Below are 71,939 nucleotides of genomic sequence, written 5' to 3' on the forward strand. Positions count from 1 at the left end.
TTAAACCTGGAACCGCCCTAAACCCAAGGAGCGGGATACTCCCTAAAACCTGATCCACCCTAAACCCGGATCCGCCCTGGTCCTTGAGCAAGGTCACCTTACTCAAGCATACATGCAAGGTCACCTTACTCAAGCATACACTGCAAATGTCCAAGGCAAGTCCATTTCCACGAGTCCTTCCTCTAAGCAACATGGGGTACACTGGCAAGGAAATTGTCATACCTACTTGGCTAATGGCTCTCAGCAGTTGACTACCATTTTGGGAGTTCATTTAGTATAGTAGATCTACATCTATCTCCGTTTTACAGAGGATCCCTTCCTGACCATACCTGGCTTTAAATTTTAAAATCCTAGAATTATGTTCCAGGATTTCAGTGTTCCTAAAATTCTCCAACCCATTCAGAGACAGCCTGTCTGAAGCTTCTAGGTTATTCTGTTCTGCCACACCAAATTTAGGGTTTGGGGTCTTCCATGTATGCTGCAGAAGATGCTAGAAACTAGACTTGCTCTGGGTTAGTTCAGTCCCAGCCTCGGTGGAAGTGAACTGTGAATCTGGGTGGAACTATATTGTGAATCTGCTTTGGGTGTCAGAACCAGGGACAGCTCCCCCTGTTGCCTTTGCTGCCCCTCCCCTGACTTAGGCTAGGGAGAGAATGGGTATATTTGGTCAGAGTCTTCTGTAGCCTCTGTTCTCACTGCTTCTTGCTTCCATCTTTATGCTAGAATATTGCTAATACTGACAGTTCCTGTCATGTGCTGTTTCTCACCTTATATCCGATGCTAATGCTGCTTTGTATACCTCTTTCTTCCATCCTTCCTTTGCTGGCTGATTCCTGGTTATCCTCACAGGACTCTAGGAAACCTATGCTGATTGCCCAAACTAGATTAGACATCCCTCCTCGGTTCTCATCACCTATGTGCTTATGTCTTTACACTCAAAGCTTCATTGAAATTATCTGTGCACAATGGTCAATAATCACATGTATTAAACCCTTGAAATGTGACTAGTCTGAATTGAGATGTATTGTAAAACACACCAAACTTCAATGATTAACAATATTACTAATTTTTATACTATTGACATTGAAGTGATAATATTTTGAGGTTAAATAAAAATTTAAAATTAATTTCACCTGTTTCTTTTTTACTTTGTCTTTCTTTTTGGCACCAGGGATTGAACCTAGGGGTGTTTTACCACTGAGATATATTCCTAGACCTTTTTATTTTTTATTTCAAGGCAGGATCTCACTAAAGTTGGTGAGATGGACCTTGTACTTGCAATCCTCCTGCCCTAACCTCCTGAGTCACTGGGATTACAGATGTGTGCCACCATGCCAGCTATAATTTTTAACTTTTCATAATATGGCGAATAGAAATTCTAAAGTTACATATGTAGCTCACATGATACTTTTGTTGAATAACACTAATCTATGTAATTGTCTTTTCTTAGGGGTAGAACTAGCTCAAAGCCTTTGAGGAAAGGACCAGTTCCTTTCCTTAAAATTAAGGATCCTTGTATCTTTGTTTTTCTGAGGTGCAGTACGTGGTAATGAATGAAAATACCTGATGCTCATTGTCAGAATTTGGTGGAGTAGCAAGAGTCCAATAGACATTACATTATTTCACTTTTCCATCAAGGAACTTGGCCTCTCTGTTACTCAGGTTTTTTGTAAGTCTTTTTATTGGTTCTTGGAGATTTTCTCATACAGACCACAAACATGTAATGAAGTTATTTTAAATCAGATTTTGTGTGTGTGTGTGTGTGTGTGTGTGTGTGTGTGTGGCTGGTGATCAAACCCAGGGCTTTGTGCATGTGTTGCAAGTACTCTACCACTGAGCCACATCCCCAACCCTAAGTTAGATAGTTTATCATTATCATTTTTAATTAGTTATACTCATACCAGCATGTGAATTGAGATGTGTTAATGATGCTATAGATTTTTGCTTATTTTCTCAAATCTTTCCACTTACTTTGTTAATTCTATTATATTGGTTTCTTTGTTATTTTTAATATTAAAAGAGGAAAGTATAGATGGGGATACAAATATTTTTAAGGACATTCTTATTATTTGGCTCCAGAAAATTCTGGGTGTATATAGAGAGGGCTCTGATCTTCACAGAAGAAACAGAGTGTTTTTGGTAATGTGGATTAGCTGTAGTCTGAGATGCAGCAATTATCTTCTCTTCTTCTTTTACCTCCTCCTTCTCTTCCTCTTTCTTTCTTTTTTCTACTTTTTGGTAGTAGGGATTGAACTCAGTTGTGCTTTACCATTGAGCTACATCCCTAGCCTTTTTTAAATTTTGAGACATTGAGCTACATCCCTAGCCTTTTTTAAATTTTAAATTCTTGCTTAATCTCCCAGACTGGCTTTGAAACTGTGATCCTCCTGCCTCAGCTTTCCAAGTAGCTGGGATTACAGGCATGTGCCATCACAGCTGGCCTGAGCCAATTAGTTTCTGGAAACATACATCAAGAGTTACTGAAAGAGGGGCTGGGGTTATGGCTTAGTAGTAGAGCACTTGCCTATCATGTGTGAGGCACTGGGTTTGATTCTTTTTCTTTTTTTAATTTATTTTTTAGTTTTTGGTGGACACAACATCTTTGTTTGTATGTGGTGCTGAGGATCGAACCTGGGCCGCAAGCATGTGAGGCGAGCGTGCTACCGCTTGAGCCACATCCCCAGCCCCAGGCTTGACTCTTATAGTCATTTTCTTTTTTTTTTTTTTTTTTAGAGAGGAGAGAGAGAGAGAGAGAGAGAGAGAGAGAGAGAGAGAGAGAGAGAGAGAGAGAGAATATTTTTTTTAATATTTATTTTTTAGTTCTCGGCGGACACAACATCTTTGTTGGTATGTGGTGCTGAGGATCGAACCCGGGCCGCACGCACACCAGGCGAGCGCGCTACCGCTTGAGCCACATCCCCAGCCCTATAGTCATTTTCAAGATGGGTCAGAATAGTGTCTAGTTTCTTTCCTCAAATTTAAGTAATGAGGCTAAGTATTTAGAACGGGGGATTCAAACTCTTATGGAATGCTGAGCTTCCAGTTCTCTTATACAAGGGCAAAGTTCTTGCTATTCTGTGAGTTTTTTGATGCCCTCTATTTGATTCAGGTTAACCCAAATTTACAGATCATTCCAAGCGCAGCTTGTTCCAGACACTAAAAAGGAACAGAAATACATCTGATATGGTCCCCATCTTTAAGGAACTTAGAAATTGAAGCAAATAATGATTATGACAGCAGTTAATACTTTGTTTTCATTCTTTCAAGCACTGTTCTACAGTCTTTTATGTATTAACTCTTGATCTTTGAGAAAGTACAGTGAGGTAAATACTATTATCACCACCATTTTACAGAAGAGGAAACAGATATAGAGAGGTTAAATAATCTGCCCAGTGTTACAGGTAGTAAATGGCAGGGTCAGGTTGAAACCAAGACAATCTTGCTTTAGAATCTTTGTTCTTAAACATTACTTTACACTGTGGATCAGTAGTTCTAAAGTATAGTCCTTAGATCACCAATATTAACCTCATTTGGGAAACTGTTAGAAATGCACATTCTTGAGCCTAATGCAAACTATGGAGGCAGTTCTCAGCAATGAGTGTTTTAACATGCCCTCTGGGTGACTCTGAATGTTGCTATTTGAGAACCTCTGCTGAAGAGAAGTTAGGCATGCTAAATAAGTGTCAGAAATTAATCTCCACATGGGTAAGGACTGGGTGTGATCCATCTCTTAAGCTCCCATATCCAGTATCTGGTGTGAAGAAAGCATCCAACAATATTTATTTATTTATACTGGGAATTGAACCCAGGGCTTTGTACTTGCTCAAAAAGCAGTCTGCCACTGAGCTACATCCCTAGTCCTTTTTAAATTTTTATTTTGAAACAGGGTTTTGCTAAATTTCTCAGACTGTTCTCAAACCTGTGATCCTTCTGCCTCAACCTCCTAAGTAGCTGAGTTATAGGCATGCATCAGTGTGCCCACGAAAAATACATATGAATGAATACATACAAATGTGTATATGAGAACGTGATGTTTAAGTTGAATCTCTTACTGTCACTATCCTATCAGTGCAACCAAATGGTTGGGGTGGTGGTGGTGGTGGTGGATGCTCCCAGACACTGTGAGATTAGCAAGGAAGTAGGTGTGATATTTCTAGCAAGATGTGATAAGGGTCTGCACCAGCACAAGGAACCATCAGAATGACAGGGGAATCACGTGAAAGTAGTTCATGAGGTTAAAGATGTCAAGATATCGTGAACAGCTTAATAGGGGAAAGGAGCAAGACAGAGAGAAATTGTCTTTTCTGGTGCGAAGATTCCATTCATTGAGACAGGAAGCACAGGACAAGTACATGTTTGTGGGGAAAGGTTTTAAAGGGTTTGGACTCCTTAAATCTGATTTTAGTAGAATATCCAGGTGGAGCTGTCCAGCAGACACTTGGAAGTATGAATCTGAGACGTGGCTGGAAATAGATTTGTAAGGATAGTTGGCCATAAGAATGAATGAGACGGTCAAGGGGAGAACGAAGAATGGAATAACAAGACACCTAGGTTTGGAACCACAGTGAACACATGCTTAATTGGAGCAAAGCAAGAGGGGCCTTTGAAGAAAACTGAAAAGGACTTCAGGAAATGCTGAAGCCAGTAGAAGTCTTTTTTTTTAAAAAAAAGGGGGCATAGTGTTACAGGTTTCGGATAAATAACTGAAAATTATTCTTTGGATTTTGACACACACAAAAAATCATTTAAGTGACATTGTGAGAGCAAAAGCAAACTGACAGGGAATGAGCTGTAGATGAGAAAGTGGAGGCAGGTGCTTCCCGGGTTCGCCAGATAGAGCTCTGTAGCCGCGCCTCGGTTGAGACTGTGACATCTTCCAGGGTAGGCAGGGTCTTTCACATATCTGTGGTCTAAGCGCCCTGCACACGGCCTGGAAGAGAGGGCGGCGTCAGTGAGTTCAGTGACTAGGGACGGAGAAAGACTTCGCGGAGGCAGACTCTTTGCAGCCAAGGCTTGAAGGATGAGGGTGATTGGGAGGAGAGGTGGGAGGCAGGGCCCCTGGGTGATGGGGTGCTGGAGTGTGAGAGGGTCTGGGAATGAGATTGGGTTCCAGTAGTATGCGCGCGGCTCTGCGCGAAGGGTGGGGGGCTGTGTGCAGGTTCGGAGGGACTTGCGTGGGGAAAAGACAGGGCCTGAGACTGCTGTAGGGGGTGTCGCCACGCTCCGCCCCACTTACGCTGCTGCGCGGTTCCCGGGCGCCTCTACCCAAGCACTCCCGCCGGGCTGCACGGCGACGGGTGACCGCCAGGGGCCGCTGCCTCCGGTCCCGGTGCCCCCGCCCCTCTCCGTTGGCCTTTGTTGCCGTCGGAGCGCCCCGCTTGACTCGTTCCCGTCCGCCCCCTGGGCCTGGCGGTCGCGCCTGCGCACTGGCAGCTGGCCGGGCGCTCGCAGGGGGAGCTGCTGCAGGCTCCGCGGCGGCGGCGGCAACGGAGGCTGCGGGGGCGGCGGCGCGAGCGGCCGGGCTTGGGGGGGGAGCCGAGCCCGGCCCGGGAGCCCGAGCAGCGAGAGCGCGGGATACGTAGGCCCCTCACGTTGGAGTCCACAGTCTCCAGGCCGCCTGACCTCCGCACGGGTATATGGGATGGAAGCGGGACCCTCGGGAGCAGGTAAGGGCCCCCGGGAGGGGGGAACGGTGCGTGCCCCAAAGACCTGGGGGTTCCTGCGTGAAGAGCATGGTTCCTGACTGAGGGGAGGGCTCCTGAGTGAAAAGAGGGTCTCTCATGGGATGGAGGGCCCAGTTTGAAGGGGGCTATGTGCAGTTCCGGGGGAGAACCATGTGAAGAGCCTTGAGATGGGGCTGTTTGTCCAAGGAGGCTGTATGCAGTCCTGGGCGTGGGAAGTAATCTGGGAGAAGGGCCTGAACGTATGGAAGGACTCCTGGAGAACCCGGGAGGCCTTTGGAGAGGCCCGGCAGGTGGCAGGGGGCGGGCTCCAGGTGTCCTGGAGAGGAGGGGGGCGACACAGATGGGCCTGGAGCTCCCGCATGCCGGGGGCGGGGGCTCTGCCTGGTTGGGCTGGGCTAAGCTAATGTCTCTTGGGAGAAGGCGCCAGAGCTGAGCTGTGAGCTCCGCCTCAGCCCGGCCTGACGCGGGGGCGAGGGTCAGGGGGCGGTGGGTGGGGGGGATCCAGCCCTGGGATTTCCCCCCCAGGAGGCTGGGGAGACTGAGAGGTGGCGCCGGAGCATGCGCGGAGGTGGCAGCTGGAAGGGGCTGCCCGACGTGGTGGGGGCGTGGCTGCCTGAATACCCCAACCCCTCCCCCGCCCTGTTTGGCTTAGAAAACCCAGCTCGCTGATGGGGTGCATTCTCCCAGGTTGTACAAGCAGAGTGCAAGTGGAAATTGTCCTCTCCTCTATCATGGGGGTTCTTATATTTGGCTCTGAAGCCCCTCCGGTCACAATTTGCCAAGACTTGTTTGAAGGAAACTGCCAAAATGCCTTTTTCTGCCACATAAGGAAAGACTGGGACTGAAGCCATGTTTTGGGGGCAGGATCTCTCTGAAGATAGGCTTCAGAAAAGGTGTTTGTTACTGAGGGACCAGGTCTACCTGGTTTGCAGGTTTCTGGTCCAATTCTACAGAGATGGGAGTTTTTAAACCAAGGATAATGACCTTTTCCATTGAATTGTTTCCTGAAGTTAGTTAATCACTTATTATGCCATAACATTTTCATGGCTCCTGTCTTTGGATAGATATCTTTCCTTTTTCATCTCTACTCCCCAGAAGTTGTCAGAGGCATGTCATTAGAACCAAGGTTGCCAAGCTAGTGTGATACAAATGAATCGTTGGGAAGGGGAGAGCTTATAGCATTGCCCTGGTGATTCCCAGGTAATAGCTTTATTTTTCTCTTTCCAGCTAAGAACAGAGGAGAAACTGAGTCAAGGTTTTTTCCCCCCAGAAGAGAAATCCTTTGGGGTGGGCTGTGGATTGCTTGAATCTCTCATGTCCTAGGTCTCTTTTACCTTGTGATTCAAGAAGCGATCTGAATCCAGGAATCCTTTAGGACATCTCTCACCACTACCTTTCCTTTTGATTTGAGAATGGATGTAGGATTTCTGTTTGGAAAAATCTTTTTGAGAATGGATGTAGAATTTCTGTTGGAAAAATCTTTTTCAGACTAGACCTAACAATGCCCTCCCCCCTCCCTTTCTTGAACTCTCTTAAGTCATTCATTGAGTGATCTATAAGTACTTCATGACTAGTTTCCTCCAAACAAAAAGCCCTGTAGGTCCTAAGGTGGATTCAGAGAGCAGCTAACCTCAGTGCAAACTGCTTCCTCCCTCTCTCCATCCCCCAAACCCTCTCAGTTTACTAGGCTGGAGAGTATTTCTAACAACCTGTGGACTAGAATAAGGTGAATAGGTCCCTGAGGTCCAGATGGATTGCTGAGAGCTGGCACCTGTTCCAGACTGCTAATGATTTTGTCCTGATGAATTTCTAATAGACTTTAGAGTGATGAACATTTTAACTTTTTTTATCTGTTAAAGGAAAAAACCTGGGGGAGGGGCTGGAACCTGGTGTCTGGAGTCAGCCTTGGGAAATTCAGTCTGAAAGCTGTTGATGGGGGAACCCCATAACTGCCTCCCTTTTAGGCCTAGACTTATTCTCTTGAAAGAACAGCATTTGGAGTGGTGTCTCCAGAAAGTCTGAGGACAAAAATACCCAAAACTAAGGCATTGTTACTTATATCTAGGTGTGCCTTCTATGCACGGGTGTGTCCCAAGCATAAGCTCTAGACTGGGAACTCCCTGAGGGTAGAGGTAGTATCAGATTTACTTTTAGAATCAGCAGTTGCTTAGTGTATAGTCCCTGACACAGAATACATGTTTATTAATCGAATTGAATCATGTTCAAGTGTGAACATATGGTTAAGCTCATATGTGCATATTTAATTACTTGTGTATACTCATGTGGGTATTTAATTTGTGGGGAAATCCTTTCTGGAGAGATTTGCCTCTTAGTCTTTACTTATCTACCACCTAGCTTTGAGTTCATGTCTTTTAAATAGGCAATCTGGATCCTTGGGAGGTATGTAGGCCTCTGAACTGCAAGGAAGGAATCCTGAGCCAGAGCTTTCAGCTCTGTTACTTTTCCTTCTCTGGGCTGGTTAAGGATAAGGGGAGGGGGAGTGTCCTTGCAGGACCCCTCCCTTCTTGCTTTTGTCTGGGGTGTGTGTGTGTGTGGGGGGTGGACCCCGCCCCTTTCTCTCTTGGCCCAGCTTTGTCCTCTGTGCTGGGGCCCTCATCTGCATCACAAAGTGGCCGTCTGTCCCTGTCTGAGTCTGAAGGGAAGTGTCTCCCTTTCTTAGACTAAAAGCTGGGGGCAGGGTTGGGTAGAGGGGGACTTTGTACAGTTGTGAGGCTTTCAGGGGGATAGAATGGGAGAGAGGTTTTTGTTTCTTTCTACCTTACCTAGTTTGGGTTTGAAGTGGATGTGTGGGCTCCCCTATTTTTCCCAAACCTTCCTTTGAGAGAAGGGTGCTCTAAAGGCAAAGTTTGGTGTGTTGTCTGTCCTGTTTCTAGGAAAGAGAAGACTTTGAGGCGAGTGTCTGCCCCATTCACTGTCATTTCTACCCAGCACCTAGCTCTAGGGCAATGTCTTCCTCCCAAAGCCCCTAACATTAGGCCTGGGAGTCTAAGGATGTAAATAGAATCTAAGAACTTGGGGAAGGGGAAAGATGTCTCTTATAATTTTCACCCACAAGGGTGCTCATTTGTCCTGTTCAGCGTTTATGATTGTTTTTGAGCATTTGCAGGTATTTATGTATTTGTGTGCTTGTGTGATTTTGTGATGTGTCTATGCATATGTTTATTCATTCATTTCACATCTGAATACTGAACATCTCTGTGTGTACATGTGCACACACCAGCACTAGAGATTCGGCTGTGACCAAGGCAGCTACAGACCCTGCCTTTGGAGAACTCTGTTCAGACCCTGCCTTTGGAGAACTCTGTTGAGAGTGGTGAGGGATATGTGTATAAAGGTGAACTGTCAAGGTCTAGGTTGTGTTTGGATGTGCGTGACAGGATTATGTGTCTTTGTAGGCCTGTGTAAAATTTCTGTCCAGCTCTTTCCGGGGTAGGTGGCCAGGTGTGTATAGTTCCCTATGTAGCTGAGTTCTGAAGGCCTTTTCCCTCCAGGCTGGGCCTCCAATTCCCTGTCTGCAGAGTGGGGTGGGCTTGACAGGTGGTTAGAGGGAGTCCAACAGCTTAGCTCTGGGAAGTATACCCCTCCCACAAATGATTCTGACCTTTTCCTGACCTCCTAGCTGAAGATACACCCCATCCCCCCAGTCTGTCTGACTGTGAAAGCAGAGCTCTGATAATGGGAAGTTCTGGGCCTGTTTATCCCTCTCTCCTCCCACCTGGGCTGGTCTTCTACTGGCAAGAACAATAGTAACTGGGGACAAAGGCTTATCTTAGGCAGTTTCCCTTTTTTCTCCCTTTCCCCCTATGCTAGAAAATAAGACCGAGGGTAGCAATCAGGCTGGCCCTGAGCTAGCCCTTTCCCAAGGGCCCCCTCTGTCTTGAAATTGATCCCTTCTGCTGACTGGACCCTCTGTTTGGAAGGATTTGTGGGGCACGGGGAATCTTATGTTCTCTTTCCCAAGAGCCAGTGTCTCCTCCATGGCATTGTAATTGCTGTCTTTCCTTCCCAGCACCTTAGTTTTTTTTTTTTTTTTTTTTTAAGTTTTTTAGCTGAAGCTGGACACATACCTTTATTTTACTTATTTTATGTGGTGCTGAGGATCGAACCCAGTTCCCTGCATGTACTAGGCGAGTAGTCTGTCGCTGAGCCACAACCCCAACCCCTTAGTTCTTTTTTATTTAGTTTTTTTCTTCATTGTTTCCTAAACTGTAACCTTGTTTCCTCCTTCCCTAGCTGCCAACTCTAACCTATCCTGCTCTATCCCCCAACTCCATCTATCCCTCCTTTCCTTGGCAAATTCAAGCCTTTTTCTGTTGCATCCTCCAGTTCTGGCATTTTCTTCAGCCCTTATTTTATCTTCTCTCCTCTGCTTAATCATCAACCAAAATCCATTTAGCCTTTTCTCTTTTTTTCCCAACTCTGGCCATTTTGTTGCCTTACTTTTGTCTCAAACACTGTCCTTTTCCCCTCAATCTGGCCTTCTTTGGGTCTTTCTCCTGCCTACATTGCAGAAGAACATCAAGATAATGTAGCCAAGCCTAATGACACACACTTGTAATCTTAGCTTCTTGGGAGGCTGAGGCAGGAGGATCACAAGTTTGAGGCCAGTCTGGGAAACTTAGCTAGAGCCTGAGTGGGGGGAAAAAGTGTCATCTGTGTTCAGGATGGTGTGATGAGTGCATCCAGGTGGCAGAGAATAGGACATTCTTGGTCTGCTAGATATCTGGTAGAGATGAGTGTCTTAATCTAGTAGAAGGAAGGAAGGGTTTTGTTACTGAGAGCCAGAGTTAGCCCCTTCACTTAACATGCATTGGGAACTTAGTAAGCATTGTCTTGATGTATTTAAGGTATTTATTTCTCTATCTGAAAGAGGTTTAAAAACTAAAAAATGAAAAGGGTGGGGGAACAAAAAAAAAAGACAGCCTAGGAATGATTGAACTTCCTAACCTAGCTTCCACTAGGTTAGGAAGCAGGAAAGAGGCTATATTCTTCTGTTCCTGTTCGGGAGGCCTTGTGTCTTCTCTGATCAGAATCATTAGGAAATTGCCAAACTCAGTCCTCACTGGCCTTTTTTTCTTATAGCTGCGGGCGCCTACCTGCCCCCCCTGCAGCAGGTATTCCAGGCACCTCGACGGCCTGGCATTGGCACTGTGGGGAAACCAATCAAGCTCTTGGCCAATTACTTTGAGGTGGACATTCCTAAGATCGACGTCTACCACTACGAGGTGGACATCAAGCCAGATAAGTGTCCTCGCAGAGTTAATCGGTAAGCGATGTACATCTTTGCCACCAAGTCCATGAGTCTTTGCTTTCTTGAGTCTCAGAACCTTGAAAGAGGGACCAAAAAGGTAAAAGAAAAATTTAATTGAGGATGGCACCACCAAATCCAAGAAGACATTTTGAGGGAGGGATGCCAGGTAAGGTAAATGCTGAAAAATACTGTTGGATTTGTTTATCAGGAGATAATTGGTAACATTCACCAATGCAGTTTCAGTGAAGTAGTTGGGCTAGTTAACCCAGTAGCTACAGTGAGTAAAGGAATAAGTGGAAGGTAATATGGTAGGAATAATTAGAACAAATGGCTTTTTCCAGATAGTTTGGCAGTGAAATGAGGCTATTGGCTAGAGGAAACCATAGGGGCCAAGTGATTGCCTAGCACATTTCATTATTTTTTGAAATGAATGAATGAGGAGCTTTTAAGAATGAGGCATGGGGTAGTTTATAGATTGAGGTGAAGGAGTTGGTAAAGAACGAGAGGTTAAAAGGTAAAACTCAGGAGGAATGTGGGTGGGATATCCTTGCTGAGGTAGGAGGATATTGCAGGATATATATTTGGGGAATTAGCTTTAGATAGAAAAAGTAAAATTTTTTTCTAAAATTAATTTATTACTATTTGAAAATGATGTGAACAATATAAAAAAAATTCAAGAACTACAAAACAAGTAATAATAAAAAAAATGTCTCCTTATTACCCTGGTTCCTGGAGGCCTTGATTTTTACCTTTCTTGAGTATGTTTCCAGATATTTTTTATGCATATGCAAGCATATATGCATACATAATATTTTTTAAAAATGCAGAAAATACAGTGTCTTAAATACCTTGTTCTTCATCTTTTATTTTTCCACTAAACCATCTATTTTAGAAAATAGTATGAATTAATACATGCAAATCTACCTCATTCTTTGCATTGTTCTATAGGTATTTCCTTGAACAACTGTATTTAACTTATTTAATCTATTGAGGAACTTTTAGGTTGTCTAAACTTCTGCTACATAAGTGAAACTGTTGAATATTATTATATATAGATACATATTTGCACTTAAATGTGAGTGTATCTGTAGAATAGTTTCCTAGGAATGGCTGGCATAACACATTTTAAATTATTAAGATAGCATCAGCTTTTAAAGATAAGTTGTAAGTTGTATGAAAGTGCCTGTTTCCCACACCCGCACCAGTCTTGTATATCCGCTTGTTTTTGTTTTTGGCATTCTGATAAGTAGATAATTACATCTTGGTCTAATTTAAAATTGTATCTCATTAATGAATGAGGTTGAACAGGTTTTCATATGTTTAAATGGAAGAAGCATTTCAAATGTGAGAGGAAGAGAGGGAAAAAGATGCTTGCATGTAGAAATATATTTGTGTGTATGTCTGGGAACTCAAGAGTAGCCTTGTCTGCTCTTTTCAGAGATACTAGAGCTGCTTTCTGATGGGAGGCAGGAGTGGGTTCTGGAGTGAGATGATAGTGGAGAAGGGTTGACACAGTCTATGAGGGATGGAAGTAATCAGGGAGGATGAAGAAGATTCCTGTGCAGCCCTGAGCCTAATTGGGATTGAAACCATGTTTTTATAGTTATTCCTAAGGTACCTTTCTGAGTGTGTTTTATACAATAGTAAGCAAGCTTTGATTTAGAAAGTAGAGAGATCAGGTGGTTGGATGGGCTGGGATTTTGAAAGAATGATAGACACTATGAGATTTAAGTAGTAGAGGTCAAGAAGGGAAATCAAGGAAGAGATGATAGTGGAGAGAAAACAGCATAATGGAACTAAGTGCATCAGAGAGAGAGAGAGGTGAAGTTCTACAGTTTATTCCTATTCCAGTTCAGATCTCTTTTTCCCTTATCAGACTGGGATTGGAGATTGGAACACTTGGATTCTGGATAGACCCTGGGATCAAGTCCTTTCCCCTCAAATTTCCTCTTCTCAGAAGGCATTCACACCCACTTTTTCAGGCCCTTGAGAAACAGGATCACCTTGGAACATGTTAGAAATGCAGAATTTCAGGCTGCACTCTAGACCTATTAAATCAGAATGCATTTTAATAAACCTCCAGGTGATGGATAGGAATATTGAAGTTGAAGAAGCATTTCCATAGACAAGATGTTAGGAGTAAATACAATTGATGGGACATTGCCTGACTTTGAATAACTTCCAAAAGCTTGAAGTGGTAGTCTCTCAGCTTCCACAGGCTACTCCTATCCCCCACAGGGAAGTGGTGGAATACATGGTCCAGCATTTCAAGCCTCAGATCTTTGGTGATCGCAAGCCCGTGTATGATGGAAAGAAGAACATTTACACTGTCACAGCACTGCCCATTGGCAACGAACGGGTAAGGTTGGGAGTCAGGCTAGGCCTATGTCAGGGGTCTGGAGTGGAACAGCTCATGTAAGCCCATTTGAAATCTGGAAGTCCAGAGATCCTTTTAGTCTTTTGTGCTGAGAAAATGTGTTTTAGGTTGAGGGATGGGTAGGTGCTTATGTTTATTTGGCCTATTATATGTCTGCCCCCTAAACAGACTGAAATTAGAATTAAAACAGACCTGAAGGACTTCCTACTGGGTTGAGAGGGACAGAAGCACCGAACCAAGGTAGCTGGAAACTGAGAAGCTGGATTTACTCTGGGGTCTTTATTGTGAGCCCCTGTTGACTTAAAAAGCAGATTTTTGGCAGATCTTGGGGGCATTGGGACAAGGTAAGGAATGCTGTGCTGTGGGAAAGTGATGTCAGTCCTTCACTCCTTTCTCTCACCCTCCTAAAGGTCGACTTTGAGGTGACAATCCCTGGGGAAGGGAAGGATCGAATTTTTAAGGTCTCCATCAAGTGGCTAGCCATTGTGAGCTGGCGCATGCTGCATGAGGCCCTGGTCAGTGGCCAGATCCCTGTTCCCCTGGAGTCGGTGCAAGCCTTGGATGTGGCCATGAGGCACCTGGCATCCATGAGGTACTGGGTGTAGTTGATATCTGGGCTATAGTATAGTTGGCAGAACTGCTTTGGAGGGAGGAGGGGTGTGAGCACATATTAAGGTCCCAGAGTGTTCAATGAAAAAAAGTTGAAATCCTACCATGTACCAGGCAAGTGTGCATATACATTTAGGTGGTTTAAATCCCAACCCTGTCCTTAGATGTCTTTGGGTCTCACCCCATCTGTCCCTGCAGGGCAGAGAAAAGTTAGAGACTTGCACAAGGTCAGTCATACAACTAGTAAAGGATCAGAGCTGGCATTAAAGCCCTGGTGTCCTGCCTTCCAGGCCAGGGCTCCTCCGTGCCCAGGATGCCTCACAGGGTGGGGGCCTGTGCCCGAGGGACCAGTTCTCTGCCTGTCCCTGCCAGGTACACCCCTGTGGGCCGCTCCTTCTTCTCACCGCCTGAGGGCTACTACCACCCGCTGGGGGGTGGGCGCGAGGTCTGGTTCGGCTTTCACCAGTCTGTGCGCCCTGCCATGTGGAAGATGATGCTCAACATTGATGGTGAGTGGGGAGAGCTATGGAGCCAGGGGCACCCCAAGTCCAGTCATCATACTCCCAGCCTCATCCCTCCCAGCTCTGCAACCACACTCCTAGTCTAAATCCTATAGCCCTGGCACCCCTTTGTCCCCTATCCCAGTACCCTATAAGGAAGAGGGTATTCATTACAATGCTTGCACTTAGTCTAGAAGACAGAACCTGAGCTGAGCTATCTCTACCCTGTCCCCACAGTCTCAGCCACTGCCTTCTACAAGGCGCAGCCAGTGATTGAGTTCATGTGTGAGGTGTTGGACATCAGGAACATAGACGAGCAGCCCAAGCCCCTCACGGACTCTCAGCGTGTTCGCTTTACCAAGGAAATTAAGGGTGAGGACTCAGCCAGGTGGGGAAGGAAAACAGTGCACCTTTTTCTTTAGCCTTAAGAGGAAATTCCCTTGGGAGAGGCCAAGCCTGGGCACATGAGCAACCTATTCCAACTCTGACAAGTAGTGTGTGTATCTCAGGCCTGAAGGTGGAAGTGACCCATTGTGGACAGATGAAGAGGAAATACCGTGTGTGTAATGTTACCCGCCGCCCTGCTAGCCATCAGACGTAAGTTGGCAGGGTTGCTTAGTCATACTCAACTGGTGGAAGAGGGTTGAGATTTCAAACACTCCCCTGAGTCCCCTTCTCCCACTGACCCTGAGAATGAGCCTTAGACTAGCCCTGTTTTTGAAGATAAGCTGTGGGAATTTGGCATCCCTCCTCCAGCCTTCCCAGATCCATTGATTGTCTCTACAGTAATTTTACCTTCTTGATCTTCTTTCTTTCTTGGGCCTTTACTATAGAGCAGGCATATTCCATTAATTCTAGTTATTGTTCTACAAATATTAGAATCTCTCAATTTATTCTTCTTCCTGAAGAAAGCAGTCCAGGCTCCTGGGCTTATCCTTGGGAAAACTATACTTTATTCCAGCTCCTTTCTTGACTGAAAGCTATGCTGGACTCTATCTACTCGGTGTCAGGCTTTATGTTCAATGTTAGAAATATGTAACGATCAGATATGCTCCTGACTGGGGTGGATCATAACCTTCAAATATTTGGCTTTTGCCATGGAGCCCAGCATTGCCTGTTTTCCCAAGAGTGGCAGTGCTCAAAGAGGTTGGGTAGGATGAAGCAATTTCTGAAACTTTTCATGGTTGTGGGTCTACAGAGGTGGGATTGAATGCTGGGTTATGATACCTCCTTTCCTTCCTTCAAACAGGTTTCCCTTGCAGCTGGAAAGTGGACAGACTGTAGAGTGCACAGTGGCACAATATTTCAAGCAGAAATACAACCTTCAGCTCAAGTATCCCCACCTACCTTGCCTACAAGTTGGCCAAGAACAAAAGCATACCTATCTGCCCCTAGAGGTAAGGCTGCCAAATAATGGCTGGGCTGGGAAACAGGCATTATACCAGAACACTGATTATCAGAGATCTGTTGATTCATTCATAATCTCTCATCCTCATTTTCAAGTTTAGAAAATTGACAAGATGAAGAAGGCATGTGAAATAGAGGCCTTTGTCTTACCTGCTGAATTCTTTTCTTATCCCTGGTTCTACCTTTGTGTTCTTTTAAGAGGTTAGGCAGAAGGGCAACATATATTTACTGTTTAATAAGTAATTAGTTCAGTTGGGCACAGTGGGACATGCCTGTAATCCCAGTGGCTCAGGAGGCTAAGGCAGGTGTATCACAAGTTCAAGGTCAGCTTGAGCAACTTAGTGAGTTCATAAGTAATTTAGTGAGACCCTATCTTAAAAGTTAAAAAAGGCTGGAGATGGAGATGTAGCTTAGTGGTAAAGCACATTCAAAAAAAAAAAAAAAAAAGAGAGTAATCAGCATTGAAACAGATTTTCAGATACTCATGTTATCTTTCATTTTTTTAAGTTGTAGATGAACACAATACCTTTATTTTATTAAATTATTTTTATGTGGTGCTGAGGATTGAACTCAGTGCCTCACAAGTACTGGGCAAGCACTCTGTCACTGAGGTATAACCCCAGCTCCTGTTATCTTAATTTCTTTTTTCCTGTTCTCTGGAGAGATCCTTCTTGACCTAGTGTACCTTATTCTACAAATGTGCATTATTCTAAATAAAATGGAAATGAATAGTACTAAATTCTGTTTCCCTGGTGGTTAATGTGTTCCTTTTGAAAAACCGTGAGCCCCAAGATTTGTCATACTTTTATACTTTGGTAGACGATTGAAATCCTGCAATTACAGAAAAAAATAGTAATGCTATTTAAGTTATAGAATACAGTGCAGAATCCCTGGGCTGTATTTGGTTTAGTATGTGCTAGACAGAATGTCTACTGGAAAACTTCTGCAGATGGCTTCATTGTTTAGTCCAATATTACTCAGAAAGTAAGGTCAGTACACCAACAGGATAGGCATCACTTGAAAGTTTATTTAAAATAAAGAATCTCTTTCCATAGTACTGAGTCAGAATCTGCCTTTTAACATCCAGAGGGGATTTATAATTATATTAAAGTTGGGAAGCAGTACCCTAGACTATTTTTGGTTTTCATTTATTTTTTAGTTGTAGTTGGACATAGTATCTTTATTTCTTTTCTTTTCTTTTTTTTTTTTTTTGGTACTGGGGATTGAACTCAGGGGCACTTGACCACTGAGCCACATCCCAGCCCTATTTTGTTTTTATTTAGAGACAGGGTCTCACTGAGTTGCTTAGTGCCTTGCTTTTGCTGAGGCTGGGTTTGAACTCTCAATCCTCATACCTCAGCCTCCCAAGCTGATGGGATTATAAGCATGTACCACCATGCCTGGCCCTTTATTTCATTTTTATGTGGTTCTGAGGATTGAACCCAGTGCCTCATCAATGCTAGGCAAGCACTCTATCATTGAGTCACAAACCCAACCCCTCTAGACTATTTTTCATCCTAGTAGCTGGAGTCAGATAGCTCAGACCAAAGCTCAAGCTTTTGTGAGTTTCTAAGATTCTGGAACTAACCCCTGGAAATGAGACTGAAGGGGAAAGAGAAGCCAAAGCCCATAATTCTGACTTGGTTAATAGCTGGTGATGCACAGAAAGTAGGTTGAAAGCATTATGTTCTTTGAAGAATAAATAGAGATCTTTAGGGATAGTTTCAGCTAAATTGATACTGGGTAATAATGTACTGTAAGCTGAAATTTACTAGCAAATTAACATTATTTCTGTTTAAACTATAGTTTTCAAGGTGAATAATTTTAATGATTTATATCTTGGTTTTTTTATTGTTGTTGTATAACAAGTAATTTATTGAGTTCTTACTATGTGTTGTGTACTCATTTATATCCTATGAATATAGAGATTAACAAGATAGACAATGTCCCTGCTGTCATGGAACTTACATTCTGAAAGGGGAAGAATAATAAGTTGATAAACAAATAAGATAGTTTCAGATGGTAGTAAGTGGTATAAAAATAATAAAACAAGTTAGGTGGGCTCAGTGATGCGTGCATGTGCTCCCAGACTAGGGAGGCCAAGGCAGGAGGATCACAAGTTTGAGACCATGGATGGGGACGTGATTCAGTGGTAGAGTGTTTACCTACCATGCATGAGGTCCTGGGTTTGATCCTCAGCACCCACTATTTAAAAAAAAAAAAAAAATCTTACATCCAGTGGACTAGGGTTGTTACTCAGTGGTAGAATGCTTGCCTAGCATGTGTGAGGCACTGGATTCAATACTCAGTACCGCATATAAATAAATAAATTAAATGAAGGTCCATCAGCAACTAAAAAAAATTTTTTAAAAATCTTATATCTGGCATCATCCAGAAAAAAAACAAAAACAAAAATGTGTTTGAAGCCAGCCTCAGCATCTTAGAACCTGTTTCTAAATAAAATAAAACGTAAAGGACTGTTGGTAAAGCACCCTTGGATTCAATCCCCAGCACCAAGGAGCAGAAAAAGGATAATAAAGCAAGTTAAGGGCATAGGGCTGGGGATGTGGCTCAAGCGGTAGCGTGCTCGCCTGGCATGCGTGCGGCCCGGGTTCGATCCTCAGCACCACATACCAACAAAGAATGTTGTGTCCGCCGAGAACTAGAAAATAAATATTGAAAATTCTCTGTCTCTCTCTCTCTCTCTCTCTCTCTCTCTCTCTCTCTCTCCCCTCTCTCTTAAAAAAAAAAAAAAAAAAAGTTAAGGGCATAGAAGTAAGGGTATGAGGGGTTAGGAAACTACTTTAGTTGTTGTTGTCAGGGAAAGCCTTTTTTAGGAACTATTGAACTAAGTCCAAAATTATGCTTACCAACCTTGTAACAGCCTGAGGGTGGAGCTTTCAAGGCAAGAGGACTAGCAAGTGCAAAGGCTCTAAAGTAAGGTGGAGTTTGGTTCTCTTTTGAGGGCCAGATAGAAGGCATGAGTGGTAGGAATGTGTTATATGATGTAATAAGAGATGATGCTGGAGAGAGGTACAAGTCAAATCATAAAAGATATTGTAGGCCAAGGGGGATTTTTTTTTTTTTAAGAATAGCTTCATCAAGATATGATTAACATACCATAAAATGCATCTTCTTAAAATGTACAATTGGGTGGTTTCAGTGTATTTACAGAGTTATGCAACATTTTACTAATTCCAGCTATTTTCTTTACCCCCAGGAGAAAGTGCACACTCATTAGCAGTCATGCACTATTCTTTTTTTTTTTTTTTTCCCAACAACCACTGGTAACCACTACTCTATTTTCTGTCCCTGGATATGCCTCCTCTGCACAAATCACTTAAGTAGAATCGTACAATATGTGGCCTTTTGTGAATGATTTCTTTTATTTAGTATAATTGTTTCAAGATTCAGTTTGTTATTTTCAAGGTTTATCTGTGTTGTTCCATTGCGTGGATATGTGTCACATGTCACATTTTGTTTCTCCTTCAGTTGATGGACATTGGGTTGTTTCCACTTTTTGACTATTATACATAAGGGTGCTGTGAACATTCTTTATACATGTTTTTGTGTGTGAACACATGTTTTTGTTTCTCTTGGGTATGTATTTAAAGAATGAAATCATTTATAACTGTGTTTAACATCTTGAGCTGCCAAGTGTTTCCAATATGGCTGTGTTGTTTTAGAATCCTGTGAGTAAGGGTTCTAATTTCTGGTTAGTGGAATTTTATTCTAATTAGAATAGGAATCAATTGGAAAGTTGTTTGTTTTTGCAGGATGGGTATCAAACTCAGGGCCTTGTGCATACTAGACAAATGCTCAGCCACTGAGCTACATCTTTAGCCCTGGAAGATTTTTTTTTTCTTAATGTATTTTTTAGTTGTATATGGACACAATACCTTTATTTTTTTTATTTGTTTTTATGTGATGCTGAGGATTGAACCCAGTGCCTCATTACATGCTCTGCCTCTGAGCCACAGTCTCAGCCCCAGCCCTGGAAGATTTTAAGTAAAAGAAAAACAACATGGATTAATTGAATTCCACAGCTAGAAACTAGTAATAGCCCAGTGCCTCCAATTCAAATGTTCAAATCAAAATTCATTTCTGCTTTCATTTTTCTATTTCAAATTGTGGTAAAATATATATAATATAAAATTTGCTATTTTAACTATTGAGTTTAGAGTTTCATAGCATTAAATATATATACATTATTGTAAAACTGTCATTATTCTCTATCTCCAGAAATTTTTCATCATCTCAAACTGAAACTGTACCTGTTTAATAACTCTCCATTGCTCTGTCCCTTTAGCTCTGGAGACCACCATTGTGCTTTCTGCATCTATGAATTTGACTACTCAAGAAACCTTATATGGGCTGGGGATGTGGCTCAAGCGGTAGTGCGCTCTCCTGGCATGCGTGCAGCCCGCGTTCGATCCTCAGCACCACATACCAACAAAGATGTTGTGTCCGCCAAGAACTAACAAATAAATATTAAAAATTCTCTCTCTCTCTCTCTCTCTCTCTCTCTCTCTCTCTCTCTCTCCTCTCTCACTCTCTCTTTAAAAAAAAAAAAAAGAAAAAAAAGAAACCTTATATAAGTTGAATCATAATATTTGTCCTCTTATTGGCTTATTTCACTTAACACAATGTCTTTAAGGTTTATGTTGTAGCATGTTAGAATTTCCTCTGCATTAAGGTTGAATAATATTCCTTTGTGTATGCCACATTTTATGTGTTCATCCATTGATGGACACTTGAGTTACCTCTACATTTGGCTACTGTGAGTAAAGCTGCTGTGTAAAAGGAGCACAAATACTTATTCATGTCTCTGCTTTCACTTCTTATGAGTACACACCCAGAAGTAGAATTGCTGGTTCACATGGTAATTCTGTGTTTAATTTCTTCCTTCCTTCCTTCCTTTGTTCTTCTTTTCTTTCTTTCTTTTCTTTCTTTCTGCTAGTGATTGAACCTAGGGCCTTGTGTGTGGGAAGCAAGCAGTATACCGACTGAGCTATATCCCCAGCCCTGTGTTAAATTTCTTGAATCACCATACCATTTTCCATAATGATTGTACCATTTTGCGTTCTCATTAGCAATGGTTCTGGTTTCTTTCCTGTGTTAGTTTTTTGCTAGTGTTAATTCTATAGCACTGGAAACAATGGAGAGTGCTACAACTTTAAAACATCTTTAAGAGAGCAACCAAATAAATTTTAACAATGCTGGATGTCCATTAAATTGCTGATATTGTGTGTTTGTTAAAATATGGAACTTAAAAGCAGGTGACCTTGGTTTGGTTTTCCCTCCCATTTTTAGCATGAACTCTGGGAATTAGAATGAGAACCAGCATGTATATCATGTTGGTCTTAGGGAGCGTGTTATACATTTCATCACATCTAAATATTTACAACAACATTATGAAACAGTGTTTTTTCCCATGTCTAAGATTGTAGAAGCTGAGTCTCAGGTTAAGGGACCTGCCAAAGGTAACATTATTTAGAAATGCAAAACTGGACTTTAAACCCAAGTCTCTCAAAACCTACTTACCCTTTATTCTGTTATAAACCTTCCCTCTCACAGTATCCTGAATATATTGGGAAGTGGCAGTCTTATATATCACTAGACATTTTTTTTTTGTCTTTATCATTTTTTCTTGGAGTCAGAACAGATGAATCACGTAGCAGGATGTTCCTCACAACAATGGTGGACACTGTTGGCTGACAGTGATTTCTGTAGTCTGGGGGCTCAAGAGTTTAAAAGCCCTCTGTAGTCCTCCTCAATTGTTGTAGGATGGAACAACTCACTTCCTGCCACTAGTGGAGACTGCTGTAGGAATTAATTTGTTTGAGTTTCAGTATTCAGAAGAGCTCTGTTATAGTTTATTGAGGGTTTAATGTGCCCTAAAGATGTGCTCAGTCCTTTAAATCCTTTATTTCCTCTCCATACGGCCCTATCAGATTGATATTGTTCTCATTTAATAGACCTGAGCTCTGAGTCTGGATCCCAAGGTTCTAATCACATAATAGTATTATTTTTTGTTTTGAATGTGAATATTTTGTAACATATATCAAGTGAAACTCAAGAGGAGAATACATGTATGTACAAGAGATTCTTTCCCTGGTTGACAGTGAAGGTCTCTTATAGGGTGGATTGAACTCAAGCCAGAGCTGTGTGTCCTTTTCATTTCCTCAGGTCTGTAACATTGTGGCTGGGCAGCGCTGCATAAAGAAGCTGACTGACAACCAGACTTCAACCATGATAAAGGCTACAGCTAGGTCAGCCCCAGACAGACAGGAGGAGATAAGTCGCCTGGTCAGTGGGGTTGCAGAGAAATGCATGCTCATTTACTCAGTTATTGGGGCCCTTGGTAGCATAGATGTTTTAATGCCCCAAAAGACCCTCCTTCAAGAGAACCCAAGTTTGGATTTGGTGCCGGGGACTCCACAGGGCTGTTCTTGCTTCTTGACACTATAGCTATTTTGATTTTCCCCTCCTGATAACTTTACTGTTGTCCACTGCTGCTTCCTTCATTTTTTATTCCTCCTCCCACCTTACCTTTTAGGGCTATTTCTTGCCAACTTCAGCTTCTCTTCAGGGCTCTCTCCTTGGGACCCAGAGGGTGAGTTACGGTATTACCAAGCTGCTGTTCTCCTAAGATGTCCTTCTTTGCCTGCAGATGAAGAATGCCAGCTACAACCTAGATCCCTACATCCAGGAATTTGGAATCAAAGTGAAAGATGACATGACGGAGGTGACGGGGCGAGTGCTGCCGGCGCCCATCTTGCAGTACGGCGGCCGGGTGAGCAGGGTCAGGGCCACACAACATCTCTGGGGCATATGTGGGTGGTTGGGTTGTTTAACCAGGGGCTTTTGGTCCCTACCCACTTGGTTCTACTGAGGCTCACCTGGGCGCCCCCCTCTGCCTATTCGCAGAACCGGGCCATTGCCACACCCAATCAAGGTGTTTGGGACATGCGGGGGAAACAGTTCTACAATGGGATTGAGATCAAAGTCTGGGCCATCGCCTGCTTCGCACCCCAAAAACAGTGTCGAGAAGAGGTGCTCAAGTAAGGAGGGTTGGTATGTGGGGTTGAAAGGGTGGGAAGAAACCCAGAGCTACTGTTCCCTGCTGCCCAGGGATCAAGATGGATCTATAGTCTGTTCTTTCTGTCTTGTCTCTGCCTGCCTTGTCCTTTCTGGCTGAGACTTCTTCCTTTTCCTTTTTTGTCCATCTGTGGTTAGGAGACTTCAATAAGGAGCCGTGTCTGTACCAGAGATGATGATTTTAGGATATGAGTCTCCTAAGGGAGAGTTTAATTATTTTGTTGTTGCAATTATTATCATTGGTAATAAGTAGTGGTAGTGATAACTATAATGTTTATGACACATTTTATTTAAATACCTAATTTATGTTCTCCCATTTCATCTTCATAGTGAATAGGTAGTGCTGTTTCCATTTTCAGGAGACTGTAGCTCAGAGAGGTTAATAAGCAACTTGTCCAAAGTTTGCACATCAAGAAAGTGTCAGAGTTGGGATCAAATCAGATCAGAGCTTCAAAACTTACGTTGCTAGTTGGAAACAAACAAACAAACATAATAAGCAGCTTGGTTAGCTCAGAGGTGAGCTGTCCTCTCCTATCCACAGAATTTGTTCTGTCAGGTCCAAGTGACCTGAATTAGGTGAATGTGACTAGTAAGGGTCTCTGCACCCTCAGGGCTGAGTGACTTGGAGTAGATGGCAGCTGTGGGGAAAGTGAAATAGCTGAATGGCTTAAGGAAACAAGCTAGGGGAATAATGACTTCAGTGAATGAATGAATAAGTGAAGTCACTGACCCTTTCTCTACAATCATTTGTTTTTAAACAAAAAAACTTTTATTAAGGTATGTTTTAAAAAAATCCCACAAAACTCATACTTAAAGTGTACTGTTCAGAGATTTATGCTGTGGGGTGTGTGTGTGTGTGTGTGTGTGTGTGTGTGTGTGTGTATATCAGTGAGTGACACAGAGTGAGAGAGAGAGAGAGAGAGATTGAGAGATTGAGAAGAGAAGGGGAAACGTATTTATGGTACTGGAGGATTGAACCCAGGGTGTTCTACAACTGAGCTACATCCCCAACACTTTTTTATTTTAAATTTTATTTATTTATTTTTGTGATACTGGGAATTGAACCCAGGGGGGCTCTACCACTGAGCTACAACCCCAGTCCCTTGTATTTTTTTTTATTTTGAGACAGGATCTCACTAAGTTGCCAAGGCTGGCCTTGAACTTGCTATCTTCCTGCTTTAGCCTCCTGAATTGCTGGGATTACAGGCATGTGCTACCACCATTATTTTTATTTTTATTTTGAGTCCTTCTTTATTTTTATTTTAAGACCAGGTCTCACTAAGTTGCTGAGACTGGCCTCAAACTTGTGCTGCTTGTGCCTCAGCCTCCTGAGTTGCTGGGATTTTGTGTCACCATCCCTACCTTTTGCTATCTTGATGTGGTGGCTCTCTGGATGTGGAATGGGGTCAGTGTACTCTGGGTATGAATTAGAGTCAGTGGAGCTGGTCATTTGGGGTTGTGATGAAGATAATGGAGACGTGCCCTTGTGGGTTCAGATGGTCTTGGAGTCCTCATAAGAATTAGTTCTAGCAGTTCCTAATAAATCCACTGACTCTAGACCCTGCCCTTGCTCTTCTGCCCTCTCCTTACCATTTCTAGATAAACAGCCACCACTGTCATAATTATGGTTTCTCTTAAATAGATTTTTTTGGGGGGGGAGGGTCCGCTTTCTTGGGTTCTTTGGATTTAGCTCCATTTGGGATAAGCTGCTCTTGCACTTGGCCTAGCATTGGAGGGTTGGCCCTTAGCAGTATTAGAAGGGCTCCCAATTTTTTTTCCTTTGAGCCTGATCATTTCATTGGTAGCTCTATTCTCTGTATACTTCTCTCTTACTTCCATCTTCTTTCATTGTCTAATTTTTTTTGTTTGTGTGTGTGTGTGTGTGTGTGTGTGGCAGTTTATTGTTTGGATCATTTTGAGGCATCAGGAATTGGTAACTACAATCTCAAGAGTTGGAAGGGGTCAATTTCATTGGGCATTTTCCTCTCTCAGTGACCCCCTAGGTATAGGGGGTGAGAATGTGATATGTGCATCTGGATCAGTGACACCCCATTATATATGTGATTGTGAGCTAAAGGTAAAGACTTCTGAGTCTTCAGCAATGGCACTGGGTGAGATTGTCCAGGGAAAATGTGCATACTAAGCAGAGGCTGAAAATAGAGAAAATAGAAAGTAAACAAAACAATGTCTCCAAATGTGGAGGAGGCAGTGGGATTCAGAAGCACAGAGAAAGAGCCCCCTTTTCATTTGAGAATGGGGGAAGAAATGAAGTGAAGTAGGAGAAATTGGTAATTGGGAATGGATGAGGAAGTTCTTTGAACCCTCAGGATTATTCTTCTGGCTAAGGAGACTCTATTACTGTTGGGTCAGATTTCAAAACCTTCCCCCTCCTAGATGTTTCTTAGTACTTTTTGGTCCCTAGCACTGGGTACAGTATCCCAAATGTGGTCTGTTATTTAGAGAAGATTGGGAATACCCCTTCCCTTGAAGAAGGGACTCATTATTAATGAAGTCTGGTAACTCATTGGCATTTTTGGTAGTTACAGCAAGTTGTGTGCAAGGCAGAGAAATGGAAGAAATGATGTTAGTGGACCTATGAGAGCCCTACTTCTTGTTTTCAGGAGACAATACTTAGGTTATATTTTTTTTATTCTAACATTTCTTTTTTTGAAAAAAAATTTAAATAATAAATGTAGAGGATAATACACCTTTCATATATCCATTATCCAGAGTTTTGTCAGTTACCTTATCCTTTTTTCAAAAGTAAATATAAATAACTTTGGCATTTTTTTATATTCTTCATTCTAGTCCCATTCCTCCCTTCTGATGTGGCATCTAAACAACTATTTTTGTTCTCTATTTGTACATTATTGCATTTTTGTGATGCTGTGGATTAAACCCCAGGCCTTTCACATGCTAGGCAAGCAGCACTCTAACACTGAGTGTGTTTGATTAATTTTTAAAAATTTGTTAGTTTTTTTTTTTTTTCGGTTTTAATTTTTTATTTGTAAATGGACACAATAAAGGTTTGTTTATTTTTATGTGGTTCTGAGAATTGAACCCAGTGCCTCACACATGCCAGGCAACTGCTCTACCACTGAGCCACAACCCAAGCCTGAGTGTGTTTAAAGATTTTTTTTTTAAGAATTTTTAAAAATATATTTATTTATTTATTTATTTTAGTTGTAGTTGGACACAACTCCTTTATTTGTTTGTATGTGGTGCTGAGGATCAAACCCAGGGCCTCACGCTTGCTAGGCGAGCATGCTTCCCCTGAGCCACAAAGCCAGCCCATGTTTAAAGATTTTTAAAAAATTAAATTCCCTGCGCCTGTTTCAGTCTGTCAGTTTATTTTTGTAGGTTGATTTTTTTTTTAAAACTATATTGCATGTGTACCCTGTCTACCAACTTTGTTTTCCTTTCCCAAGGTAAAGCCCTAAACTAAAGGAAAGAAGCTTGTTTAATTAGCTCAAGGTATCAAAGAACCAGTAGGGGAGAAGGAAGCTTGTTTTTACTGAGCATCTCTTGAGCTCCCATCACTTTGGAACCTCATTTATTTTGATCAAAAGGCCTTACAGTTAGACATCTGCCTATTTCTTTGCATATGTAATGAAGCACAGCTTTCAGCTGCTTGAATCAGGGACAAGGTAGGAGCCCTGGGAATACCTACAGGTCCTTTCTCTGGGGCTTTCTCCACTTTCTTGGTATTCTCTCTGTTGCACACTTGGCAAGCTCTGTCTTGTCCTATTCAACTATTAATGTATTTTTTTTCCAATGTCTGCTCATGTCTCATTCATGTGCCTTAATAAGTGCTTAGCACCTAAGATGGAGACATTCATTTGAGTTTTAAAGTGGGACTTACTGGCTCCTATCACAATTGTGCTTGTGCTACAGGAACTTCACAGACCAGCTGCGGAAGATTTCCAAGGATGCAGGGATGCCCATCCAGGGTCAGCCTTGTTTCTGCAAATACGCACAAGGGGCTGACAGCGTGGAGCCCATGTTCCGGCATCTCAAGAACACCTACTCAGGGCTGCAGCTCATTATCGTCATCCTGCCAGGGAAGACGCCAGTGTATGGTACAGTTCTCTTGGGACAGTGATAATGATGATAGGACACTTCTTGGGATAGCTCCCTGGGGGATTTTTGGTGGAGTTGATGGAGAGTTTTGATTTCTGCCAAAGGTGTCCCATGTTAGCATTCCTCTTATGAGAGAAATATCAGTCTATATGAGCTATTGGGTCATTCTAGATTTTATTTACCTGCTCACAGTCCCTTCCAGTAATATTTACTGGGGACCTTGTGTGCTGGTCTTTCTGCCAGGCTCAGATGGCCAGATACACAGATGGGTCAGTTGAGATTCCTGTCCTTAGGAGTGTGTAGTTTATTAGGACGTTGTGCAGCCCAAGCAAAGATATGGTGGTTCTGCTAATATTCTGTTACCTGATAATGATGTAGACTTTTTAAGAGATTTCTGTCTTCCCTTTTTTCTCTCTTTTAGAAAAGAAATGACTATGTATGTCTCTGTTAGCACTTTTCTCTTATTCCATTTGCTCAGCAGCTCTGTGCTCTTGCTCCCATCCGGTTCTGTTACCTTTGGTAATTCATATACCTTTCAAGCTTCAAACATTTTTAGATTTCCCTCTCCTGGAATATGTTACTACAACTGTGTGTGTGTGTGTGTGTGTGTGTGTGTGTGTTACTGAGGATTGAATCCAGGGCCTTACGCATGCTAACAAGTGCTTTACCACTGAGCTACATTCCAGTTTTCTTCTTTCCTTGACTTCTGGATGTTTTCTCCTATCTCTCAATTTTGTCATTATCAGGAATGTCTGGTATTCTCTGGCATTCTGTCCTCTGCTTTTACATTCTGTTGATACTCCCATTCATTCCAATTGCTTAGGTTATCACCTCTTGTTTATAAGTTATAGAACTAAAATCTTGATCCAGCCCTTGAACTCTCTGCAGTTCCTATATTTCCATTTGGCCTCTTTCTTCTGCAAGTTGTTGGTCATCTATTCTAACCTTTATTCACAAGTCTTTCTTGAGTAGGTTACCAGATAAGAATTTGTGACTGTCCTATAAAAAACACCTTCAGGGGCTGGGGTTGTTGCTCTGTGGTAGAGCACTCACCTAGCAGGAGTAAGGCACTGGGTTCAATCCTTAGCACCATATAAAAATAAGATAAAGGTATCGTGTCCACCTACAACTAAAAGTATATGTTAAAAACAAAAACACCTTCATTGGTCCCCATTCAGTACTATGTTAAGGGCTTTGTGGGTCCTGAACTTAGTTTAACCTCTTCAGTTTTATCTTGCACTGCTTACTTGCTATTCGTACTAGAAAGATCTGGAATTGGAGCTGAATTTAAGTCCTGGATGTACCAGTCAACTGACTTAGACAAATTACCTAACTTTTCTGAGCCTCATCAATTAATGATATAAAAATCATCTAGCAGAGTGCCTGGCACATAGTAGATGCATTTTAAATGCACGTTCCTTGTCTGTGCTTTCCACTCTCTGGTTTGGCTCTCATCATTTTGTCTTTGCCTGGCTATCTGACTACTCTTCTTGTTCTTCTCTCTTGCCCTTAAACTTCTCTCCATCCTTTGAGACCCAGTTTAAATGCTGCTTATTCCTTATTCCTATCATTCCACCTGGAGGATGAACTTGTCTTTCTGGATTCCTCTGATTTATCAGGCCGCTGATCAGTTACTACCTTGTTTAATTTTGAGTGTGGAATATATCTGACTCTGCTCTGAAACCTTCTTGCCTCTGCACATATAGAAGATACTATCTTATGTTGTTATGATACTCAATAATTTCTTATGAAGGGAAGTTGGTTGACCTTCAGGCTATTTCTCTCTTAAAGAGCCTTAAATTCATAGTCCTGAAAGAAAGATAAGGATGCTTTTTAGGAGAACTGCCTTGAGTAAGTATCCCTGTGTGTGGTTCCCTCTGTTACAGGAAAATCCAGTGTTTTGGCTTACTGGGGAGGCAGTACTTGATCAGAATTTTCCCCTTGCTGGGCTCAGTAATATTACACCTCTCCCCAGCCTTGTGCCTTTATTAGGTCCTTGGGTTTCTTCCATTTACATGGACATGAGACTATCTGCCTGAAAATTAAGCCAGCAGATAAGAGAAGCAGTCAGATTCTACTAAAGACCCTTCAGGATGCTGGGTGAAATGACACTCTCCCTGTGATGGTCAGATCAAGGTCTTGTTGGCTTTGTGGTTGCCCTGAGAGTGTAGACAGTGTCAAATTTGCTCAGTTCTGATGTGGTACTATATATATCCAGTTTTCATTATATTTTATATTTTCTATCCATTAAATTGATACCATTTACTTTTTAAAAAATGCAACTTCTTATTAAATTATAATAGATACATAGAAATCTGAAGTGTTTAGCTCAATGAATTTTCACTGTCAACAGTGTAATCAGTACTTAGTAGAACATTATCACCACTCAGCTACCAGTTACTGAGGGAACCACTATTCTGGTTTCTAACACCATAGATTAGTTTTGCATATTTTTAAAATTTCATGTAAATGTAATCACAGTGTATGTATTTTTTGTGTGTCTGGCTTCTTTCAGGCAATATTAAATTTGTGAGATTTATTTGTGTTGTGTTTAGTTGTAGTTTGTTACAGGTTTTCCATCATGTGAATATAACACATTTTACATGTATCTGTCCATTTTACTGTTAATACACGTTTGTATTGTCTTCAGTTTTTTAAAAAAATATTTTTAGTTGTAGATGGACATAAAATCTTTATTTACTTATTTATGTCGTGCTGAGAATTGAACCCAGTGCTTCACACATACTAGGCAAGTGCTCTACCACTGAGCTGCAACCCTAGCCCTAGTCTTCAGTTTTGACTACTATAAATAATGCTTGTACATGTCCTTTGAACACCTGTGCATATTTCTATTGAGTGTGTATTACCAACTAACACACCAATAGCAGTGTGTGATAGTTCTAGGAGTTTCAAATCCTTATTAAACTTGGTATTCTCTTTTTCATTTTAGCCATTCTTTGGGGTTTTTAATGATATTATTGCATTATGCTTTTAATTTGATTTTCTTGTAACATAAAGTTGAATATCTTTATGTCTTGACTAAGTCACTAGCCTCTTTTGTTAAGTACCTGATCAAGTCTTTAAAATACTAGATTTTTCCTTTGATATCATTAACTCCAAAGGACATTTCTGATCATCATTTTACCACTTTCTTAGATACATTTGACTTTTATTTTTGTTCTTTTTGGTATTGGGGATTGAACCGAGGGGAGCTTAGCCACTTCCCCAGCCATGTTTTGTTTTATTTTTTTTTTTTTTTTAAGTTTTAGACAGGGTCTCACTAAGTTGCTTAGGGTCTCACTATGTTGCTGAAGCTGATCCTGAATTTGAGATCCTCCTGCCTCAGCCTCAAGAGTTCCTGGGATTACAGACGTGGGCTGCTACACCTGGTTTGCATTTGACTTTCTTGTTCACTTGCTCCTTCTTGAAATACTGTCTTCCCTTGGTGTTCACCATGCAACACTGTCTTTTTCATCCTTAAGCTGTTTGGAATTTTGCTCCTTGCAGACCCATCTTCCTGTTCTGCAAATACTGGGAGTTCCTCAAGATTCAGATCTAAGCCCTCTTTTCACTCTATCTTCCTTAATGATCTCATCAAGATCATGCCTTCAGTTACTGCCTGTACTTAAATATTGTAGAAATTTCTTTTGAGCTTCCAACCCGTATGTCCATTTGCCTAGTTGATAACCTTAGTGGGATGACAAAAACACTTTAAACTAAACATGTTTCTCAAAGAATTTGTTAGAAAAGCTAGAAACTTTTTTATCCATAAAAATCTCTTCTCTTTCTCATGTATCTTGTCTGTAACTGAGTTCCTAAAATCAAATATCTTCTGAATCTGTTTCCATCTCAACAACTCAACTTTAATTTTTTTTTTTTTAATTTTAAAAGTTGTTTTTTGTTGAGGGATGGGCAGTGTTGGGGATTGAACCCAGGGCTCAGTGCATGCTAAGCACAAGCTTTACTACTGAAATATGTCTTCAGCTCCTTGACTTTATTCTTAACCCACTAAGTCCCAATTCTGTGACTATTTCAATGAAATTAACACATGTGCATTAAAATAGATTGGAAAACATAATCTAGTTCTCATATAATTTATTATTTAGTATTAATTACAATAACATTAATGAATATTATCACTAATCATTCATTTACTACTTTTCTCAAAAGAATAGAACTCTAGAAATATTTATTTCAAAGTTACCATGATACATTGTTTGCTCAATATAAAGGTTTTTTTTAAACATTTATATATTTACTTCAGTTGGACACAACACCTTTGTTTATTTTTATGTGGTGCTGAGTATCTAATCCAGTGCCTCACGCATGCTAGGCAAGTGCTCTACCTCTGAGCCACAACTTCAGCTTTCAATTTAAGTTTTTTGTTCCATAAATGGGATGATGGGACATAATGGGTTAATCTAAGCCACCCTCATCTTTTCCATAGATTAGCCTAATTACCACATTTTTTTCTGTTACAACATGGTCCCGTGCCTCTCCTTTTTAGCCAATATGGCCTTTCAATTTCTCAAATATATCGTACTATCTATCTCCTAGCAGAGTACGTGTTTCCTTTGCCTGAAATGTTTCCTCTCAAATCCCTCCTTTAAGCCCTTTGCTGCCTTCAGATTTCATTTTCATCATTTCTTACTCAAGAATATTTTTCTGACTAGTATATTACCCCCTATTATGTTCTCCCATAGCTCCATGTGGTTTTCTGTTGTAGCATTTATCAGTGTTAGAATTTTCATGGTTTTTAAAATTAGTCACAAAGTAAGCATTGTAAGAGCAGTGTTTATGTTTTCTGGTCACTATTATGTTCCTTAACACTTTATAACACTACCTAGCATTCAGTAGGCATTCAGTAAATACTTGTTAAATATGTTAATCATTTCTCTCCCTTCCTGTAGCTGAGGTGAAACGAGTTGGAGATACTCTTTTGGGAATGGCAACACAGTGTGTGCAGGTGAAGAACGTGGTCAAGACATCGCCTCAGACTCTATCCAACCTCTGCCTCAAGATCAATGTCAAACTTGGTGGCATTAACAACATCCTAGTCCCACACCAGCGGTATGCTCTGTTGACCATTTGATCTTGTAGAGGTACCTTGCTGGGGATTAATGAACAGACAGGCCCTTGGCCAGGCAGAGTGAATCAGACTTAAGAGGGAGAAGAACAAAGTGAGTGCTAGACGGTGCTAGGCAGAGAAGATCCAATTCCTCACCATTTTGTTTTCTCTTCTTTGCTCAGCTCTGCGGTCTTTCAACAGCCAGTGATATTCCTAGGAGCAGATGTTACACACCCCCCAGCAGGGGATGGGAAAAAACCTTCTATCACAGCAGTGAGTAATATGCTTCAGCTTCTTCATAAGGTTCTCCTCTTAACTCTGAGCCCTCAAGACTGTGCATGATTTCCTTCCCTCAGCCCAGGCTCTTCTTGACCCTGGGTAAGACCCTGCAGCTCACCATCCCTTTTACCCTTAAAGCTCTGCGTAATATCTTTTTTGGGGGGAAAGATTAGTGAGAATACAGCCTAAGGACAGAAACTGTTGCCAGTCTCCCATCACACTTGCTCTGCATTTGAACTTTTCTCTTTCCACACTTGCTTTTAGGATATGGGGAAGTATATACCTTCTCTGAAATCCCTCTTAAGGGAGTTACTTAGTTCCTGGGATTGTCCTTTCCTCTTCTCCATCCCCACCCTTAATCTGTCCAGTTGATTAGATATCTCTCCAATGCCTCTTCTGATTTTTTGGCTCCCTGTCTCTTAGAGGCTTCCAAATTGCTAGGGGTCAGCGATTACTTCATACTTCTATTTCTTCAGCTTTCTTATTTCTCTAGGTAGATTTGTCTTAATTTGGTAAGGCAGACAAAACCTATAATATGCTTATTCTGATTTGCTTGTGGCCATCCCTCTTAGGCTATGGTCATTCTCCTTTTTGAAATTGACATACTTCGGGGCTGGAGATGTGGCTCAAGCAGTAGCGCGCTCGCCTGGCATGCGTGCGGCCCGGGTTCTATCTTCAGCACCACATACAAACAAAGATGTGTGTCCGCCAAAAACTAAAAAATAAATATTAAAAAATTCTCTTAAAAAAAAAAAAAAGAAATTGACATACTTCCATCAACTACAAGATGGTCATGATTCCTGGGTAGATTATTAATTAAATGGAGAAAAGGTTAAACTTGCCCTGGATGAGTCATTGAGTTAGTAGTGCCAAATCTTCACATGTTCTTCTGCAAGGGATAGGGCCAGGCCTTGTGCACGATGCTTTATAGGTACCACACCACCATTGAAAGCAAGTATTCTTATCAGAAGGATTAAGTAAATTCTGAAAGTACAATAGAACAGACTTTTTGAATCCAAGACCCTGTTCATTTGGTTGCACAGTTTTTTTGCTAAAAAGCCTTTCCTCAAACCCACATTCTGACAGGGAAAGTGATATATTGGTGGCTGATCCTTTCTTTTTGATTGTCAGGTAGTAGGCAGTATGGATGCCCACCCCAGCCGATACTGTGCTACTGTGCGGGTACAGCGACCACGGCAGGAGATCATTGAAGACTTGTCCTACATGGTGCGTGAGCTGCTCATCCAATTCTACAAGTCCACCCGCTTCAAGCCGACGCGCATCATCTTCTATCGAGATGGGGTCCCAGAAGGCCAGCTTCCCCAGGTAGGGCCCATGTTGAGGCCAGAGGGCTAGGTGCTTTTCTAAGCTGTTGGCTCTGGGAGATGTGCCAGTTCTTCAGGAGCTTCTCTAAATGGGGTAGGCTTGTGGGCAAGGATCACAACTTAGAGGTGAGTATTAAGCATCTATAGACTTTTCTTCTTACAACAGAAAGCCCTTGATGCCTGTTTACTGGTTGGTTCATATTGGAGACTGCTTTAGATCAAGTCTTTCTCATTCCTCTCCCTCCCTCCCCCAGACCAATGATTCTCAAATATATCAACGTAACCTGGAGGAACTGTTTAAACAGTTTGTGGCTCTACCCTTGCAATTTCTGTTTCAATGAGTCTAGGATACAATCCTAGAATCTGTCAAACTGACAGGTTCCTGGATTTTGCTACTGGGCTAGAGACCACACTTGAGAACCATATTGTTGACCTTTTTTCATAATGTTACTCCTATTTATTCTCACTGCCAACCCTCATATTCTATTGCTTAGACTAGTATACTGAACTGCTTTTCTTAATTACCTTTGTGTGTGTGCATATGTGTTATTGAGGGTCAAACCCAGGGCTTTGTACGTGATATGCAAGTGCTCTACCACTGAATTATATCCTCAGCCCTTAACTACCATTTGATAGTATTATGACTATAGTTTATTGGGCACATCTTATGCTGTGAACTGTGCTGTAGCACTTTAAGTATGTTCTATTTAATGCTTACAGTTGCCAAGGAGAAATAATAATTTTATCATTGCCATTTGACAGATGAGGAAACAGGTTTGGAAATGTTAAATGAGTCTTCATTGTCACTCAAGCTGATAAGTAGTATTGGGATTTGGTCATATTGTTCTTATTCTGAAGTCCATTCTCTTAAACATTGCACTCAATTTCTCCAAGTCATCCATTATTTCCTAAATGCCAGACAAATTTATCATATCACTTCTGTATTCAGAAATCTCTAGTAGCTTCACAAAGCTATGAGTTAAGATTCAACTGATTAGCAAAATTGTCAGCAGTTACTAATCCATACTGCTTTTTAGGCTTTTATTTAATTTCTTAGTCTTCACAATGGCTTTGTAATTCTTATTAGTAACATTAATGGATATAGTGAAAGTGAGATTTAGAGGGGTTATATAACTTGCTGAAGGTGATACAACTATATGAAGCTTGGGTTTAAGCCTAGTTCTAGTTTTTTTCCAAGGTCTTTCCTTTTCTACTGTACAGTCATGTGTGTGTATGTGTACATGTATGTGTGTTGGGGGGTTGCTGTTGGGGATTGGCTCAAAGACCTTGGGCATACTAAGCTTGTGCTCTACCACTGAGTTATACTCCCAACCCCTTCCATATAGTTTTCACTTCCTATTTCTGACGTCTATGATCACAGGTAACTATTGTCTATGATTTTTACACTGTGATGACTTCATTAGCTCATTCATTTTCTTATAATCTTACATCTTTATGGGATTGGATTCATCTACTCCCCTTGCACCTATTCAGGAACTTGTATGTCTGCTTTTCTCTGGTGGTCCAAACCCTATCTACTCTTGGAGCTCACAGGGGAATTCCCAGTATCTTCTTGATCCTGAAGTCGACCTAACTTTGAACATTGGGATTTTAGTGATTGCTCTGTGAACTTTGATTTTGTGTCTTGATGTTGGGTCTCTTTATGCTTGGGAACCAGGAGGGTACTCTCTTCCTAGTCAAGGTGTTATTGAAACATATCAGGTGAACTGAGTATAAGGCTAATTTTTTGGCAGGAAAAGCCTATTATCTCTTAATTGATTGATAAGCATCTGTTTATAAAGGGAGGCTGAGCAAAAAGCCCTATTATAGATGACAGTCTTTTAGTTCAGGAAAGCATATGAACTCAAGAGGAGTTGTGTATCTTTGTCTCCCTCCTCACCCTGTGCCTAGATCCTCCACTATGAGCTCCTGGCCATTCGAGATGCCTGCATCAAACTGGAAAAGGACTACCAGCCTGGGATCACTTACATTGTGGTGCAGAAACGCCATCACACCCGCCTTTTTTGTGCTGACAAGAATGAGCGAGTGAGTGAGGGATTAAGGAGACCACTTATACCCTTATCCTGTCTCCCTTGTCTTGATAAGGAAGGAAGCCCTTGAGATGAAGTCTGGGAATTTAGTCCTTGTCCTGTGCATCTCCCTGGCTCATTCCTTCCCCCTGACTCTTGTGGTCCATCCTGTACCACCTTTTTCCTTTAGTGTCCTCCTTCTCCCCTCCTTCCCTTATACTTCCTCTCCCTCCTCCTAGCTCCTTGGCCTAGACCCCATATATAGAACAACTCCCAGAGAAAGGAAAGGGAACAACCATTTATTGAACTTCTCCTATGTGCCAGATACTGTACAAGGCGTCTTCCTCACAGCAACCCTGTGAGGTAGGTACTATTATTATCTCCAGTTTAACCTCAGAAAGGTTAAAAATCTTAAAGCTAAGATTACACAGGTAATAAATGGCAAGATCAGGACTTGAACACAATTCTGTTTGATTTTAGAAGCCTATTATTTCAAGACCTAGTACCCTCTGGGAACAGTAATTTTTGTCTTGCTTTTGGGGTTCTGGTGGAATCAGAGTAGAATTCAGCCAAGGCCTTTGTTAGAGCCAAGCAGGTCTTGGGATCTTGGTTGTGTTTCTCTCTACACAGATTGGGAAGAGTGGTAACATCCCAGCTGGGACCACTGTGGACACCAACATCACCCATCCATTTGAGTTTGACTTCTATCTGTGCAGCCATGCAGGCATCCAGGTAGCTGGGTTATGCCCTGGGGTTTCCACTGGGTCAAAGATTAGTTGGTGATTCCTACTGCCTCTAGAATATGTGAGTTATCAACTGAGTGGTATTCAAATCAGGATTTCTTTCTTTTTTTTTTCTTTTTTCTTTTTGTAGATGGATACAGTAATTTTTTTTAAAAATTTTTTATTGGGCTGGGGATGTGGCTCAAGCTGTGGCACGCTCGCCTGGCATGCATGCGGCCTGGGTTCAATCCTCAGCACCACATACAAAAAAACAAAGATACTGTGTCCGCCAAACACTAAAAAATAAATACTAAAATTCTCTCTCTCTCTCTCTCTTGTTCTCCCTCTCCCTCTCTCACTCTCTCTTTAAAAAAAAAAAAATTTTATTTTTATGTGGTGCTGAGGATTGAACCCAGTGCCTCACACATGCTAGTCAAGCATTCTCCCATTGAGCAACAACCGCAGCCCCAGGATTGCCTTCTTAATAAACCCTGAGTATATTTGCAAATTGCCCATAAAAGTTTGCTTTATGACACTGGTGGTTTTGTGTCTCTGTTCATGGGTGGGTCATCCAGCCTAGCCATATTCTTAGTAGTGATTCTGTCTTTATTATCAGCCAACCTCTCTGCCCAACCTAGGAAACCTCACCTTCTTATCTTCCTAGGGTACCAGCCGACCATCCCATTACTATGTCCTTTGGGATGACAACCGTTTCACAGCGGATGAGCTTCAGATATTGACATACCAGCTGTGCCACACTTATGTACGATGCACACGTTCCGTCTCTATCCCAGCACCAGCCTACTATGCCCGCCTAGTGGCTTTCCGGGCACGATACCACCTGGTGGACAAGGAGCATGACAGGTGAGGCCTGGGATCAGCCTGGCTTCCTTTTTGCTTCAGCCTGTTCAGACTCTCCTAACTCTCCTTGGGTAGAAGGAAGTGGATGCTACTCAATTTGGTGTCCTTGAGCCCATCTGCCCAATGCCGGATTGGGGTTTTCTCTTAATGTTGGTATGGATATTGGCATACCATCACCAGGAATAGGTGAGGGAATTAGCAGTAGCTCAGTTTACCAGAAAGAACTTCTTTCATTTTTTTCCTTTTCAGTGGAGAGGGGAGCCACATATCGGGGCAGAGCAATGGGCGGGACCCCCAGGCCCTGGCCAAAGCCGTGCAGGTTCACCAGGATACTCTGCGCACCATGTACTTCGCTTGAAGGCAGAACGCTGTTACCTCACTGGATAGAAGAAAGCTTTCCAAGCCCCAGGAGCTGTGCCGCCCAAATCCAGAGGAAGCAAGGAGGAGGGAGGTGGGGTAGGGAGGAGTGCAGGAGGCCTTGTTTCTTTCTACAGAGGGGGTGTAACGGTGGGGAATAGGGCCAGCAAGACAGACCACCAGCCAGAAATCTCTGATATTAACCTCATGCTCCCCACCCCTCACCTCATCTCGTCACATCTGGCCCTGACCCCACTGGACCAAGAGGGGCAGCACTGGTGCCCACCATACACACAGGTGTCTCATGTGACTCACAGTGCTAACTAAAGACTCATGCTTGACAGCTTGGTAAGGTCGGCTCTGTAGCCCTGCGGACAAAAGCTGGTAGGTTTGGGTTTGCTACTTTAGTTGGAAAAGTAAAGGGCTTGAGAAAGTGGGTGGGAGGAGGGAAGGATTTTTTTTTTTAGGAGCCTTAATCAAAAAAGGTCTAGATTTGTCTAAAAAGAAAAATGAAACCAGACCCAGATCAATATTTTAGGATACTAGATGTTTTCATGGGTTCAGAATCCAGTTTGTAGGAAGATTTTTAATGCTAATAGTTTTGGTTGCTCCTCCCCAGCTGCCACCCCCACCCACCGCCCTTATTCCTCTCCACATTTTCTACCCCACCCTACGCCTCCTTCCTGACAGTCATCCAGCCCTCCTAGCAACACTTAAGGCACTATGGCACTTAGCTCTGAAGTGACACGACCCTGTCTTCCTTCCGCCTGCTGGTGGGTAACCAGTGCCTTCCCTGTAATGGTAATGCTGCAGAACTGCAACCTTTTGTACCTTTCTTTGGGGGATGGGGTGGGGGTGGGAGAGGAGGTAGGTGGGGAAGAAATATCCTGAACACAACAAGCCTCCAGCCAGAATGCCAGCTATTTTGCATTTAAAGGAATTGACTTCCACATTCATTGAGCTTTGGAAAAGATTACAACCTCAAGATGGTTAAAATCCATTGACATTTGCACTTTCAGACGTGACTAGTCTCGGAGCTGCTGAGATGACTGGCCCTTGGCCTTTCCACTTTTGCCTCTTTTTTCCCCATACCTGCCACCCTGCCCTGGTCTAGAGTTACTTTCATAGCATTTCTCACTCTTGGCTTCTTTTTTTTCCCCTGATGGTCAAGTTTCTTGTGTTTCAATATTTCTTAAATGGGGTGTCTTATAACAGAAGATCCTTAGGTTTAAAATAAGAAAAAGAAAACTAAATGTTATTTTTATACAACAACTTGAGTCTATTGCCAAAATCTGGAAATCGCTCCCATGCCTGATGAGTTTACATCCCGGAAACATTGAGCCATCAGAAGGAACTGTGTACCTGACTTGTCTTCTGGCCTGGCTAGGTAAGGGGTGGTAGTCTCCCCAAGGTGGAGCTCGGACTCTATCCTTCCTCTGTGCAGAAAATACCTTTTTCTTGCTGCAGGCTCCCTTCTCTGCACTGTCCTGCACTCTTTCCTGCAAATGCATCTTCTCTTCCTTTGGACTGGACTGTCCTTTGACTCATCCCAGATTCTAGCCTGTCCTGTGGACAGGCTGGGAATTTTGCTGCTCCCTAATGCTTCTGTTTACACAAAGGAATTTTTCCTGGTTTCCCACTAGGGCATGTGAGTGGGTGGCATGGTTTTTCCTTTTCTTTTTCTTTTTTTTTTTTTTTTTTTGTCTTGAGATATGGGGTTTGGCTCTCTTGCAAGACTGGAAACGAAGGGGGTTCTTATGCTGACCTTGAAGCAAGGTCCCCTCTTTCCTTGACTGTTCTCCCCCCCCCCCTCGTGTCCTGAGGAGTTTCAACTTCAGTGGGGAAATTCCTCTTTTTGAAGAGCTTGGGCTTGGGTATCCCCCTCTGGTTATGAAGCCATGATACCTGAGATCTAGCCCAGGCTTGGAGGCCAGCTGGGAGAAGGAGGGTCTGAATCCTGGTCTGTGGAGTTAGAGCTACCCTTTTCTTTCCAAGGCAGCCCTTGTACAGACCCAGATTTGCTATGCAAAACAATTTATCCCAGGTTCTGTTCTGGTTGGCTACATTGTTCAACAACTTCATAAAACGTAGCACAAACATTCATTATGGAGAAAGCAACAGGACTGTTGAGTAACTCCTCCTATATTTTTTTCCTGCTGGCTACAGTATGGGGTGCCCCATGGGCACAAGCCCAGCTAAGGAACAGAATGGAGGGCTCTGGGAGGAGGCAGCTTACTGGAGAGCCTACATTCCTTACACAAGTGCCTAAAGAGAGTGATGCCAACACTCCATCTGCCCTGTCCATCGCCTTCACATACAGTCTACTTCATGTTCTGTCACCCTTTAGGGAAGGAGCTCTCCTAGGACAGTGGGCTCTGCAAGTTCTCTATTTGGGTACATTTTGGGGCTGTGATAAGGGCACTATTCCTGGAGGGTCTAGTCATTCACCAGCATTTGCAAATGTCCATAGGGAACAGGTGGCAGTCCCTTCTTGCAGCAGCAAGTTTGTGCTCTCTCCTTCTCTATCTCTGCCTCACTCTCTCCAGTTGTGTTTTAAGCTGGGGCTTGAAAGGCATATTTGGTCCTTTGGCATTGCACATGCCTTTGAAGAAATAAAAGCAAGAGAAGCAGTTTGGGCAATGATAAGAAAATTACTTCTTGCCTAATGTAATGGAAAAATATGTTTGAGACTTGAAAAATACCCTTGACAATGTTGATTATTCTTGTTCGAAGGGTGTTACACGCACAGTACGAAATGGTGTTGCAAGCAAGCCAAAGCTTGGTTTAAGTAGTGCTTCTTACCAGGCTCCAAGGAAGCACTGAGAGGGCCCTGGTTAGACTCATCCTCTTAGACAGGCCTCTAACTCCTTTTGTCCCACTGTTTTGCCTGCCTTTTCCTATTCTCACTTTCCTTGGCTTCCTCTTCCTTTTTTCTGTTCACTCAGCTTGCTTGATGGCCTGCCTGCCTGCCTGTCTGCCTATGTGATGATGAATTCTCTGCATGGCTGCAGTGATCCCACTGTTAGTTGACAAAGTTAGGCTTAACCCCTTGTCTGCAGAAGACCAACAACCTGCTCCCCACACCCAGTGGTATTAACCCTGGGTTGGACTCTCCTCAAGCTTACACTAGGGCAGAGCAGTAGGTCTGCCCAACTGGCATGAAATCAGGAGGGTTTCTGTCAGTTCCATATTTATCCACTCCTTGGATCTGGTTTCTCTCATATTTTCTGGTTCTGCTTCCTTTTCTCTTTACCTGAGACTTCCCTTTGCTGAGGATATTTCAGGGTTGAGCTATTTGGGTATTCAGGGTTGGAGAGTTAGAAGATAGATACAGAGGAAGAAGGGAGTGTTCGGAAGAGAATGGAGAGAGTTTGGATTAAAGATGAGAAAGGAAAGCAGTGCTCTTTGTCCAGTCCAACACGACCCTTTGGTGTCGAGGTGCTACTGTTGGCTTCTGGGGTTAAACCTGGGGCTATTGTTGCTGGGAACACTTAGAATAAGGCTAAAGAGGGTACCTAGAAGTTTGAAACCTCCCTAAAAAGCTCCTAGTCCCCACCTGTGAGATAGCTCCTCTGTGGTGTCCTCTTTGGCTGAGAAGCAGTGTTTTTGGATGTTTCTTTTTTCTTTCTTTTTTTTTTTTTTTTCTTGGTCCAGAATGATGTGAATAAGACTGCACACATGATGAACAGCCAAGAAGACACTGTTTTCTTACCTTGCTGATGTGGTATCTGCAAGGCTAGACCTGGCATCCTGTGTGACAAAAAATGATGGAAGCTCCTTCCTTTTCAGGGTAGAAAAGTCATCTCAAACTAGCCAAAAGGCAGTTTTGGAAACAATGTTGGGGAAAGTAATTTTTATTTATTTACCGGGTTTGGGCAGATCCAGGATGGTAGCTGGGAAGCCTTTCTTCTTCAAGTCTGATCATGGCAGGGATATGCAGGGCACTCTTCCCTCTAGGCCTTCTAAGCAGACTGGGGAGGAGGGAATTCTCTGGTTTTCTCTTTCCCTCCACTTACTAGGACTTGCCTCCTCCCTTGGCCGGGAGAGAGGCTGGGTTGGTGCTCTCCCCTTACTCTACTCCTGACTTAGAACCTCTGGCTGCTGTTTGGGAGCCCAAGAAAGGGAGTGGAAGGAATGGGCTCAAAACAAAACAATGATGTGGGGAAGGCAGATTTCCTACTTTAAAAAGGAAAATGGGAAACTCTCCAAGAATTGTGCAAGTAAAGACAATGTGTCCAAATGCACTGAGTCCCCTGGTGTAGTAGCAATAAGGAAAAATGAAATGACTTTCCTGTACACACAGTCCAACCTGATTGGTGTGTGATGTTGCACTTAGCAGCCATGTGGTGGGCATGTGTGACTACTCTGGGTTTCACTTTAGTTTCTAAACTTTTTATCCCTCTCAAGTCCAGCATGGATGGGGAAGTGTCCCTGGAGCCCCACAGCTGTGTACTTGTTTGCGTTTGTTTCCCTTTGAGACTTGTGTTTGTGTCCTGCTTTGAGCTGTACCTTGTCCAGTCCATTGTGAAATTATCCCAGCAGCTGTATTGTACAGTTCCTTCAGAAGCAAGCAACAGCAGCAGCACAATTCTGTGTTTTATAAAGACAACAGTGGCTTCTATTTCTAAAGTGCAGTCTCTCTCTCTTTTTTTTTTTCCTCAACACCCCCCCCCAAAAAAAAAAAAAAAAAAAACTTTGGGATTAACTACATCTCTGATAGTTTTTAGGATGAACTAATAGATTGTTATGCAATCATACTTCACAGGGCCTCCAAGTATTCATTCAATAAACATGCAAAGCACTGTGACAGCAGTATTGAGGGAGAAAAGGCGGGCACAATTCAAGAACAAGGAAAATGGGCTAGAAATGTAGCTGAGTGGCAGAGTACCTGCCTAGCAAGCACAAGGCCCTGAGATCTATTCCCAGCACTGCACAAAAATTAAAAACACAAAAATGAGTAACAGAGGACTTCCTTAAGGAGCATCAAGTTCAGTAGATGTGATTAGCTACAAAGTCCCCTGGTACAGGAGAAAGATATTAAGGGACTAGAACAAGGCTGTGTATCAACAGAGAGAAGAAAAGGCAGATTGAAGATAAGAAATAGAATTAGACTCCCTGGCTGATAAAAGGGGTAAAGGAGTAGAGGCCAGTGCACAGGTTTCTAGTAGGAACATGTGAGTATGTTGTGATGTTCTAATAAAAATGGGATGTTGTGATGAAAGATAAGTAGCTTTGAATAAACTGAGTTTTGAGGCACTTGTGAGGCAATGAAGTTCAAGCTTCCAGTAAATATAGTTTTGATGCCAGGTAGAACTACAAAACACAGTTATAGATATTGGAGTCATATGTGTATAAATGGTAGTTAAAACCAAAGGCATGATGACAGCTGAGAAAAAGTTGAGAAAAACAGTGAACCACCCTAGGAAATTCCTTTTAAGGGATAGGAGAAACAGAACCTAAGGTAACAGTCAAATCAAATCACTAGTAGATGCCTCTGGGTGTGTGTGTGGGGGGGGACTGGTTTAACAAGGTGGGAGAAAAGAGAGAAGATGGTCCAAGAAATGATTAACAACATGAACTACAGAAAGGGAGTATTTTTCCCCCTTATTTTACTGTCCTTTTCTTTATCTTGTTTGAGATTTTAACAACAATATTACTTATCATTCTCCAGTAATTCTCAAAAATGAACATTGGGGAAAAAAAAGTAAGACTAGGTCTTCTATGTTATTCACCACAACCAACACCACTACCACCTCCAACTTTCTCCTGTTAAGATACTTGTAAAAGAATAAATTTTTGTTTTTGTTTGTTTGTTTTCAAGCAGCATCTTAGATGATGTACTGGTGCACTAGATAGCACTTAACTTGCTGTGTTTATTTTCATGACTTTTCTTCTCCAGAACCTATGAATTTCTAGGAGTAGAAACTACATTCTGTTAATTTTTGTCATGAGTGTCATAGCATATACCAACATTTGAGAATGGAAGTAAAATGAATTAGTAATCTGTGGTTCATGAATATGGGACTGGGGTCAAGAAGTGATACTGAGTATTGCAGGATGGAACAGCATTCCTGGAGGCAGCATTCCTGAATCTTCAGGTAAGCAGAAACTTCACCAGATTATCATCTTTTCCCACTTTTTCCCCAACTTTGGAGGTTCTGTGGCTTTGTACCTTAAGCTGGAGTACAGTTACCAAGCATGTTAGTTCTGGCATTTCTCCCTAGTACTGCTGGAGCATTGTTATATTTGTACACTGGGGGAAGGAAGTTGGTTCAGGGAAGGATTCTGGCACAAAGCCCTGTAAGAAATCATCACTGGCAGCCGGTATGTGTTTAATGGGCCTAGCATTCCTCTGGAGGCCCAGTGCTGTGACTTTTCAAATTGCAGCGCTAACCTGTGGCTGCCACCTGCCAGATTCCCTTGGGAAAGAGCCAGTGAGACCCATGCTGTTTTAGAAGAGCAAATTGGAACATGAAGTAGATGTTTCCCAGTTGAAATAAAACAAAAGGGGCTGGAGTTGTAGCTCAGTGGAAGAGTGCTTGCCTAGTATGTGTGAGGCACTGGGTTCAATTCTCAGCACCACATATATAAAAATAAAGGTCCATCAACAACTAAAAAATATTTAAAAAATAAATAAAATGAATTTATGATCTTGACTGGTAGTATAGCTTAGTGGAAGAGTACTTGCCTAGAATACATGAGGCCTCGAGTGGGATCCCCAGCCCAGGTGGGGTGGGTAGTAGGATGAACATTATGACAAAAGTTTGCTATAAACATCAGTTTTAGAAATGAGTGATTTTTAAAGGGCTTCCATGTTTGTCTATTGGTTACTTCTCAAAGAAACTGGGAGCCCAGGGCCTGTACTGTCTGGTCCTAGGGCCTAAGGTTTTGAGTGAAGTCTTGTCCCTGTACCCCTGGACATCCTTTTTCAGCATTGATTGAATAGCCTTACTTCTGCCCTATTAGTTGACAAGATATTATGCAGCTCCATTCTTGTCTAGCAGATGGGGAAGAGTGAACCTGGATATTACTGGATGTTTCTTGGCTTGGCTTAGGCCCCAGAATCTCATGGCAGTTAGGGCTTGGGGGCTAAAGGAAAGGATTATAGTGCAAGGAGATATTTAAAGTTCTGAATCTGATCCATCCCCAGGCTAAGGTATGTACTGCTTTAAATAGAAAGTATTGTTGAATTGGAAAGTTAGCTCTACCTTTTTGCTTCTAGCTTTCCATTTATTGCTCATGTCTATATGCTGAGGAAAGCTTGCTGGCTTCAAAGGTATACTCAGCATGACAGAAGAAGTCTTTCAAAGCAGCAAGATTGTGGAGGAAGGAGCTGGGAAGATGGAGTTGCTGGGGAATAAGGCACATTTAGAAATCCTCCACTTATGCATCACACCTGCTTTTTCCAGGACACCATAGCAAGGATTTTTAGGCCTTTGTGGTTTCCCTGCAGGAACATACTGTTCATAGACAAGTCCTCAACAACAGTGTCACTACCATCTTCTTATCAATGTCTTTTGGGGCAAAGTAATATTGAGAGCCCTTTCTAGGATGTAAGCCCTTAGGCTCTCATCCCCATCTTCCAGAGGCAGGGAGATTTCCTCTTAAAACGGGGGTAGGGAGTTTGCCTAGCTGGTGTGAGGCACTGGGTTTCATCCTCAGCACCACATAAAAATAAATAAAAATTAGATTCTTACCAGAAGGTGGGGGTGGGGGTGGGGTGGAAGCTCCCAACCAGTTCCCCCCTCCCCAGCAATGGGGGTCAAATTTGGGTGCTTTAACCCTGAGGTATGTTTCCCAGCACTTTTCATTTTTTTATTTTGAGATTTCAAACTGACCTTGAACTTGTGAACCTCCTGTGTCATCCTTCCCAGTAGCTGGGATTACAGGCGTGCTCTCCTGTGTTTGTCTCTGACCAGGTCTTTAGAAAATGTCTATGAGCTGCTAATGGGAATGAGCTGCAAAAAAAAAAAAAAAGTCTTGATTACTTAGAAGTATTTGTTTAAACAGTATCTGCTATGTAACTGCATCTTCATAGCAATCAAATAGTTTATCAATTACCTTTAATCACATTACAATGTTCTGATTAAATTGGTACAGATCAGGAAACCATTTCACATGACAGGAAGTCCTTATTTAAGTCCTCAAAGGTTGGTTAACAAAGTGAGTAATTAACACCATATAGCCAGATTGCAGTCTTTTGCTCTGCTACCTTTTGTGTCGATTTATCCTCATACTTGTGGTCCCAAGATGGCTACTATAATTCCAAGAAGGAAATACTAGCCAAACAGTGTCTACCAGAAGAGGGACAAACTGTCACCAGTGTCGCATTTCCAAAGCAAGAAAAATCTTTCACAGGAATGTCTAGCAGATCAGTCTCCTGTCTTTATTTACTAGAAATCACTCATCATCTTACTCCTATTCTGTCATTGGCAAAGCAAATAAGATCATCCTTCATGAGTAGCTTAAAGTAATCAGGAGTTACCCTTTGAATCATGTGGAAGGCTAGGAAGACTAATTGTGTCTACTAGCAAAAAAGAAGGGATAAGGTTATTAGGCATCAAGGAGCATCTGCTTTTTATGTTACTCTGCCTTTTATAGATGAGGAACTTGAATCTCTTGAGTGACTTTCTCAAAGTTCATTCACATTGAGTAGAAGAGGGCCTTCAACCTTAGCTGTCTGTCCTTAAAGCTGTGTTTTATTGTGTGTTTGCTGAAGTACAAAGTTGCTTTCTTTCTGCCTTGCAGAAAATGCTGGTGGATGCTATCTTTATACAGTGATATTTCTTATCAAACAGGAAGCCTAGGAGTATGAAAGTGCTGAGTGGAGTAAAATAATAGTGGCAGCAAGGAAGGAGATGGGCTTGCTGGACTTGGGACCTTAACGCTTGTTAAAGTAGGCAGCTGGGCACACTCTCTCCTCTGCACTGGGTAGCTGATATCTCATGCCTTTCCCTGATGACCACATTTTCTCATGTGCTTATTTGCTCTATCCTGATCTCTTCGTTAAAATTATTCTCATCATGGGCTGGGGATGTGGCTCAAGCGGTAGCGCGCCCGCCTGGCATGCGTGCGGCCCGGGTTCCATCCTCAGCACCACATACAAAGATGTTGTGTCCGCCGAAAACTAAAAATAAATATTAAAAAAAGATTCTATCTCTCTCTCTCCTTCTTACTCTCTCTTTAAAAAAAAATTATTCTCATCTTTTACCCTTTAAAAAATTGGGTTGTCTTATTTAGCTGTATTTTAGATAACTTCTTGTTGTTGGATATATGTTTTGTAAATATTTTCTCCCAATCTGTGGCTTGCCTTTTCATTTTGAAGAGCTGAAGTTTTCACTTTTCATGTCTAGTTTATTAATTTAAAGCTCAGTTTATTGCCTTTTTAAAGTTTTCTGGTTTGTGCTTTTTGTATCATATTGTAAGAAATTTTTGCATTGGGTGACTGCAGAGGCACTCAACATTCAGAGGGCATTGACTTCTCTGCACCTGAGATTTTTGTATCATTTTATAGTTTTTCCTTCTGAGAACACATCAGAACCATAAGAATAAGACCAGAATTTTAGCTTGCTTCCTGAGCTCTATCCTTGAAGCCCATTCATTTACTCATCCACCCAACCAACAAATATTTACTAAATGCTGTTGTGTGCCAGGCACTGGCACTGTTTTAGGCACTGAGGCAATGGCAGTTAAGAAGAAATTCAAAGATCTTTCTCTGTTCCCTTATGAGCAGACTCAGTTGAGAATGACTTATCCAAAATCAGGGCATAGTGCTCGAGGAGAAACTGTTGAGCTTTGCCTTTGGCAGGCTGATCCAAACCTTTTTGTCTTCCCACTTCATGATAATTCATGAGCCTTTCACATGGACTTACTCTGAAGAGGTGGGATTCTGGAAAGCAGAAGTAGCCTAGGCATCAGAGACATTTATTGAATTGAATCAGAATTAAAATTCTGCCCCATCAATGTCCAAAAAAAAGGACAAGTACCCCACTTTGAGAGTTCACCACCATGTCTTTTCTGGGAGAAGGTAAATAAGGCAGCATTCATTTAGAGATCTATATGAATCAGGAGTTAAGGGTGTGATAGGCCCTTGCACAAGAGTTGGTGTTTACCCTGTTAGATTCTGCTACCAAGATTTGGATTTTGTACAGCCAAGGACTGAAAATGACTTTAAAAATGTGGTGTTTCATGTGGTGACATTTGATATTTTATAATTGAGGAGCGTATTTTTAGTCTCAGGGGTAGGGATGTGAAGGAAGAAGAAAGTGAAACAATCCAAGTCAGATGTGGTTTAGAGTCCCCTCCAATTATTAAGCATTTATTATAGATAGGTGAACCTATTAAGAGCTTTAGGATTGTAACTATATAGTGAATTCTTTTGTTATTCATTAACCTTGAAGGAGGGGTTTCTCTGCTTTATGTACATTCCCTAACCTTATGACTTTGAAAGGGACATGCTGTTCTTTCAGTTTTTCAGGTGAGAAAACTGAAGCCCAAAGAATCAAGTGACTAATCCCAAATCCCACTCTGTGTGTGTGTGCGCGCGCACATAATTAGGATGATTTTTTTCTCTTTTTCCTTTTTGAGAAATAATTTTGATTTTTTAAAATAAGCTTAAACAGGGCTCGGTTGTGGCTCAGCGGTAGAGCGCTTGCCTAGCATGCGCGAGGCCCTGAGTTCAATCCTCAGCACCACATAAAAATAAATAAAGGTATTGTGTCCAACTACTACTAAAAATATATAAATATATATATATGTATAATTTTTTTTTTAAAAGCTTAAACGGTACTGATACTTAGGGGCACAGGAAAAAAACATTAAGCATTTTGCTCAGCCTGCAAAGGATCAGGTATCACTAGGGCAACAGATATTTTTTAAGGGTCTGTTATTTGCCTGATCTGCTGGACCTAGTTTATTTACAAAGCTTACATTGTACTAGGTAGGGGGATATACAATGGAGTAGTCAGTCAACTGAACAAGCTACAGACTTGGGGGAAAGGGTTACCGAGGAGGAAATATAATAGCAGGGATGCACCCCCTGTAGGATATTGGTCCAGAAAAGGCTCTTCTGAGATGGCTTACAAGGGGCTGGACTTCGGTGGTGAGTAAGGGGAGGGTGGGGAGAAGGGGCTTTCTGGTCTTGGGAGCCAAAAGCAGAGGCTCTGAGTCTGCAAAGTGAAGCCCTTGGCCCGCTGGAGGAATTGGAAGCCGACCAGTCACGAGGAGGAGAAAGGCAAGGGACCCCCTTATGCCAGGCATTTTCACCCTGGAAAGGAGTTTGATTTTTTCAGTGTAAGGACCCGCTATTAAAGAGTTTGAAATGTGAAAATCATTCCATCTGATGTTTGTATAAAGTCATGTTTCCTAATCATCTGTTTTCACCCGATACTGTGCACTACTTCCCCGTGTTGCTAAAGCAACACTATGGAACTGGAGAGACCGCTCGCTGCGGTCACTCCCCAGCCCGAGAAGCGGCCCACCCGGGACAGGCTTGGCTCGCGGCCTCGGCTGCAGCCCGCCCCCCCCCCCCCCTCGGCAGCCAGCACCAGGTAGGCTGCCGCTCAGGTAGGCTCCGACGGCCACGATGTCGCAGTGGGTGAGCGGCACCCCCGCCCAGATGGCGCTGGAAGGCCGGCCCCTCGGGGCTGTCTCCGGCCGGCACCGCTGCGCGCGCCCGCGGCCCCACCCGGCTCGGCGCCGGCTCCCTGACACCTCCCCGGCGTCCTCCGCGCCGGCCGCGCCCGCACCGACGTCGCTCCCGTACGGCTCGGGTCCCGGAGGCGAGGCGCCGACGCCGGGCGAGCGGGACGGCGGAACTGACGCCGGCGGGCTTCCGGGGGCGGCTCCCGGGAGCGCGGCGGTGGTGGTGGGGAGCAGCGGGAGCGTCTGGGGCCGCCGGCGACGCAAGTTCCGGACGGGGTCCCCTCTCCGCGCCTCACGCCTCTCCTTTCTCTCGCCTGATCCCGGGCTGTCTCCCGACCGCGGCCCTTCCGGCCGAGCGCCTTCGGAGTGCGGTAGCCGAGGGGAAGCCGTCGTCGTCCCCAGCCTCGGGGCCGAGTGAGGTGCCTGTCGCGCCGCGTCGCCCCCTCGCCGCCTCCTCGCCCCTGTGGCGGGCGCCGTTCTCGCCCCAAGCACTCCCCCCAGCTCCATGAATGGAAATCGGCTCCGCAGGTGAGTCAGAGCTGTGGGGCCGAGTAAGTGCGGGTGTCACCCCGCTGTTTCCCCAAGCGTCGTCGCTCCTTTCGCCCCAGGTGCGCGTCGTGCGGGCGTCGCTGGTCTCGCGGCCCCACCGCAGCTCCCCAGGGACCACTGAGTTGGCGACGCTGCCAGGAGGGCTTTAGTTTGGGATTATCTGAGCGACGTTACTTTTATTTTACTTTTTTCCTCCTTCCCGAGAGTGGTTTTTTCCTGAGAACCTGCTGTGGTTTGCCGTAGCTTTCGTTATTCCAGTTGAAGGTGTAACGGTGTGCGTGTCCTTTAACCGAATTGTGTGCCGCGACCGGCCTTCTCTCTTACCTACCTCGTAAGCTGCTGGTGAAGACTCTGGGATAGCGGATGAGATTAAGTTTGAAATAGGTGTCAGTGCGACTTGAGATGCAAAATGGCATTGCGTTCATCTTCGACGTCTCTTCTGATCTCTGTGGTAGCATGGTGTGTGTAGTTTCCGAGGAGCTTGGAAATGTCATGTCAGCCTAGGTCTCTGCTTGTAACGGGAAGGTGGATCTTAAAATTACTGACAGTAGTTTTTCTTCTTCTTTCCATTCTCTATCCCGGAGAACCAGTTGTCATAGTTCTGGAAATTTGGAATTTAGGAAAACTGCTCTTTGAGGAGAGGGGTAATGACATTCTTGAGGAAAAATGTCAACATGGGCAATAGTGGCCTTTGGAACAAGGAAAAAATACTGTTTATGGTCCTAAAGAAATTAAGGCACATAAAACAGGCATTACATAACAGTTTCTTACCAAATGATCATGCTTGTATGTCAACTTTGAAAGTACACTTCACCCAAACGATCATTAATTTACACTTTTCAAAATATGAGAGGAGGGGTGATTTGTCACTGGTATTACAAATCCAAGAATTTCACATTTCTTTTTTGCCAATTTGAGATATATCTCAATACAAGAAAAACTTTTAAATAAAAGAAAAACCAGTGACATAAAAAAGCTTTGTTGAACAAGTTAGGAAATATAATTGTCAAGTGGATACAAAAGGACACTCAGAAATTATGAATGTGGATTTTTTTACAAGTTTTATTACATGGAATTTTCTATACCCAATTTCAACCATTTCTCTTTTTCTTGTTCCAGTTTTTGCCTTCTGCATATCTTCTTAGAAACAAGTTAGTCTAGACTATGAAGAGTATTAAACTTTCCTTTTTTATTGATTTGTATATTTACAAAACTGCCCTGTCTTTTCCTTTATTTTTCAGTACTAGGTGAGGCAGGGTAGGAATGAGGATTATACCCAGGGACACTCTACCACTGAGCTACATCTCCATCCTTTTTAGTTTTTATTTTGAGAAAGGGACTCCCCAAGGTGCCCTTAAGTTTGTGATTCTCCTGCCTCAGCCTCCCAATTCACTGGGATTACAGGCATAAGCCACCATGCCTAGTTGCCTCTTTTTTTTTTTTTTAATCCTTCCATACTCTTTGTTTTTCGTGTACTGGAAATGTGATGATTTGGAGCTACTGGCAATTTTTACTTAACTGTCCTGTTGTCAAGCCTGAGAAACTAACATTTTACTAATCATGCTAAAACTTTTGAGGATATTTCAAAGGTTTTTCTCTTTTTATCCTTTGGATTTTCATAGTAACATATGCCCAAACATGTGAGCAATAACTTAGAAAATACTTCTGAGCTGGTTGCAGTAGCACATGCCTGTAATCTCAGCTACTCTGCACATGCCTGTAATCTCAGCTACTCTGTCAGCTGAGGCAGGAGGATTGCAAGCTCCAGCTTCAGCAATATAGCATGACCCTGTCTCAAAAGAAAACTTTTATTGAAGGGCTGGGAGTGCAGCTTAGTAATAGAGCTCTTGCCTCACTTGCCTGAGGGCCTGGGTTCAATCCCCAGTACTGCAAACAAAACAAATGAAAATTTATGACATGAAACCACCTTGTCAACTAGTACAACTAGCTAAATATGGCCAGAAAATGAGTTTTACATTTCTTTTTAGAGATTCTGTTGCTGAAATTTATATCTATTTACTTGTCTTCACATTGGGGGAACTATAGTTAGATTTATTGACCACACACTTGGCTGTTTTAAATTGTAAAGTTCTAACTTAAGTGCAGTTAGTGTGATTGACTTTAGTCTAATAACAAAGATAAGCTATGGTTTCGCTCAGGATTGTCGCCATTGCAAACAAAATTTTCTTTCTTCTTGAAACTGTATATATATGTACACATATACATATATATAATGCTATTTATATATAATACTGATTGAAGGTTTGAAAGTGAAGTAAAATGTGCAACTAAAATCTAAATCCAGAATTTTCTCCCCCCCCCTTCTCTCTCTCTCTCTCTCTCTCTCTCTCTCTCTCTCTGTCTCATATATACATACTCTTAAAATTTTTTGATGTTCTCGAATAGTCTTGGGTTATTATTGAATCTTGGCTCTCTAATTCTGTTAGGTTTTTCATTTGGTTAGAGTCTCAGAAATCATGATGGTTGTTACATGAATAAATAGAAAACTGTTAAATTTATTTGGTATATTAGAAGACTTCAAATGCTTTGTAATTATTTTTTGGTGAATCATTTCTCACTAAATATTGGTATGTTCTTCTCTGTTTTTTTTTTTCCCCCCAGTGGTAGATGGACACAATACCTTTATTTTATTTATTTTTATGTGGTGCTGAGGATCCAACCCAGTGCCTCACACATGCCACGTGAGCACTCTACCAATGAGCCACAACCCCATCTTCTCTTTTATGTGAAATATTTTAAATTGTTTTTAAGTTTGCCCTGTACAATCTACTGATTTAATACCATCTGAACTTTGATTTAAGGTTAAAAAATGGCATAGTTTTTAAATAATAATAATTTAGCATCTGTGCTATGACTGCTTACTTAGGGAAACTTTTGATGAAACCCTGTTTTTGATTGTATGATTACAGCTAAACTAAGACTGTAGGTTATGTTTTATATTCATATAAAATGGGAATAGGAACAGCAGAAATATTTGTTTATTTTGCAGTACTGGAGATCAAACCCAGGGCCTCACTCAAGGAGCTATGTCCCCAGCCCGGAAATGTTCTTTTAGATGCTACTTCTCATGAGGACCTATTTTTTAGAACTGTACTACTCTAGTATGTATTTTTTAGGTACTCAAACTATTGCTCAGGAAGAATTTATTCTCAATAATGGAAGGAAAACATTTACCATAAATTAGTGATATACAAATCAGTTTAACATGCTTAATAGTTTTATACAGTATTGCAAAAGTGAATAGACTGTTTCTTTCGTAAACTTTTGAATTTATTTGTGAATATAGTTGTCTTGGAAATTTTTTAAGTCATTTGGGATTAAGTTTCAAAGGAGCCAAAGTTACATGAATAGAAGCTAAAAGTATACCAAGAATGAGGATTACATGAGAATGATAAAAGTTGTGGAATCAGAATACCAAAACAAATAACATTATCACGTTCTCAGTATAGTATTTAGTATTTTTGTTTGTTTTGCAGGATTGAACCTGGGACCTATGCATGTTGGGCAAGCTCTCTACCACTAAGCCACATCCCTAACCCCTTAGCTTAGTACTTAAAACAAACAATCTATCACTTTGGAAGTCTTTTTGCTTGAAGGAAAAAATGTCAAATTGCTGTTCTGTTTGGTGGGCATGAATTTTGAAAGCAGTAAAGGTTTTCCTACTGGGTTTTCGCTTATGGTGCCCTACAGTGGCCATTGTAATTTTTTTCCTTTGGTATATGTTTAGAAGTGGAACATACAGAAATGTGCAAAATTATTTTGATTTTTATTTTAGAATTTAATTTCTGTCAGTGATGGTATGCTCTGAGGGAAAGCTGAAAAGGAGATAAGAAACATTTTTTTTCTTTCAAACAAAGACCTTAAAGAAAAGGAAAAAATAATATATAAAATTTGGTTAACATGAAAACATTTTAAAAATGTCCAATGAGCCTGTCACCCTGCTAGAACCATTTTTAAACCAAATTCCAAATTAATCTAATATTTTCTTTTAATTAAGGAATAAATTTATTTTGGAAAGCAGTTAGAATGAATGAAAAAATCATCTGGGTGCTACTTCTTTCCACTCTTTTGGATAATTTTATGCAATAAGTTGGTAATTTAGAATTAATATGTATTTATTTGTATTTTTCATTGGGAATAATGCATTTGTTTGGTTCTATAAGCCTAGCCTGACAGTATGTGAAGAGGCCTGGGGCCCTACAAAGGGGTTATTTCCTGGAAGAGCTATCTATTGTATGTGGAAAAAACCTAGGTTAGAGAAGAATTCTTGCCAAGTTGTCTTAAGCTGTTGGATTCTGGTTGAATACTGATTTCTATATTCTTAAAATTATTGAGGGTCTTCCTGAAAGGTACTTAATACTGGAACCTTAAAAAATAAGTTGTGCTGGGCAAGATAGTGCACACTTGTAATCCCAGCAACTCTGGAGACTGAGGCATGAGGATCATAAATTTGAGGCCAATCTAGCCAACTTAGTGAGACCATATCTTTTTAAAAATATATATAAATTTTTTTAGTTGTAGGTGAACACAATGCCTTTATTTTAGTTTTATGTGGTGTTGAGGATCGAATCTGGTGCCTCCTGCGTGCTAGGCGAGAGCTCTAGCATTGAGCCACAACCCCAGCCCTATCTTAAATAATATAGAGACCCTATCTTAAAATAAAAAGGGCTGGGGACGTAGCTTGGTGGCAGAGTGCCCCTGAGTTCATCCCCACTACCACATGTATAACAAATAATGACTGGGAGAAAAAAAGCTAAAATGATACTTGTTTTCACGAAGATAAAACTAAAAAGATAATTTATTTAAGAACAGTATCTTTTCCAGACCTGTTTAGTCTCTTAATGTTTGGCTAAACATCATTTACCAGACATTTCTACTTTTAAATTCAGTTGTCTAGGATACTCAATAGACCTTCATTCTTGGCTCATTAACAAAACAGATGTGAGAAAGAATATTGTGTGGTTTTTCAACCATAATGGTTATTCTGTTAGGATATATAAACAGCCTTTCTATATTTGGAATTTGTGGTTTTCTGCCATTATCTATGTTAATATTAATGACTTTGTTTGGCTATCCACTGCTTTAAAAAAGAAAAAAAAGACTATTGAGATTCAGAAAAACTTTGTCACACAACTAATGCTTTCTCTTATAAATGTTATAAACTGTTTTATTTTAAAAATTGTGTGCATTTGTCTAGAATATCAGTTTAATAAAATAATCTGGAAAATTTTTTTGTATTATTACCTCTGTTGGCCGGTGACGAGTCCTTGCTTCCCCGATGTTAAAGAATAACACCAGAAAAGCACGCCGAGGCAAGGTCAGAGTAGAAATTAGAAGTTTATTAAGGACAGCAGAAAAGACTCTTCCCGGAGGAAGAAGGGGACCCAAGAGGTGGAATCCGTGGAAGTACGGTTGTCTCCCCTTTTTATAGTTTTGGTGATGGAATGTAGGCTGAAAGGCCCTGTGGGGTGGGACACAGGTAATCTGGGCAGGAAGGACTTCATTATCACTTCTTGGGATGGGCTATCTCCAAATCTGTTGGGGGCTGTTTCCTGGGTTCCATTAACATTTCTTTGGGGTGGACTTTGGCCTAGGGCCTTTCTGGGACTTCATTAACATTCCAGGAGTTGTCCTGGTTTCCCGGAATCATTATCAGCATGGCCTCCCTTTTAGATCTTACTCGATGTTAGACCCCATTTACCTAACTATACTGACTACCTAATTTTAAATCTGGCTTCACTATCAGCCATTTATTTTATACATTATTTCCAAATTGTCAAGTTCTTGGGAAATCAGACAGTATGTATGTAATATAGACAGGAAATATTTTTAGGTATTTCATATGCAGAAAATGTTCATAATTGTAGATGTACATAATACTATTTTTGAGTCATTATTAATACTGTTACTCTAATTGATTTCTAAATATTCTAATATTTCTCTGAATTTTAAAAATGGGTTAAAGAATGGATTGCAAAATGGGTCACTTAGATAATGTCCTCTATTATTTTCAAGGGGAGAAATGCCTTTTTAAAAAATTCTTACCTATGGTGGAATGAGATAGACCAGAGAAATGGAAAGTTGTACTGCAGTTGTGTACAATGAATCAAAATGCATTCTGCTGTGGAATAATAAATTAATTAATTAAAGAAAATTCTTACTTAGCTAGTGCACACCCACAAACCTAGCAGCTTGGAGGGCTGAGGCAGGAGGATTATAAATTCAAAGCCAGTCTCAGCAATTTAGCAAGGCCTTAAACAATTTGAGACCCTGTCTCAAAATATAAAGAACTAATAATGTGGCTCAGTGGTTAAACACCCTGGTTTCAATCCCTGGTATTCCTCTCAAAAAAGAAATAAAAATAAAAATAAATTGTTTCCATACTGCCTTTTTTGAGGGGGAGGAGAGGGTACCAGGGATTAAACCCAGGAGTGCTTAACCACTGAACCACATCCCCAGCCCTTTTTATTTTTTATTTTGAGACAGGATCTCCCTAAATTGCTTAGAGCCTTGCTAATGTGTCAGAGATTAGCCTCAAACTTGTGCTCTTCCTGCCTTAGCCTCCTGAATCACTGGAATTACAGACTATGCCTACACTATAGTACTGGGCCCCATCCTGCCTTTTGAGGAATTTAACTCTCAACAGGCTGAAAGTTCTACAAGTGATTATTTAACTGTAGTGACTAGTAAATATAAGTATGATAATAAGTGTAATATGTTTGGACTGATTTACTGAATGAATAAATGGAATTTGAAATTACCAGATAGGAGCATAATAAAGTTGCTAATGTTTACTAGTTGGCCTTGTGGGCTTAAAATGTATAAAATCAGAGGCATTTTATTATATAAGGTTTAAAGACTAACAATATATTTTTCTAAAACAAAAATAATTTTTCTGATTATAAAATAATGTTTATTATTTTAAAAAGCAAACAATTCACAGGGAAGCCTAAAATATTTAGTGAAGATAGTACGGTCCTGTCCTCCAGGTAAAACCATTATTAATTTTTTTCTTGTGTATCTTCCCAGACATCTATCTATCATATTATTATTATTCTCATTATTATTATTTTTTTTGGTTGGGGGGAGGTACCAGGGATTGAACTCAGGGGCACTCGACCACTGAGTCATATCCCCACCCCTGTTTTGTGTTTTTATTTAGAGACAGGGTCTCACTGAGTTGCTTAGCACCTTTTTTTGTTGAGGCTAGCTTTGAACTCATGATTCTCCTGCCTCAGCCTCCCTAGTAGGCATGCGCCATGAAGCCCGGCTTTCTTATACACACACACACACACACACACACACACATACACACACACATATTATATATATTTAGTTGTAGATGGTCACAATACTTTTATTTTATTTTTTATTTTAAAAAAATATTTATTTTTTAGTTGTAGTTGGACACAATACCTTTATTTTATTTATTTTTACATGGTGCTGAGGATTGAATCCAGGGCCTTGCACTTGCTAGGCAAGTGCTCTACTACTGAGCCATAACCCCAGTCTCCTTTATTTTATTTTTATGTAGTGCTGAGAGGATTGAACCCAGTGCCTCATGTGAATTCTCTACCACTGAGCTCTACCCCAGCCCCTAGGCTTTATTTTTAAAATGTTTTTTCTACTCAGTCATTATCATGAAAAATTTCCCATATCCTTATTTATATCTATGTAGCAATATAATACATTTACTAATATTATTTAATTTTATTTATTATTTAATCAGTCTCATTGGTGGTAGTTTAGATCCTTTTCCAGATTTTCATTATTATGAATAAAACTTTAGTAATTATCCTAGCACATAGGTCTTTGTATACTGGTCCAGTATATACTTTTGGATAAATTCTTAGAAGTAGAATTGTTGAAACAGGTATTCTATGAATATTAAAACAAAAGTTCCCAGTGAAAATCCAATTTGTTAATAGGCTATAGTTGGAAATGATTTATTCACTGCTTATTTTTCATCATTCATATTTGCTCTAAGCTTTTATTGACTTCAGACTTACAACTAATTTGTTAGATCTGTGAACAACAGACCATGCATATGGTTTGAAATTAAATGGTTTTGTACTTGAAATTTAGTTTGGTTAATTGACATTGCTTACTATAGTTACTGAAAGGAAAGTTTGAGGTAGAGAGAAATTCCAGATACTGCTTTGTATTTCTCTGTAATTACATTTTCAACTCTAGTGGGTAATATAGGTATTTGTTAAATAACTGAAGTGTACTTCATTGAAAGTATAATGCTTATATTGATAGTGTTTCCTCTATTAGTAACTGAAGAGTTCTGTTCATTGCTTATTTGTGAAACAGAATATTGGTTTTTGTCAGTTTGTATAAAAAATACCAAGCAAGATGCAAATAATGGAGAAAAAATTGGCAAAAAAGTGTAATATGGTAACCCAGTGGTTTTAAATATTATTTATGTGCCAAAGATACCTGCCATTTACATGGCCAGCCTGGATCTCTGTCCTGAAGTCCACATTTATATCTGCTGGACACCTGCTTGTATAGACACCTTGAACTTAACATGTCCTGAAACTCTTCTTGATTTATTATCCAAAATTACTGCTATCTCTTGAGTCTTCTCTCAGTAAATGACACTTTTCTTTCAGTTACTAAGATTGAAAAACCTAAAGAGTGCTTTTTTCTCTTATCCCACATCTAATCTACTAGCAATTCTTGTCAGGCCTTCCTTCTAAATATTTTTCTACCACAGTTGCTGCTGCTTTAGTCCTTGTGAACATTAGCCTTTGCCCAGACTATTAAATAGCTTGCTAACTGGTGTCCTTGCTTGTACTCCTACATATAATTTTGTCATAAAACAGCTAAAATTTTAAATCAGATTGTAACACTTCTTGGCATAGAACTAAAGAACTCAGAAGACTGAAATGATGTGACTTCAAGACTTACTACAGTGGTAGAATAAGCAAGAGATTTTGGTGTTGAAGAATAGATAGATTAGTGGAACACAAAGGAGTGGAACACAAAACATGTTCCATGTTTTGCTAATAACTAGCTATATTGCTTTAGGCAGATCATTTGTTTACCTTAATCTGTAAATGATTCTTCCTTTGTAGGGTTGGTTTAAAGATTAAATGAAGCCTCCCAGCAATGCAGGAGGCTGAGACAGGAAGGGATGGCAAGTTTGAGGCCAGCCTCAACAGTTTATTGAGAACCTGTCTCAAAATAAAAATAAAAAGGGTAGGGGATGTTGCTCAGTGATAGAGTACCCCTGGGTTCAATTGAATGAGATGAGATAATGTATGTAATTAAATGAGATAATAAGATAATATATATAAAGCACTTAGCACATAACTAAGAGCTAAATTTTAGCTGTTATACATTATCCAATTTGGTCCTGTCAAGACTCATAAGATAAAGGAAGGTAAGTTATCCCCTATTCCCACTCTTTCTGCTCTCCCCGCCATTTTTGGTACTGGGAATTGAACACTGGGGCCCTCTATCGCTGAGCTACATCCCCACCTTTGTCTGTAGGATAGGTAGAATCTTCTGTAACACAGCAGGAAAGATTATGTTCTTGGAGATTTTAAAAAATACATGAAAGTAAATTTAAAAACAAATGATTTGGGCAGCCATTTATGTGCTTTTATTCACATTGAATAAACATTTATTGTTAACTTTTTATTCCTAATATAAATTCATCCTTCTTGTTTTATACATTGCTCCTTTTAATTTGTTACCATTTTGTTCAGATTTTTGCATATGTGTTCATGAATAAGATTGGCCCATAGTTTTACTTTTTCATGTTTTTGTCAGGTTTTAGTATCAAAATTTTAGCATCATAAATTGAATTGCGGTATATTTACTTTTTTCCTATTCTTGGGAAGAGTTTATATAAGATAGGTCTTATTTTTTTCCTTAAATGTTTAATGTAGGGGCTGGGGATGTGGCTCAAGCAGTAGCGCGCTCACCTGGCATGCGTGAGGCCCGGGTTCGATCCTCAGCACCACATACAAAGATGTTGTGTCCGCCTAAAACAAAAATAAATAAATATAAAAAAAAATGTTTAATGTAATTATCTAAAGAAACCATCTGGATCTTCAGTCTTTTTGTATGTATAAAAATAGTTATAATTGGGTAGGGTTATGGCTCAGTGGTAGAGCCCTTGCCTCACATATGTGAGACCCTGGGTTCGATCCTCAGCACCACATAAAAATAAATAAGTGAAATGAAGGTATTGTGTCCAACTACAACTAAAAAATAAATATTAAAAAATAGTTATAATTGTAAATTTAACTTTTTCAGATAGTTATAGGACTTTTTAATTTTTAATTTATTCTTAACATTTATTAATTGAATTTGTTTGAATTTTGATTAACAAAGCTACAATATTTTGAGCTCTAAAAATTTAGTATCATGCAAAATGCATTGTTAAAGTTTTTTTTAGAAAATTTTAAAAATTAATAATAGACATTATTTAGGTTTTTAAAAATTGGGGCAAAATACACATACCATTAAATTTACTATCTTAACATTTTCGAATGTACAATTGGGTATGCTTAAATATATTTCATATCATTGGCCAACAATCTTTGGAACTCTTTTATCTTTCAAAACTGAAACTGTACCCATTATACAACTCCCCATTAGCTCCTGCCATAACCCTAGAGACCACTTTTTTTTTTTTGTACTGAGATTATTGAACCCAGAAGCACTTTACTATTGAGATATATCCCCATTCACTTTTTTTTTTTTTGGTTGTTGGACCTTTCCTTTATTTTATTTATTTATATGTGGTGCTGAGAATCAAACTCAGTGCCTTACCCATACAAGGCAAGCGCTCTTCCACTGAGCCACAACTCCAGCACCCCCATTTGCTTTTTTTTAAGTATTTTTTTAGTTGTTTATGGAACTTTATTTTAATCGTTAATTTATATACAAGGCTGAGAATCAAACCCATTGCCTCACGCAAGCAAGGCAAGTGCTCTACCACTGAGCTGCAACTCCAGCTCTCCCCAGTTGTGTTTTTTATTTCAAGACATGGACTTGCTGCCTCAGCCTCCTGAATAGCAGGGATTATAGGCGTGCACTACTGTGCCTGGCTCTATCAACCACACTTGTGCTTTCTTTCTTCTATGAAATTGTATTCTAAGTACTTCATATAAGGGGAATGACAGTTTTTCTTTTTTAACTATTTCACTTAGCATTATGTCCTCAGTGTTAATCTGTTGTAGCATTTGTCAGAATTTCTTCCTTTTTAAGGTTGAATAATTTTCTATTGTGTATATATACCACATTTAGTTTATGATTCATGCACTTCAGTTACTTCTACCTTTTGAGTGTTGTCAGTCATGTTCCTGTGAATGTGTATACCAATATCTTTTTGTTCAATTCTTTCTGCTTTTAATTGAGTATATGTGTACCCCAAAATAGAATTACTTGATAATATGGTAATTCTACTTTTAGGGTTTTTTTGTTTGGGGACTGGTATTGAACCCAAGGATGCTTTGCTACTGAGCCTACACCCCTAGTCCTTTTTTTTTTTTTTTTTTTTTCCATTTTGAGACAGGGTCTTGTACTAAAATACTAAGGCTGGTCTTGAATTTGTCATCTTCCTGCCTCAGCCTCCCATGTTGCTGGGATTACAGGCATGCACACCTGGCTTACTTTTAGTTTTTGAGGAACCACATACTCCATTTTACATTCCTAAACAGGACTTTTTGGATTTTTATATACTTTTATGTGTCAATTGGATTTCTCTAGGAATTTGTTTCATCAAACTGTAAAATTTATTGGCATAATATTTATAATGTCCTCAGAATTTGTAGTGAGTATCAATTTTTTCATTTCTAACATTGGTTACATAAGTCCTTTTCTTCCTCTTAAAAAATATCAGTATTGCCTAGAACTTACAATTTTATTTTTTCAAATGTATTTTGTGCTTTTCTAACATTTTATTATACTTTGTTTCTAGTTTGTTAATATTTGCCTTTTTTCTTCTTATTTACTTTGCTTTTGTTCTCACACACATTTTGTAACATCCTCCAGTTGACAGGGTTATCAAATGCAGATTGTAACAGTATAACTCTTTTTTTTCCCCTCCTGACAGGACCTGTTAGGGCCCAGCCCCTACTCTTGGTGCCCAGAAGACCTGGCTATGGCACCATGGGCAAACCCATTAAACTGCTGGCTAACTGTTTTCAAGTTGAGATCCCAAAGATTGATGTCTACCTCTATGAGGTAGATATTAAACCAGACAAGTGTCCTAGGAGAGTGAACAGGTAAGAGTCATTAAGTTGTAGAGATTTTTTGCTATTTCTGTTTTGCTTTAGTAATTATTTATGTTTATCTTGAATAACTGAATAACAATGGTAATATGTAACAACAGTTTGACCAAGAACACACGGTAATTTGTTTTGAAATTGTTTGTACTTCAGAGGTGTGAAGTTGAGAAGAATCTCAACACTCCTGAGATTATTCTATTATAAATGAACCTGTATATTTTCCATGTGATAGTAGAAAAGTTCTAAGTTATTTTTACATGCTTTTGAAATCAGGCTGAGTTTCCTGAGCATGTCAGTTTGTTGCTGTTAGATAACATTGTATGTTTTCTTTGTCTTCCCCACCCTACTTCACTGCTTTCATGAGTTCCCTTTAAGATGATGATGAAAATGAGGATGGTGATGGTGATGGTATCAGTGATGGGTAGAAATGGTGATTGTAATGATTTTTTGCTTTCCGTTCTTATGTCCTCAACCCTTGACTATTCCTTATTCTTACATAGAAATGCAGAGGGCATATAAAGATTGTATCAGTCTGCTTTCAGTGAGCTTCCTCAGCCCTCCCCCAAATGTTATATATATATATATATATATATTTTTTTTTTTTTTGTGGTTGTGGTTTAGGTAACACAGGAAATGTAAAAGGAATTTATGATGTGGGTGGTGGTTACCAAGTGTATTCTAATTTTAAAAAATGACAACACATTTATGAAACAGTGACATTTAATCTGGCCTTTGGTTTGTCATGCCTTTTTAATAAGTATTATTAAGAGCGTTGTTTTACTAAGGTATAGATGTAAAGAAATCTGAAATTTTAAAAATAAATTAATAGAATAAAAAATTAGGGCTGGGTTGTAGCTCAGTGGTAGAACTCTTGCCTAGCAATGTGAGGCCCTGAGTTTGATTCTCAGCACCACATATAAAATAAAGATCCATTGAGGGGCTGGGGATGTGGCTCAAGCGGTAGCGCGCTCGCCTGGCATGCGTGCGGCCCGGGTTCGATCCTCAGCACCACATACCAACAAGGATGTTGTGTCCGCCGAGAACTAGAAAATAAATATTGAAAATTCTCTCTCTCTCTCTCTCTCTCTCTCTCTTTCTCTCTCTCTCCCTCCCTCCCTCCCTCCCTCCCTCCCTCTCTCTCTCTCCTCTCTCATTAAAAAAATAAATAAATAAATAAAGATCCATTGACAACTAAAAAAAATTTAATAAAATAAAAAATTAAAATTAAAATAAATTTGTAGTTTTAGTAGAGGTAATAAACACATAAGAAATACAAAAGTCTAAGCCAGACATGGTAGCACATGCCTGTATCCCAGCGGCTTGGGAGGCTGAGGCAGGAAGATCATGAGTTCACAGCCAGCCTCAGCAATTTATCAAGGCATTAAGCAACTAGTGAGACTCTGTCTCTAAATAAAATATAAAAAAAGACTGGGGTGCTGGGGTTGTGGCTCAGTAGTGGAGCGCTTCCTCAACCACTTAATTAAACCCAGAGTTAGGCACTGGGTTTAATCCTCAGTACCACATAAGAAGTGAATGAATGAAATAGAGATATTATGTCCATCTAGAACTAAAAATATTTCAAAAGGAGCAGGGCTGGAGATGAAGCTTAGTGGTTAGGATGGGAAAAAAAAAGGGGGGGGACTATGAAAGTCTAGCTGGGTATAGTGTATACCTGTAATCCCAGCCACTCAGGAAACAGTGGAAGAGGATTGCAAGTTCATGATTTAGGGAAACCCTGTCTTAAAATAAAATAAAAAGGTGCTCACTTTGGCAGCACATATACAAAAATTGGAAGGCTACAGAGAAGATTAACATGGCCCCTGCACAAGGATGACATGCAAATTTATGAAGGGTTCCATATTTTTGGCATTTATCCTAAAGAATTAAAGTCATCATCACTGTAGTGATACATGCAGACCCATGTTCATAGCAGTACAGTAGTCAAACTATGGAACCAGCCTAGGTATCCATTAATGGATGAGTAGATAAAGAAAATGTGATATATATATGTAATTTATTTATTTATTTTATATACACACACACACACACAGTGGAGTTTTATTCAGTCAAAAAGAAAAATGAAATTATGTCATTTGCAGGAAAAAGACGCCATTATGTTAAGTGAAATATGCCAAATTCAGAAGGTTAAGGGTCGTATGTTTTCTCTCATGTGAAAGCTAGAGAGGAAAAAAGGGGAAGAAAGGAGTGAGGGAGGGCTTATCTCATGAAAGGGACCACAAGGTGGGAGGTGGGGAGGGAGGGGGAAAGTGCTAGGGAATGATATTGGCCAAATAATATTATTATATTTTGTGCAGATATGAATATGTAACAATGACTTCCATCATTATATGCAACATAATGTACCAAGAAAAAAATGGAAAGAGAAATATTTGTCAAATATGAATAAAAATTTTCAGTAAGGAAAAAATAATAATAAATTAAAAAGGGTTCGGGATGTAACTAAGTGATGGAGTGCCCCTGAGTTCAATACCTTGTACTACCAAATTAAAAAAAAAAATAAAAATCCCTTTTTTCTTGTTTCTTAATACTGCATTGCATTTTCTTTGGTAGTAATGGGGGTTGGATTTAGGGATGCTCTCTCAGCCCCCCACTCTTTTTGGCAGTCCTGAGGGTAAAACCCAGGGGTGCTTCACTATTAAGCTACCTCCCCAGCCCTTTTCATTTTGAGATAGTCTCTCTAAATTGCCTAGGCTGTCCTTGATCTTGCAGTCCTCCTGCCTCAACCCCTAGAGTTGCTGGGATTACAGGTATGTGCTACCACACCTGACTTAATGTGTAAATTTGAGTGAAGGGTAATCCTGACCCTTGTGCTAGATGTTTGCATTTTAAAAAAGCATTTATTAATCCAAGTAAATCTCTTAACTGATAGAATGTCTAAGGCAGAATTTCCTAGTGCCTCTTCAACTTGTCTGGAACGAAAGAATCACCTCTGACATTAAATATATATATATATATATATATATATATATATATATATATATGTAGAGAGAGAGAGAGAGAGAGAGAGAGATAACATAATTATATAGTAGATAATTATTATAGGTTGTTGAATAAAAGTATTACATGATGAAAATGTTAGGAAAACATTTACTCGAAGACAAAATGTATTAGAAATGAGGGAATGGTGGGGGATTGAGGCTTAGGGCTCATCAGTTAAGGTGTTCTTAGTATTCCTGGTGCAAAGGCAACAGTATTAGGATAAAGAACAGAACTGTTTATTATTTTTGTTCCTTCTATGTCATGTTTTTGTTTTGTGAGTATTAGAGAATCTTTGTATTATATACATGTGTATGAAGTTACATAGCATAGAATTTCACATATAAATGCTCAGTGTATTGGTTAAGTTTGGGAGAAATATATAGTAAATTGGCATGGTACATTCTGACTTAACATATGATCCTGTTGACATTGTTAATTATATTTTTGTTTCTAGTTTCGTTTGCTTTGCTATATTACTTGCCAATATGAGTGATTTGATCTGTAATTTTGATGTTTCAAAATTTTTATCATGTATCTTTTATCTGAGAGTTTTTGTTGCTAATTATTTGAGTTTTTTTTTTAATTGTAGATGGACACAATACTTTCATTTTATTTATCTATTTATTTTTATGTTGTGCTGGGGATCAAACCCAGTGCTCCACACATGCCAGACAAGTGCGCTACCACTGAACCGCTACCACTGAGCCACAACCCCAGCCCCTAATTATTTGAGTTTTGATAGAAACTATAGTCTTCTTTGGGACTCTAAAAATAGCATAAGTAGGCTTTAATCAGTGGTCCCTTACTTGATGTACTTGGTGTTTTGTTTCAGGATCCCCCTCTGATACCCAAATCTTCAGATGTTCATGTCCCTTATAAAAGATAATGTAGTGTCAGTGTCAAATAACCTTCACATATCCTCCCATGTTCTTTAAATCACTAGATTACTTAAATGACTATAGTAGACATAACTGTATAAAATACTTGTTAGACTACATTGTTTAAGGGAAATGACAAGGAAAAAAGTGTACTTTTTCAAACACAAGTGCTTTTTTTTTCAAATATTTTCAACCTGGGCTGGGGATGTGGCTCAAGTGGTAGCGCGCCCGTCTGGCATGCGTGCAGCCCGGGTTCGATCCTCAGCACCACATACAAAAAAAAAAAAAAGATGTTGTGTCCGCCGATAACTAAAAAATAAATATTAAAATTAAAAAAAATATATTTTCAACCTGAGGCTGGTTGAGTTTGCAGAAGCGGAACTGACAGATTTGGGAGGGCCAAATGTGCTTTGTTGATATTTCTTGATTCAGTGTCAACATCTCCATTTATTTTCTTCAAAAGACCTGCTTTTGTCTTAAGTTATCCTGGTATTATTACATGACTAGTCAGTTAACACTGGTGTTGGTTCACACTTATAATCCCTGCAACTCCAGAGGATGAGCCAGGAAGGATCACATGTTCAAGGCAATTTAGCTAGACCCTGCCTCAAAATACTAAACTTAGAAAGGACTGGGGATGTCCCTTAGCAGGTAGAGCACTTTGGGTCAATATGTAACCCCCCCCCCCCAAAAAAAAAAACAGCCAAACAAAAATTGTTGGTGGCTTTCTGAAACTGTTAGTTCAGTTGCAATAGTTCAACAACTGAAATTCTAGAAATTAGAAGGAACAGTATACAACTTTGCAGTTCCTTTTCATTAGCAAAACAGTTAAGGGTCAAAATGCAGCAGTTTGTTACATCTAATTTAACTTTACCAAAATGGTTAAAACTACAACAAATTGTTTTATTTTTAGTGTAAAAATTTTTTAATTCTAATTTGTTGTATATCTTTGGTTGTCATACAAAGTATATTCACACCATTCATGTCTTCATACATGTACTTAGGGTAATGATATCCATCTCGTTCCATTGTCTTTCCTACCCCCATCCCCGCTCCCTTACCTTCCCAACCCTTTTCTCTATCTAGAGATCATCTAATCCTCCCATGCTCCCCGTCCCAACCCTGCTATGAATCAGCCTCCTTGTAACAGAGAAAACATTTGGCATTTTTGTTTTGGGATTGGCTAACTTCATTTAGCATTATATTCTCCAACTCCATTCATTTACCTGCAAATGCCATGATTCTATTCTCTTTTATTGCGGAGCAATATTTCATTGTTTATATATATCAAATTTTCTTTATCTATTTATCTACTGAAGGGGATCTAGGTTGGTTCCACAGTTTAGCTATTGTGGTGTTTTTATTGTTGCCTTCCATAATGTCATATTGATTCTTTTCTAAGTGACTTAAGTTTTAAATACTTAAACTAATGCGTATGAGATTTATCTTGTCCATATGCCACATGAAAAAATATTTGGCACTAAGGCATTAATCATAATAATAGAATGAGGTATTGTGGCCAAACAAATTTCCACTTTAGTCAGAGGAGTTTTCTTGGACAAAATATCCAGGAAGTGCTTGTGAATCATTTTGTGAGTCAACCTTTCTACAAATTTATTCTTAGCTTTTCTTTCTGTTGTTCCCCCCCCCCTTTCTGCAAGAAATTGGATTTTCTCCTCCTTTCTTTTCCCTATTAAGTGCTTTTGATTGAAAATAATTATTTGGTAAAATAACAAGTTTTTTCAATGAAAGAATAGAGTTTTTCGTTTGTTTGAAAACTAAGAATAGGTTTGTTAAGCAGATTTCAAATGCTGCTAGTTTGGAGGTTTTTTTTTTGTTGTTGTTGTTGTTATTTTAACAGGTGATAGTCACAATAACTAAAAGCCAGCTATTTTTAGAAATACTATGGTATACATTCTGTAACTTGAGATTTTATGCTAGTTTTTCCAACTACTAAATATGCATGGGGATAAGCTCTGATTAGGTACGTATTTAAAATCACTAGATGGTGGAATTACAAACATTTTCAAAAGTTCTATAGGCAACATTATTATAACTGTAAGATGTATTTTAAACATTAATAAAAATTTGAAGGAATCTTGAAATGGTAGTAGGTTGTCATTGAATTTCTTGGTTCAGTTTTACAAATTGAATATTTATGGTCATTGTACTATTATTGATATTACTCTTCTGATATGATTAAAACCAATGGCAAATATTTGTGCATATTGCACATGGAGGTAATATAATACCACCCATTGAATTTTAGAAGGAAAAACTAAATCTACTGATACCATTTTGACCTTTAAATAGAAATTTCAGATCAGCAGAAGGAACTCTATTGTTAAGAATATTGTTAGCATAGTGTTAGAGTTGGATAGTATGCTAACAGAAAGACATAATGTTTTTAATAACTTTCTTGATATATAATTCACATTCTGTAAAATTCACCCAAGTATACAACTCAGTGGTTTTTAGTGTATTCACAGAGATAATGTACACTGCCATTTAATTGTAGAACATACCATCCTCCCCAAAAGAAAATCTTTCCTCATTTGTAGTCACTCACCCTTGCCTCCATCCTCACGTCCCTGCCAACCACTATTCTACTCTCCGTCTCAGTAGATTTGTCTCTTGTAGACATCTAATGTACATGGAGTCATATAATATGTGGTTTTTTGTGATGAGCTTCTTTGTCTTTGTATAATGTTTTCAGGTTTTACTCATGTTATAGCATGTGCCAGTATTATACTTCATTTATTTTTACTGCTGAGTAATATTCCACTAATTGATATATTATGCTTATCCACTCATCAGTCAATGTTTTAGGTTGTTTCCATTTTTTGACTGCTATGAATAAAGTTGTTATAAACATTCATGTGCAGGATTCTGTGTGGGACATATATTTTCAATTCTCTTGGTTATGTACTTAAGAGTGAAATTGTGATGATTCTGTGTTTACTCTTTGAGATACTTCCAGACTCTTTTCTAAAGTGGCTGTACCATTTTATTTTATTTTTCAATTTATGTATTTTGCACTGGGGATTGAACCCAGGAAAGCTTTACTATCTAGCTACATCCTCAGTCCTTCTTAAATTTTTACTTTGAGATAGGGTCTTGCTAAGTTGCTGAGACTGAACTTGCACTTGGCAATTCTCCTGTCTCAGCCTCCTGAGTTGCTGTGATTATAGGCATGCACCACTGTGCCTGGTCACTATACCATTTAATATTACTACTAATAGTGAACAAGGATTCCATTTTCTCCACATTCTCACCAATATTTGTTATTATCTCTTTTTATTTTATTAATATTTTTTAGTTGTTCATTGACCTTTATATTATTTATTTACATATGATGCTGAGGATTGAACCCAGTGCCTCACACATGTCAGGCAAGCAGTCTACCACTGAGCTGCAACCCCAGCCCTCTTTTTTTATTTTCGTCATCCTAATGAGTATGAAGTAGTATCTCCTTGTCATTTTTTTTTAAAGAGAGAGTGAGAGAGATAGAGAATTTTAATATTTTATTTTTTAGTTATCGGCGGACACAACATCTTTGTTTGTATGTGGTGCTGAGGATCGAACCCGGGCCGCACGCATGCCAGGCGAGCACGCTACCGCTTGAGCCACATCCCCAGCCCCTCCTTGTCATTTTGAATTTTCCCAGTGGCTAATGATATTGCACATCTTTTCATATATTTACTGACTATTTGCATATTTTCTTTGGAGAAATATCTTTTTAGGTCTCTTGCCCATTTTTTAAATTGGGTCATTTGACTTTAGAATGTAGGTTTTTGGGGCTGGGGATGTGGCTCAAGCTGTAGAGCGCTCGCCTGGCATGTGTGCGGCACCACATACAAACAAAGATGTTGTGTCCGCCGAAAACTGAAAAATAAATATTAAAAAAATAGAATGTAGGTTGTAGGACTTCATTATACGTTCTAGATGAAAAATTTCTTATCAGATATATGATTCACGAATTGTTCTCCCTTTCTACATGTTGTCTTTTTGATTTCTTGATTTTCAATTTTGTAATTTTGTGTCACTTGTGCCTTTGTGGTCATATCTATAGATGGATGTACTTCTGATTAAAGTGATTTAGAGGACATATCTCTGAAAATACCGCACTGAAAATCAGGTTGTTTAGTTTTTAGTGTTAAATATCTTGGGGAAACTACACTATGCAAAATATATCAGCTACTAAAACAGTTTTATTTTTTTATTAGTCGCTTGGAAGGTAGGAAAGCTAACAGATGGTAATTATTTCACATTTCTTTTTTTTTTTTTTTAAAGAGAGAGTGAGAGAGGGGAGAGAGAGAGAGAGAGAGAGAGAGAGAGAGAGAGAGAGAGAATTTTTAATATTTATTTTTTTTAGTTCTCGGCGGACACAACATCTTTGTTGGTATGTGGTGCTGAGGATCGAACCCGGGCCGCACGCATGCCAGGCGAGCGCGCTACCGCTTGAGCCACATCCCCAGCCCCAATTATTTCACATTTCAAAATTCTTTTAAAGTAGTATCTAAATACCCTAGAAATTTTGGCTTATATTCCTATGGTATATTTGGAATTTGAAGGTACTTTTATAAATAAACATGTCTAAACAGCAGAGACTGGCTAATAGGTATTATTAATAATACTCATTTTTATATATTTAAATTATAATAACAGTTATATTGCATTGAATGTACTTGATTTTTTACTTTTAGTCTGTTCCAGTTTTTTTTTCCTTAGGTTAAAGTAAATCAGTTTAAGCCAGTTCTCTTAATTTTCCATATGAATATCCATACCAAGGTAAAATGCTATTGGTACTAAATTTAAAGGATATATAGACCAATTAGAATTATAATTCTAAACCCTGGAGTAATGAATCATTTTTGGACCTTCTGAATGGTTTAATTAACTGTTAATTTATTGTGCCCTGTTTTATGTATTGACACTGTGGTAGGTTCTGGAGTTAACAAGATAGATACAACATGACTCCTTCTAAAGATTTTGTAATCTGTATGGAGTGACTAGTTAATTCTATGAGATGCACATTATGCACTGTGATGTGCTCCCTTTGCCTAACAAGGAGGATGGGACATATGCCATGGTGTTTGAGGAGAATAGTTAAACAGTAGTGGACAAGAAGAAAGAAGAATCCATATAGCAAAAGCTTGAGCAAAGGCTTGAAATGTTTGTGCAACAGAAATAGGCCAACGTAAATAGAATAGCTAGAGGTGAGTCTGAAAAGTTAGCCAGAGAGTAGGTTAAGAGGGATATTTAGTCTATGCTAAAGCTTATAAATCCAGAAACAGGAGAGCTCTTGGAGGCAATGTGGAGAATGAAGAGAAAGACTAGAAGCTAGAGAACATTTGGAAAGCTATTGTAGTCTGCAGCAATGGTCTTCAAACCATTGATCACATATTTTTTTTTTTTAAAGAGAGAGAGAGAGAGAGAGAATTTTATTTATTTATTAGTTTTTCGGCGGACACAACATCTTTGTTAGTATATGGTGCTGAGGATCGAACCTGGGCCGCATGCATGCCAGGTGAGCGCGCTACCGCTTAAGCCACATCCTCAGCCCCAAGATCACATATTTTTAATAAGTGAAATTTATTTGACCTTGTACTCATCTGTAAATAGATAAATATACATGTACACATTTTTTAAATTATGTAGACATATACTACTATTTTAATATATAACTATAGAAAAATTAAAAGTGAGAAATTTTGAAATAAATTATTAAAACTATATTTAAATAATTTGAAATTTTCAGGTTAATGGTAGCATGCATGTGACAATTGGTGGCACCACTGTCTCTCTCTCTCTCTTTTTTTTTAATGATATTGGAAATAGAACCCAAGTCCTTGCATATTACTAGCAAGTGCTCTACTACTGAATGATATCCTACCCTGGCTGTTAACTCTTGTATGTTGCAAA

At 40.3% G+C, this 71,939-nt stretch overlaps 1 protein-coding gene and 1 non-coding gene across 4 annotated transcripts; both read left to right on the plus strand.

The window, feature by feature from the left end:
* Window positions 1-5,484: 5,484 nt before the first annotated feature.
* On the plus strand, window positions 5,485-38,495 carry LOC113186053 (argonaute RISC component 1). Of its 3 annotated transcripts, XM_026393396.2 has the most exons (20): window positions 5,485-5,666; window positions 10,788-10,971; window positions 13,195-13,315; window positions 13,744-13,925; window positions 14,315-14,451; window positions 14,680-14,814; window positions 14,952-15,039; window positions 15,692-15,839; window positions 22,039-22,158; window positions 22,523-22,645; window positions 22,780-22,913; window positions 26,845-27,029; window positions 31,941-32,100; window positions 32,281-32,371; window positions 33,509-33,703; window positions 35,614-35,748; window positions 36,057-36,095; window positions 36,363-36,464; window positions 37,119-37,318; window positions 37,565-38,495. In XM_026393396.2, exons 1-20 carry the CDS (start codon window positions 5,642-5,644, stop codon window positions 37,671-37,673), a joined length of 2,613 nt encoding a protein of 870 aa, XP_026249181.1. In that variant the 5' UTR covers window positions 5,485-5,641; the 3' UTR covers window positions 37,674-38,495. The 3 variants fall into 3 exon arrangements, with proteins under 3 accessions (XP_026249181.1, XP_077659857.1, XP_026249182.1); XM_077803731.1 differs by lacking the exon at window positions 36,057-36,095 and having other exon boundaries at window positions 22,523-22,654; XM_026393397.2 differs by lacking the exon at window positions 36,057-36,095.
* A 25,399-nt stretch (window positions 38,496-63,894) lies between these two features.
* On the plus strand, window positions 63,895-64,001 carry LOC144249438 (U6 spliceosomal RNA). The gene has a single exon (XR_013342235.1). It is a non-coding gene; the product is annotated as a U6 spliceosomal RNA (small nuclear RNA).
* Window positions 64,002-71,939: the final 7,938 nt, after the last annotated feature.

The sequence above is a fragment of the Urocitellus parryii genome, chromosome 11 (assembly GCF_045843805.1).
Source record: "Urocitellus parryii isolate mUroPar1 chromosome 11, mUroPar1.hap1, whole genome shotgun sequence".
NCBI lineage: Eukaryota > Metazoa > Chordata > Mammalia > Rodentia > Sciuridae > Urocitellus > Urocitellus parryii.

What these genes read in the sequence shown, in the direction of transcription:
- LOC113186053 (XM_026393396.2), top strand. Translation starts at nt 5,642, where the DNA reads ATGGAAGCGGGACCCTCGGGAGCAG. An exon ending in TGTCCTCGCAGAGTTAATCG is followed by an intron (nt 10,972 to 13,194) that starts GTAAGCGATGTA and finishes TATCCCCCACAG; the next exon opens with GGAAGTGGTGGAATACATGG. An exon ending in AGGCACCTGGCATCCATGAG is followed by an intron (nt 13,926 to 14,314) that starts GTACTGGGTGTA and finishes TGTCCCTGCCAG; the next exon opens with GTACACCCCTGTGGGCCGCT.